This window comes from Oreochromis niloticus, linkage group LG7, assembly GCF_001858045.2.
Source record: "Oreochromis niloticus isolate F11D_XX linkage group LG7, O_niloticus_UMD_NMBU, whole genome shotgun sequence".
Lineage (NCBI taxonomy): Eukaryota > Metazoa > Chordata > Actinopteri > Cichliformes > Cichlidae > Oreochromis > Oreochromis niloticus.
The window spans coordinates 54,850,514-54,922,602 of NC_031972.2; the positions used below are offsets into that span (position 1 = coordinate 54,850,514).

General features: G+C 38.9%; 1 protein-coding gene and 1 long non-coding RNA gene across 8 annotated transcripts in view; both read left to right on the plus strand.

Moving 5' to 3' along the window:
- Window positions 1-6,494: 6,494 nt before the first annotated feature.
- LOC109203017 (uncharacterized) lies at window positions 6,495-11,716 on the plus strand. Of its 4 annotated transcripts, XR_002062988.2 has the most exons (4): window positions 6,505-6,535; window positions 8,114-10,186; window positions 10,627-10,741; window positions 11,278-11,716. It is a non-coding gene; the product is annotated as an uncharacterized LOC109203017 (long non-coding RNA). The 4 variants fall into 4 exon arrangements; XR_003220800.1 differs by having other exon boundaries at window positions 6,495-6,535; window positions 8,114-8,153; window positions 9,059-11,716; XR_003220801.1 differs by having other exon boundaries at window positions 8,114-10,741.
- A 35,078-nt stretch (window positions 11,717-46,794) lies between these two features.
- The window catches only part of sema3d (sema domain, immunoglobulin domain (Ig), short basic domain, secreted, (semaphorin) 3D), a 28,685-nt gene continuing 3,390 nt past the window's right edge, over window positions 46,795-72,089 (plus strand). The window contains exons 1-17 of one of the 4 annotated variants that reach the window (XM_019361541.2): window positions 46,795-47,125; window positions 53,198-53,455; window positions 56,073-56,233; window positions 58,483-58,545; window positions 58,674-58,793; window positions 58,889-58,982; window positions 59,331-59,459; window positions 61,240-61,376; window positions 63,280-63,394; window positions 63,638-63,707; window positions 63,792-63,936; window positions 64,455-64,677; window positions 64,897-64,985; window positions 65,176-65,217; window positions 66,615-66,772; window positions 69,190-69,254; window positions 69,757-69,896. In XM_019361541.2, the coding sequence (XP_019217086.1) occupies window positions 53,233-53,455; window positions 56,073-56,233; window positions 58,483-58,545; window positions 58,674-58,793; window positions 58,889-58,982; window positions 59,331-59,459; window positions 61,240-61,376; window positions 63,280-63,394; window positions 63,638-63,707; window positions 63,792-63,936; window positions 64,455-64,677; window positions 64,897-64,985; window positions 65,176-65,217; window positions 66,615-66,772; window positions 69,190-69,254; window positions 69,757-69,896 (1,974 nt within the window). In that variant the 5' untranslated portion in view covers window positions 46,795-47,125; window positions 53,198-53,232. Of the gene's footprint in view, window positions 47,126-47,344; window positions 47,366-53,006; window positions 53,092-53,197; window positions 53,456-56,072; window positions 56,234-58,482; window positions 58,546-58,673; window positions 58,794-58,888; window positions 58,983-59,330; window positions 59,460-61,239; window positions 61,377-63,279; window positions 63,395-63,637; window positions 63,708-63,791; window positions 63,937-64,454; window positions 64,678-64,896; window positions 64,986-65,175; window positions 65,218-66,614; window positions 66,773-69,189; window positions 69,255-69,756; window positions 69,897-72,089 lie in introns of those variants that run through there. The other 3 variants (XM_003440576.5, XM_025909318.1, XM_025909317.1) reach the window with 3 other exon arrangements.

A 72,089-nucleotide genomic window follows, 5' to 3' on the forward strand; every position in this document is an offset into this window, starting at 1 on the left:
ACAACAGAAGGTGGCATTCAGTAGTGTGTGCGTCGGTATAGGTGTGTGTTTATGTGTACACACGTACGCATCTGAGTATCTGTACTAGTACGATTATGCATATGGAGTCATTAGAATGCAAGTATGCAAGTGTGCAGCCCCTATTGAACAGAAAATACTCTTCACGCATGATTGAGTCACACAGCGTCCTCTTTCTCTACTCAACACCAATACACACAGAAATACGTAGTACAATGCACACACACACACACACTCGAACACAGGCACTCATTCGACTAAGGCTTGATTTTTGTATTGTAAAGTTAGTCAAGTGCATAGAGATAGCCTGTCTGAGGGCTTGCTCAGAGCTGTTTGTGATTGCAGCTAAAGGCCACAGCATGTTGTTTTGCCTGTTTTATATGGAGATTTATGACAGGGAAGTTTCTAACTAGCTTGGACATTTTTCCATACATGCAATGCATGATGTTACCTGGCATCAGAAAACTCTGAGATTCAGCTTTGGATGAGAAAAGATTTCTTAGTTAACTGAAGAAGAAAGGGTAAGAGCATCCACTTCACACCTCTGTGAAACACACATGCATGGGAAAGAGGTGGGAAATGCACACACTCTCACTTGTGCCCAGTGTCAGTCACAGCTTTCTCGGACTTCCATTCCTCATCCCTGCCGTTCCAGCTCGGAGATGCTGGCTACTCTAATAAAGGCCTCATTGTCTGGATGGCATGCATATATGCAAAAAGCCTAGAAAGCCAGCTTTGTCCCATAAGGGTCACTCAGCTTGAGAGCTTTGTGGCAGGCCTTTCCCCACAGACAGCAGAGTCAAAAAGAAAGAAAGAAAGAAAGAAAAAAGAAAGAAAGAAAGAAATCGAGAGAGGAAGAGAGCAACAGAGAGAGAGAGAGAGAGAGAAATGAATGAGATAGATGGCAAATGTGGACATCCTGAACGTCACTGTATGAAACTACCTCATACTGTCATGTGTATTTGTAGAGGAATTTAACGTTTTGCCTTATCATGGTGAATTGCTCCAGCTCATGCAGCAGGAAATGGTTCCGCTGGGATTATGTTTCCTTCTTCTTTGATTCCCCACAGATTGTTTGTGTCCATGCGCTAACAGAATTAACCATGCTTCATTTCCCATGGTCTTCTGTCCTGTCTTGGCCTCGTGATGGATGGAGCTTCACACAGAGGAGCGAGTGTGCTTAGAAGTGTGCCCAGTGTTGGTCAGACAACCGGGCTAGTTATAAACACAAGCGTACATTTGCTTTGGTCAGTGTGGTCACTTGTGATGTTGCCAAGTGGACAAAAGAACTCCTAAAAACTTAAAGCTCGAGGCTATTAGGGAAATTTCTGTCTGACATTAAAAAAGTATATTTTTTAAATTGAGTCTTATGGTTAGTGTTGTTAAGTGTGTCTGTTTATTCAGATGTGTTGCTGCAAACTTAAGCATGTTGCCATGTTCTTTGTAGAGAGAAGAGGCTTCAAACAAGGCTAACTGTACAAGTACTGACTGTATCATTTAACATGCTGCGATGTCCACTCCCGGGAAGATTGGCAGCTGTCTAAAATGTTTTCTGCTTGAAAAACATGGATTATTGTGAATAATAATAAATGAACAATATAATAATAAGAAAAAGTAAATAATCTCTGTTACTGTAGAATGATGGAGTTCAATTTCTTTGGCGATTGCCTCATAACAGTTCCCAGATAGATATGCAACTTAGTTTTTCACACATTACACACTTACACATTTTGGCTTAAATTTTTTTAATAAATAATTACATGATTTTGTTCATCTGAGGTGGTCTGTACCTGATGTTGCAATTTTAGAACCTGCTAAGTTCTCATATATAAAACCCTAAAAATGTAGACATTCTTTTACACATGACTGTAGTTCACATTTTTTGTAAACATGCATTACAAAAAACAACCAAAACCCTGTAACCCAGGTTTTTTTGTTTGGTTTGAATACTTCCTTGATAACATTGTCTTCTCTTGCTAAGGCTCAAAACACTGGAATGGTCTGTTCAGACTAGATGCTGTCACAGTCGCTACTCCACACAAGTCTGCCAGTGTGTAGCTGGCATTCGAAAACAATGTTCATATTTGGAAATTAAGATGCATATCAAATTTGCCCTAAATTTGTTTTAGATGAATAGATAATAATGTGTGAGTTTGGGATTGTGTATCAAATGGTTAATGTTGTTTTTGGCTGTTTATGGCTCCTAACAGGGGGTTGGGCTCTAATTATCCTGGTTACAGAGGCATGGCCAACAGACTGTGGGCCAAAAACACTTCACAGGACGTGCACTGACCTGTCTCATGTTCGTCTGCTCATCAGTCACCCCCCCTCCATACACACATAAACGCAAAAAAAACTTTGTACTGAATACTTTGTCACTGAACAGTGACTCACCTGGCACAGCCTCAGTCTGCCAAGTTTTACATCTAAACATTATTTGCTGCTATGCAAATATGTAAATTTCAAATAGAGAAAAAAGAGTGAAGAGCAAAAACAAGAATTCTAGTCTGTGTTTCTTTTTCCCACTGTTTTTCTCATTGTGTTTTATGGTTTATTGCTTTCTAATGCTATTAAAATACCAAGGTCCCCCTGTTTGCTGGTTGTTAGCTTTACAGTTCAAGCTACCCCAGAGCCCATCCTGGCATCCATGGTGATCGATATAATTGGGGATGGAACCAAGAACTAGCTTTTTTCCAGAGAACTGGTTCTTGTTAGTTCAATCGCTTGTAATTTTTAGTCTGCTTGCCTATCACTTCCACTTATCAGCTGAACTTGCGCTACAATCAGCCGATTTCAGTTTGTGTGCAGGGGAGGAAATTAGTGGCGCAGTCTACAGTGTGGATTTTATTTTTTATTTTTACTGCACAAAAAGACAAGAGTGTGATAGTGAAGTAGAAACTGTATCCAGGACAGAAACAACTGCATTATCAACTTTCGCTCATTGCAAGCACTTGCACAGATTGCATGCTAATGCTAAGCCAGCGAAGGACCCAGAGTGATGTTGAAGCTGAATGAATGCAGAACCCAGCCCTGCAGGCAGATCCTGAACTTCAACAGGTAACAAAAGCAGTGATGAGCAGTCAGGTTGCAGCCTCTGTTTCCACCTGTTCATGTTTATAATGTAGAATCGCTCTGAAGTTTCTGTGTTGGTTTCCATACTTGCTGTTTCTGGTGTTCATACATAAATACTAAGAGTGTCCTCATTAGGATAGGGATTTGTGTTGGTCTGTGGGACTATAGCCAATAGGTTTATATTGAGAAATGGTAACTATGAGCATTTCATGTGGAAGTACTGTGAAGAGTAGTGTAACAAATTTCTTTCTAAGGGGAGTAACATACTGCAGTACTTTTAAGAAAAGTATATTTGTGCACACAACGTGCACAAACAATTGACCACACAGCATGCAGTTAATTTGCACAAATGTAATGTCTTTGATATGTTGTTTAGCGATGGTGGTGACTCTCAAAGCAGAACCAAAGAGAACCCAATGAGGATAGATAAGAGAACTGATAAGTGATATTGATAATGGGATTGGAATCACTACATCCCTACATACTGCCACACCTTTTCAGTGTCACATGGAGGCTGGGGATGGTATCTGTGTAGAAACGGTTAGTGGACTGAGGGTTTACTAACAGAGTATCGTACTGTTCAGCCTCCCCCAAAAAACTTTATTCCAGGGTGCTGAAAAGGAGGCTGTCACTTGGAGGGGCAATATGAATCATTTCCAATCTAAACGGTTTTATGGATTTGAGTTGGCTTATGGCCATGTCCCCTAAGTAATTGTACACTGGGTTCAACACTATAATGGAGTATGAGGACCCCTTGTTGAGATCCTATTTTCATTCATATTTCATATACGCATAGATTTATGAACAGAATTTCAAGGCAAAGTTGGGATGATAAGTGTGTCCAGTCCAGCCTCTGCTTTTTGCAGTTGATATGCTTCTTTTAGTTTTGTTAGATCACAGGCTTCACTTCCCATTTGGGACTGTTTGAAGTTGAGTTTCATGAGAGTTAGCACCTCCAAGTCTGAGGCAGTGGTTTCCTGCTGGAGCAGGGTGTATTGTTCACTCCAGGCAACAAAAGGACTCTTGTGATGAAGTGGGAGCTCAGCTGGAAGTCAAAAACCTCACCTCTGGTCATGAGCTCTTAGTGTTGACCAAAATATTTAGATTGCAGAACAGTGTGACATGGCTCAACCTCTGGGGTATACCTGCTGCTTCTTTGTGTCGAAAGGAGTTGATATATAGCCTGGGAATGCCTCAGGAGGGATTGGAAAATGTTGGGGAGAATGGTGTCTGTAATTACTTCCTCAGCCTGGTGCAATCACAGCCTTCTGACAGTTCATAAAAACAAATAAATGAACAAACTGCCAAAAAGTATCTGTTTTTCTAAAAAAAAATCATATAGTGAAGAATATATAATCAAAGAAATCAATATAAGAAAAACCCCCAACCTAGAAACAAACAAACAAACACAGAGGGGAATAAACAAAAACAAAACAAACAAAATGCAAATAAATAATGACCCTTAATTACTTTTAATTTTAGTATTATTGTGTAATTTACAAAAATGTAATTTACACATACAATCGCCAATGGAAGCAATGAGTGTTTTCAGGTATATGTATACAAACACACACACAGACTGTGTATAGTATCTGATTTGGCCTATCCTCTGAGCTTTCTCACCACGACCACAATTCATTAGTAATTGACCGCAGCAGCCTCACTCATTAAACATTAACAGGCTACTGGTGAATAATTGATTAATGATATGAGGCGATCTGCAGCAACATTCTGACAATAAGAGTGCATAGATGATAGAAGAAGAGGCCAAATCAATGTAAGTCAAAGACTCTGACACAGGATGCAGATATGTTCAATTACCTACTTATTCAATTACTTATAATTCAATTAACTCATGATTCAACTACAATTTAGTTAGGTTTTTTTTCTCCATATAAACAAACAAATAGTGCATGCAAATTTTAACAGGATTTTGGATGCTGGAGACAGTTGGAAACAAACAGACTATTTCTTTTCTTAACTGTCTTAACTGGTGATCAAAGAAGTGTTACCACAGTTGTAGGTTTAAAGCTAAAGCCAGTGTTACAGAATTTTTTTAGATCTTCATTTTTGAATCCTAATTTTGTTGAGCAAACACTTTGAACTCTGTCAGCCCTCAACTGGTGCAGTTTTTTATTAATATTGTGGCCGGGATATTGCAGTCTGCAGTATTTTTTAGTATATCTTTTGGAGAGTCTGGCCTTCCTGTCTTTAAAATTGAAAGGCTGCAGGACTGATTCACACTTTGGTGTAAATCCTCCAGATTAAAAAACAATCTGATTTTTTTTTTTTTTTAGAATTACAGTCTGTGCTTCCTGATATGCTGTTCTTTTTGTAAGGAAGATAAAACTTGCCATTTATGTCCAAAACCGCTAATATTATATGTGTTTTAAAGATAAAGTCATTTTCTGACACTTCTTGTTAGTTTTAGGAACAAAAAATGACTTCGGTGGTATTCAAGTTTGTGGGACCGGTTTTTAGTGCATACTAAAAGATAAGATATTATGCAATTTATCTGGACCACTGGACTTGTGGGTCATAAAAGTGTGGCGGTGCTGTGTGCTCTTCTCTCTGTTCTTCTTAGTGTATGTGCATGTGTCTGGGTGTGGGAGATGGGAGGAGTGGGCGGGGAGAAGAGGGGTGTGTTTATTTGTATGTGTGTGATTGCATGCGTGTGTATTTTGTCTTTCTTCTTTTATTTTTCCTACACAAGGTTCCACTTTAAAAAAAAAAATCATGCAGCTACACCTGTCTGCTACCACTTTCCCACACATTTTACCCTCTGTTTTGTGGCACTCGTTCTAATTTTTCTCACACTATATCACAGCTGCAAATTGGAAGTGGGACACAAATACATAGCTTTGCCTCAGAGGGTGGCTCAGATACTTAAATACAAAATGATTGTACTGTTTTTCTAAGCTGTATGTAGCATGAATGTGGCATAAGAGCTACTATAAATACTTTAAGTCTGTCATGATAGGAACGAAACTTGATGTCTCTGTTTTCTTAATGAAAAAGGTGACTTGGAGCATAAAACAGTGTAAAAAAATTAAGGTAGGACACAGTATTTTCTATAAGGCTTGGTAGTGCTACTCAAAAAAGAATTGTATTAATTACATTAATCGCTTACTACTTAAAGAAACTTACAGAAAGTAATTTGTTACACTACCTGTTAGATTACCTTTGGGCTGGTCCAGACCTTCCCAAAGTGTGGGGCCCGCCCCCTAGGGGGGGCGCAGAGCCATTGCAGGGGGGGCGTGGTATGAAAAGCGGAAAAAAAACAAAACAACGCTTGGACACTGCTAGCACGGGGCGCCCACACAAACGCAAAGCAGGAGATGAAGCATCGCTGAATATGTTTCCAAACCAACTTCATTCTAAGCCAAAGACTAGAAAATAGTGTGAAGCATATCTGCCCTTTGGTTTCACCTGCACAAGTGCCAAGGTAGGTCTTCCCTGCAGCATTGGTTTTCCCTGCGTCGGGAGCACGCGCTGGGCTCTCCAAATCACGGACAAACAGTATCCCACATTCTTGATTTTTAGTTCACAAACACTTGTTGTAATGACTAACTACTCCTGACTGCACTTTATACAGTAAAGTTACAGCGGGATACAAATAACATCAGGCTGATCCTGCCACGATTTGTTCCCTCTGTCTAAATCACAGACAAACAGTATCCCAGTTTTTATGTTTTTGAACCCATTTTGCACAGAGAGGCATTTTTTGAAAAATGTATTAATAGCAATGTTGAATATTATTACACAGGAAAAAAACAACTACATGTAAAATAATTACACCGTGATGCCTCTGCCTTTCTAAATGGAGGGACAGTAACTGCGTGTGTGTATGTAAGCGTGTAAAACCTGCAGATAGTCAGATTAACAGTATTTTGTCTCTATCTGCCATTCTGCAATTCATCTCATGTAAACAATAACGTGGCGCACAGCGTGACGTGAAAAAGGCACATACCTTTGACGTTGCCTGACGAACTCTGTACTCCTCGTCCACACTTAAACGCAAAAAAGGAGTTTTAAAAAAAATCTCCGTTTTCGGTGAATCGAAACGCCGTTTACGTGTTGACGAAACAGCTACGTTTTCAAAAATACCTGTGTAGGTGTGGACGTAGCGTAAAAGAGTTAGTAGTGTGTTTTATTACTACCTGTAATTTATTGCAGATTATTCGTATTTGCTTAATTGTTTACTAAATGTTTGAGGTGTGAAATAAACCGCAATGGAGCAAAATATGGCTGTGTGTGGTTGGAGGGTGTATTTGTGCGTGTGCGGGTGCACGCGGGGGGGGGGGGGGGGGGACATTTTTCTTGTAAAACAAAGGTGGGCCCAGCAAAAAAAGTTTGGGAACCACTGATCTACATAATGGCTGAAGATGCACTGTCACAGGTAACTGTATAAAATTTTAGGCTAAATGCATCCTGTACTTAGTGTTCAAGCATTAACATAATTCAGCTTGAATCAATTCAATTCACTTCAACTGACATAGCAATCAATAGGTGAAGGACTTCTATAGGCCTGTCCAGCTGTCGTAGATGAACTGCCTGTCTCCTAGAATCTCTTCCATGCTCCTGAGACTGTGCTAGACACAAAAACCTTCTGGCAATGGCAGGTATTGATGTGCCAGTAGGAGTTAGACCACCTGTGCAGCCTCAGAAATGTCCAGGTATTGCCTCATGCTACTAGTAGTGACACTGACCCTAGCCAAATGCAAAACTAGTGGAAAAAAAAAACAATCAGGAAAAAACAGAGTGAAAAATGATTCCTGCTTTGTTTCATTGTTGTTCCTCTAGTGCACGTGTTATTAATTTAATTAACAACAAAGTAGCTAAAACTAATTAATAACCCCCTCTGCTACTTAACTTAATATTCTAGTTACTTTGCTAGGAGTTGATGTAGGTGTGGGTGGAGTTTGCAGTTTTCCACTACAGTTTTTTCCCTTTCATGCAACAAATATAAAGAGAATATCTCTATTCCTCAAAAGATGCTATTCTATTTTTCTTCTCCCTCCAGGTGAGTTGACAGGAACAGAAGAAGAATAGGAAATGGACAGGTACTTGTACAGGGCTTTTCTACTCTAAATGAACACTCAAAGCACTTTTTAGTACAAGCCATTCACCCACACATAGGAACACTCATATAGTTTTTCATGTGCACACTCACAATTTCAATGGCTGCATCAAGGGCGACTCGAGATTCAGTAACTTGCCCAATACTTCAACATGCAGAATAGTCAGGAATCGCTCTGCTGACTTTCCAATTGATAGACCACCTATCTCCTGAACCACAGCCACCCTGAAAGAAAAGGAGAAATGCTTTGTTTATCCCAAAAGTGGAGAAACCCCTGTGGTACAGCATCTAAATATTATGCAATAAGGAGCTTAAAATGAGTGAAAGAACATGATTGATGATTTGTTTAAATATCAACCCCACATGCAGATTTCTGCAGACTAATGCAAGTAATAACAGATTAGTACATCTAATGTGATTACTGGATTTATTATAGCAATGTATTACATTAGTTTGTTACAAAAAAATCACAGAGGGGATTACACTAGGGGTTTCCTTTGGAAGTTCCAATCCTACTGATACCATACAATTAGTTATTGAAGTTTGGTGCCTGCATCATCCCGAGAGTCTTACTTTCTGGCTTTCCTCACTAAAAATATTCAATTCTTGAAATTGAGCATTTTCATTTTGGTGGTCCTAAACATAAAGTTTAAAGATAGAAAAAGTTATGCTTTTTAAAATTAATAAACATAAATTGAGGGTTGATAAGTAATTGTGCCTCTCAGAGCATACAGTTGTATGGGTTGGATGTCAGAGAGGTTAAAACAGCAGAGGAGCACTGGCACTGATATATCTGAGGGCAGAAATCTGAAGCTTAGATAGACCATAAAATTAAGGGGGCTCATCCATCTATCCATCATCTTTCTTGTTTCTGGGTCTGGGTTGCAGGAGCAGTAGTTTTTGCAGAGATGCCCAAGCCTATGTCTCACCAGCCACCTCCTCCCATTCTTCCTTGAGATGCCAAGTTATTCCCAGTCCACCACTGTCACATCATGTGTCTAGTGTATAATGGATCTGGCCTCCTGGGCTGCTCTCAGTAAGATATGCCAGAAACACCTCATCTAAGAGGTGTCCTAGTAAAATGCCCAAACCACCTCAACTGGCTCCTTTAGTTCTGGAGGAGCAGCTCTGAGATCCTTAAAGATGACCAAGCAACTCCCCCTACCTCTTTAACTTGCATCAATGATTTAATTCTTTCACCACATGCATAACCATAGGTGACATATCTGAGGTATCTGTGTTTTGAGACCAAAGGAGAGGAACGACTTGTATTTACAATCTTGTTCTTTCTGTCAGTACCCAAAGTTCTTATAGAAGATAAGAATGTAGATACACATGTTTACTTGTGTGTTTATTCTATTTATTATCACTTAAGAGAGTATTATGTGAACTTACATTTATTTCTTAGAGACTAATCCTAACCTGTACCTCACCTCTGTTTGGTGATTTACATAATGAGGATTTATTATCTGCTCCCAAAAGGAAGGCGAGTCTCCATTATGGGACTGTCTAAACAGATGTACGTCCCCACCAAATTATAAAATTATAGACTCACACATGTAAGTGCTGAAAATCACAGAATGAGCATTAGGATAATAACAGGGTTCTAGCATCCAAAATTATAAAAGGCTGCTTCCTTAAGGATGTCAGGCTGAGAGAGTATAGAGTGAGATATGCCCACAGTGAGTGCTGATAAAACTCACTAGCACTTGGCAGGAACGAAGGTGGCAAAGGTGCTCTATAATGAATAAGAGGCAGACTTACTCCTTTAAATCAACTAATGGTGCTTGTATGCCTGTACTCATAGAAGTGTGTCTTATCTGTCTTGTCTTCTGACAGCAGTAAGGCAGGCAGACCAGTTCATTATCACATGTTTTAATATTTAATTTTGAGATTTGATAAAAAAAAAAAGGATGATTCTTTAATGAGGTGATCCATCCCTGGCTATCAAGAGTCATCTAAACCAGGGCAGCTCTGCGATATCAAAACTTCTTCTCATCTTTGGTTTACTCTGAGGTAAGGCATGCTGTTCTGTCTTCCACATGTATTTATAGTTTATCTCCTACTGAGTATTATGTAGCATGCGATTTTGATATATGCTTGTGCATGCATGCTTTAAATAGCGCAGAAATCATTTTATCCTTGTCCATTAATCTCCCATTTGGTTAATTATCACTTTCACTAATTACAAACCTCTCAACTGAAGTAGACTTCCTTTGCCTGGTTCTTCCCTTATTCTTCCTCTCCATTCCTTCTCCATTATTTTCTGTGTCACAACATTGCAGCACATACTGTCAGTGAGAAAACTTTTAATAAGCTGCAACTAGAGCTATAATGAAATGATTAAAACATCATGCAGCATGCTCTCATTTCAGGTGATCTTAAGTACAGAGCAGATAGGGACACTGAATGAATTTCTAGGTTTGCCATTATCACCCCCCCTACTTTTTTTTAAGTGGTTGCCTTGGTTGGAACTGGTCACATATCTCCTTCCATCGCGCTGCTATTTCTGCCCATGCCAGTCGCTCCAGGATGGCTGCTCTGAGAGGAGTGCTTTGAAGAGCTGTCCAGGTGAGAGCTTGGCAAAGGCAGAGCTTTTCTGCTCTTTCACAACACAGAGTGCCCTTCAGGGACTCAAATTGCCCTGCAGTGTTATGGATAATACTCCTAGCCACACAAAAATCACACACACAGACACATGCCCAAGAACTCCATTTACAGCTTTCTCTGCATGTGCACAAAGGATATGCACACACTCTTACAAGCAGACACTTACTCATACACACGCTTAGTTGTTCACATATTAAAATAGCAAGTTGGACTAACAAAAGAGGAAGACAATTACTCTGGCATGAAACTTTCCCTTGGTACCATTTCAAACCTTAAAAAAATATAATAAAAAAAAAAAGAATTAAGCACTCTGTTTAATTTTTCTCTCTGGACTTTAGTTCTTCTCTCCACCTTTCTTCTCATCTTCCTTTAATTTCAGCTCCCTTTCCTAATCAGCGGAAACATAACCAGGCTACAGACCATATGAGACCATATGTTCCAGTGTGTGTATATGTGTAATTATGTGTGTCCAATTTGGTGTGCTGTTCTATTCAAAGATGCTGAGGAGAGGCAATGATGGTGCAGAGAAAACTTAACTCATCTCTTGACAGAACCTTACAGGTACCACCACAATGCACTAAATGTTAATTCCAAAAGCTGCTGCTCTCTCTGCTCTCTTTCTAAATGTCTCAAATGACAGATGTGTGTCTATATGTGTGTGTGTGTGTCTGTAAGGACTGACGTTATCTCACAGGACAGGGCTTTATTTTCTATGCCCCTGCATGTCTCTTCTTCTAACAGAAGAAACCAGCTTCACCACAATGTTAGTTTTTTTTTAGTTTTTTCCCCCTATAATATTAGAAAGTATGGGAAAGTGTTTGTCTCTGTAATGAAACCCAAGCTGCTTTCTTGCTTCACAAAACTTTGTAAGCCACCAAGTCAGCTATGGCTATTTATACTTTGTATATCTTGGTAACATTTTGATGAATAAATAAATTCTACATGTGCTTTGATTTGTTTAATGCTACAGTATTTGTGATTTCCTATGCATCTTGTGAAAAGCTTTGTCCAAGATTTGTGCGTCAATCCTAAAAAAACCCCAATAAAATACAAATCCTATGCATTCAGTGATAGACAACAATAGCAGACAAATATACAAGAGTAAATGCAAATAAGCACACCTACTAACAAGAGCACCCAGAGAGCGCAGCTCACCTTCGAGGGGGAGCTGTGCTCTCTGGCATCACTGGGATGTTGTAGGGCTTCCTGTTAAAAAAAATAAAATGTGTGTTGTACAGCTCTCCCTATGCCCTTTCATATGATATATTACTCTTTATGGTTTCTTTAAAAAAAAAATTTCCAGGTCAACTTTGATCTTGGGTGCTAACAATGAAGGTCAAGGTCAAATGCTTAGCCAACGTAATTACTCATGTCCCCCAAGGCTTAGTATATTTTTGTGAAGTTTGAAGATCAATATAAAAATTGTGGGTAATATAAAATTTAGACACATTTTCACATTCCGTTTGACCTTGATCTTAATTTGACTTTTACCAAAATGAAATACGTATGTTCCTAGGACTACGGTCTTCTGGACAAAGATCTCGGATGTTGTCCTGGGAGCTACTTGCCTAGCTGGGTGGTTACTGCACTGAGCACTCCGTTTAGTTGCTTGTCATCAGACTGGATGCTGGGCATCAAAGATTCCAGAGGTCCCACATCCTCTTCCGCTAGGGTTACTTGCATAGTAGCATTCCAACAGCCCCCAGCTCTGTTTCCCACTTATGCCTTCTAGTTCCAGTAGCCCTCTTCTCAACAGTGTGTCCTGGTTCCTCCACACCTGATATTGGTTCCTCCACACCTGATGCAGACTATATGTATATATATATATATATATATATATATATATATATATATATACATATATATATATATACACACAAACTGAAACAACTTTCAGGTGACCACATATAAAGTCAGACATGTAGGCATTTACATCCTGTATTCACACAAACAAACATGTTGATTGCCTTCACAAGTTTACCAAAGTAGGTAATAAATCATTTTCTGCATGCTTAATCTCACAGATGACAAACCATATATAACTCAGAAAGCATTTGTTCATGTTCTGGTGAGTGTGTGTGTGTGTGTGTGTGTGTGTGTGTGTGTGTGTGTGTGTGTGCACGCACTGGGTAAAGGATATGTGTGAACTGTGGCATAGAGCCTTGGGGGTACAATTTCAAATCACAGCCTTAAGGTGGCCTCTTCACTTATCAAGTTAAACAAGCCAGTTACTGTGGTGCACCAGGTGAGCCAGTGTGAATAGAAGATATGATTTATTGGTTGCAGTAAATATTGGTCCTGAATGTGGAATAGATGGTTAAGATGGGATTGCTGATGGGATTGCTTTTATTTACTAGTGAGAGTCACTGCTTAGATGCTTTTAATGGCAAACAGAAGTTTATCTTGAGCGAACATTTTCTTTTATATTTTTATGTATTTGTAAAGTACTTTTTACTTTTCACCAAGCTTTCTTTTGTTTTAATTTATTAATTTGCAAAATCTCATATAAACACGATGATTAACATGTCAGCCCTGTGGCAGACTGGCGACCTGTCCAGGGTGTACCTTCCCTCTGGTCCTGTGACAGCTGGGCTCCAGCCCTCCCACAACCCTGAACTGGATATGTGGTTAAGAAAATGAATAGAAAGACATCTGGATAATTAGCATTTATATGTGCACCAGTTTATTAAAAAAGTAAATACCTCTTCAATAAGACATACAAATACTGAACCTTATCAACTTTTATATGGCAGATATGCAGTATGGTGGATAGTTAAACTACCCAGAAACAATAATTCTGAGAATATATATTCTTCTTGTTTTTATATATTCTGCAAACCTGGGATCCCACTGGCTAGTTTGTGTAGTCTCAGGGCATCCATTATAGCCAGTGGACATCAAGCTCAGATTTCTTTTCCTGTCTGCAAGTCAAAGCTATATTGTTGTCAGAAATATTCAGTGTTTATCTAATGCATTTCAGCAATTGCCACCCCTCTTTTGGTATATCATGCACCATTTACCTATATGCAACCAAAGCCTGCTGCAACCTTATGGTCAATAGCACTCGGACTGCAAATTTAAATCAGATGCAAAGAATCTTGTCCATTGCCTACAGATTTATTAATTTACATGCCAAATGTGTTTACAGAGATTCTTCTTCTTCTAACGTCTGCAGTCAAAGTAGCAAATGGATGATTTGTGGTTAATGCTGGGTTTTGGCATGAATATATTTTGCATGCAAGCACAGGAGCAGATCTGAAGTCAGTTTCATGTCTAAATTAGAGCACTCTGTAGCAACACATTGTAAATGAGTCTTAATGAGTTTCCCAGCCTTTATTTTCTGCACTGTTAGACAGCCCTATGGCAGCAGTGAGATGTCTGCCGCTCCTGCTGGGGCTAATATCCTCTAGCCATCATGATGACACTGCCACCAGTCATTCACATACACACAGGTAATTGCATGCTCCAGGCATATACTTTATATATATTTGTGTGTAAGCGTGTATATCTGAGACAGCTTGCTGTGTTCACTATAAGATACTGCTGGAAAGTAAATCCAACAAAATGAAAAAGTTCAGTCTAAGTATGCAATACTGCATGTGTGTGTTTCACAATGTCTCTAGATACTATTTACAACCCCTCTGCAAGTCTTCTTTTGGATACACATTTGTATCATTTTTCAACAAGACAAATGTTGTTTATAATGGATTTTAAAAGCATTACAGCCACAGGAAAACCCAGTAAAAATACATGTCTTTAGTATAGAGTAGAAGATCCTTTTTTGGCGCGTAGTATGTCAGCATATGCGTGTGCGTGTGTGAATGCAGCAGTGATCATCTCGTGATTCATCTGAATGCTAAATCTCTCTATGAGACTTTCATGCACAATGTCTCGGATCCTCGTGTATGCAGCTAAACTCAAAAACAAAAATCATGCTTATTTTTGCATTTTTATTAAACTGCTGGCAGCATCTGCCATGAAGACTTACAGATCTGTTAACTGAATATGTGGGACAGCATACATTAATCATAATGATATTGAGTGGAGTGACAGATAGTCATATCAGCATTTACATAAACAAGTGGAACAGGGTATGAATCCAAATGATGTACCATGAAGTATGGATGATGTCAGACAAGAATTTACCACAATTGCTGAAGAGCATGGACTAACTGACAATCAATCTGACATCTCTAACTGAGCGTGTGTCTGAGGATGATTGTCTGCTGATGGGTTTTTTTTAATGTTTTGTGAATGTAAAAAGAGGGTGCGTTACCATTCGAAGATTTAGCATGTCTATATTTAAAGGGAAATAACTAATCTGTGCGTGAGTGCTATTGTAAAATGTTCAAGGGACGGGAGCCAATCTAATAACACTGCTAAGGATGTGATGAATACAGCATCACAACAACTATAGGCACTCTAATCTAAGGGTGTTGCATCACCTCATACAGCTAATCTTCTTATGGTAAAAAAGGAAGCAACAGAGATGCTGCTTAGCTGGGCAAAGAGAAAACACATGTTTGAAGAAATCAGACTCAGTGAATCAGAGTTTTTTTTTTTCTTTTATCCGTGTGTCTGTTTTTTCACCCTTATGTCAGTCCATCTGGCCTTTTCTAACATATCCACATGCTAGTTCTTCCAAAGCTGCATGGCACTTTCAGTTTGTCCTTCAGTTGGTTCAGAGTGAAATATTTCATCACTGGTTGGATTACCACGAAGAGGTTAATCAGCATCCCCCTCAAAAACAAGGTACCCCCCAAAATAAGAAATAATAATAATAAATAAATAGCATGGTAAAAACAGTGAAAATAACACCTAGCATTTCATGTTATGAAATGTAATGCCAGGGGAAGTTGCAGGGGGAAGCTATTAAGGAATCTGATTGCTTGTGGATAAAAACTGTTTGATATTCTGGAGGTCCTTGCTTTAATGGATCTAAACCCTTTCCCTGATGGGAAATGATGTTGGAACAGGTGAAAAGAGTCGATGAGGATACGTAGTGATTGCTGCAAACAGCGGGCGGTGGAAAAGGTTGTAATATCGGGCACCTCTGTCCTGATGATATTTCCAGCAGTTTTAATAACCCTCTGGAAGACTTCCTGTTTTGCCTTTGTACAGGTGAACACCCAGGCAGCCAGACAGTATGTCAGCACATTTTCTATTACACATTGATTCAAACTGACCAATAGCCTCTGTGAGGTGTTGTTGGGGTTTTCTGATGGCCAAGGATGTGTTGTGGAGTCCCAGGACAGTTGCTCTGTCACTATCAGGTCTTTAAGTCTGATTTCATTAGCCATTTCCAGGTCCAAACTCTGTTTCAGATCCAAAAATCAAACCAACACTGCAACACTGTCTAAATTATTTCTTCTTTAATAAAATGATCAGTGTGGCTGCTCTACCAGGTGTAACAATAAGTTTAACATCCAGGCATCCATGAAAACAGAATTTATGAAGTTTAACGGAGTTCGAAGTTAGCAGGGAGTTCTAACTGAGGAATTTATGAAAAATGAAAACGTACAGCTCTGCTATCACTTGCAACATAAATGAAGAAAGAAAACTAAACAGCAGTGACGTTTGTAGGGTTACTGAAGTTGGGCTAGCAGGTAGTTTAATGATGGCTAGCTACGCAGCTATGGTTAGCATAATTTAAACACAGCACAGTGAAGCTGGAGGATGAATGCTAACTTTTTTCTACTCAATAAAAGTTAAAGTGAGGGTTCGAGATGGTTAGGGGCAAATGCATTTGCATGGCAGGATGCTGAAAATGGACCAAACTTCAGTCAGGAGAACAACTGAGATAATCCATCCACAATATGAGGTTAGGCAGTTAATATACTGCTGCATGGGCTGGGTTACATCATAAGGTTTTAAAAACTGAGCTTTAAAACATGCTGCCAATGAATTGTGGTAATAAAAAAACGAAAGAGGCTGACAGTGATCACTGACTTTTTTTTAGGGACTTGTTCAGATTAAATAGGACAGGATACACAGCATTAAAATATGTTATGAACACAACAGCCTTAATAAACACAGAGTAGTTTGGACCCGGAAGCAGGGTTCATAGGTCATCACTTAACAACTGGATTAGCTCCTGCAACTTGAAGTTGGTGACATGCTCCAACTCCTTGCCTTCAATGCAGAGCATTGGGTCGTTGCACTGACCTGCCCTCGACAATCATCTCTTTTCTTTTGCCGATGTTCAGGGAGAGGTTGCGGTCGTAGCACTAGACAACCAATCTATAAGCAGAGTCATTGTTGATAAGTACAAGCACTGTGGTGTCATCTTCAAACTTGAAGATGTGGTTTGTCTGGTTAAGAGGGAGCGCAGACATATATGTAAACAGTGTAAAGTAATGGACTCTTGTATAAAGTAATGGACTCTTTGCATACGATCTTGAGGAATAGCATTACTGATGCTCAGAGTTGAGGAGTGGTGTTTGTTTTAAGCATGTTTGAAAATGGAGCTACTTCCTGCACATTTCACAATAGAATCAATGGTGAAAAAGTTCAAAGATAAACATGCACTTGCCTTGAAAGAAACTCTGCATTCTATGTTTAAAAGCAAAAGCATTGCTTTCTGCTTATTGCAACGTGTGCAACATGCTTTTGTTTTAACAGTGAAGGTATTGTTCAGTGTATTGTTCTTTGTTTTGGTGGAATTTTCTGTTATCAAAGTGCAAGAGTCTGCACCAAAAGAGGTCTGTAGCTGGACTGCCTTGGAGGAACGTTCATGCTATCCTATGTGCTAGGTTTCTCATTCTGATGTTGAGCATGTGTGTGTGTGTGTCTGTCTGTGTGTATTTCTTTGTAGCCTGAGGGGAAACAGCAGTGCAGGCTGCATAGAATAAACATAAAGCATCAATATTAGTCAGAGCAAAGGCAAAGATGTAGCTTGTAAGATGTGAGCAATTGATAAATCTTAAAATACCAGAGTACCAATACATAAAATTTCCTACACTTTTTTTCCTCTAAAGTCCCTCAGGTGTTATTGTATATTCATTACACTGTATCACTCTGTATGTACACATAAATACACAGATACTCACATTTGCTGTTTGCGTAGCGCTGTAGTTTTGGTTGTTTGAATCTTTTTGGCCTTGAATAGATGTAGTTTATATGCTCACCAAACAGCACTACCTTGTCTTTCCCTCCCTCTCTTCCCCATCTCTTCTTCACCTCTTCCTGCTTCTGCCCGAGCTCTCATTCTTCACTCCCACCTTCTTCTTCCTCCTCGCTGAGTACAGGGCAGGGTAGCAGAACTGTCTCGTCTTTGAGATGTGAGGAGTTTGATCTTCAGAAAGTGGAATTTAGATAGCATGTCTTGCTGTGCTTTGGGGATCTGTACGTGCGCATGTGCATATGTGCACGTCAGTGTGCATATACACCCACATGCGTGTCTACCTTACATTCCAAAAGATTAAAGTGCTAACCCTGACATTGCTCAGTTATCCTAAGTAAAACAACAGGAATAGTTTACAATTTTAGCTGCAGAAACCTGACTTTGGCTTTATAATCGTGACAAAATACATACATGAGTCATATTTACAATAGATCATCATTCTGTTATATATACACACATACGCATCTAACAGTCTTTGCTGCATCACTGTGTTATTTTCAGACTGATAACCATAAATCGTCCTTTTCTGATAGAAGCATGAAATTCATAGGAAGATTTAATGTATGATACATCAAATTTAGGCAATAAAAGACAATGATTTTTTTTCTTACAAATGTTAAAGAACTAATCATTTCATGTGTTAATTTATTTATTTAATTGATTTGTTTTTTAATAATTCTAAAAAAAAAATCAATGTATGTTGAAAGAACACATTTTACATTGCACTTCTAATGAAAAATAATTCAAGTGTTAAAAGTGTCCTTCTCTTTTTTTTCATTCTTTATTCTGCTTATTTTTTTTATTCTGTGGCTAGCAGCATAAATCAAAGGCAATGTTTGGCCTTGATTTTGTCTTTTCAAGAAATTATTTCTTTCTGCTGCCCATAGAGCCCTCACCCTCTCTTCTCTCTGAAACGTCTGACTGCATACTCGTATGTGTGTGTACATCGATTAAGTATTTCTTGTATCTGGGAAGTAAGTTTCTAGAGTGGCTTTGTAGCTTGAGATGTGCTGTAAAAATATTTTCAGGGGACCATGACCTGACCATTTGACCAACACTCACCATTTCTTAAACACATGACAACATTTTTCTTAAAGCCTTACCACCCACAGCCAACCACCCAAAGCCTTACCATCCTTTGAGGATAGGTTAGATAACCAGCGTGTTTCTTCTAGCGTCTCATTGGAAGACACAGTTCCAAACAGGTGTGGCATTTATAAAAAAGTGAGTGAGTGTATTTCTGGGGGGCTGTGTGAGCAACTCACACATCTGTATGTGCATTTGTGCCTGTGCACATGTTCAGGGAATAGGTGATGTGTGTTTGAAGTGCAGAAGTACCAAGCCAAGTGTTACATACTCTTGGATGGCTTTGTTGCCAGATGAAACAGAGAGCGAGAGGGAGGGAAACGGAGAGACAGAGCTGAGAGACAGAGCTGAACTTAAGTAACCCTCCTACAGCGTATCACACTTTGAATCTAGCAAGAATTTAACTGAAGAGTTTAACTTTCCTGATGTCACTGCCTGAACTTCTGTTGAACACTCAAGCTATGTCAGGATAGAAGTAACAGCAACTTTTTGAGTCCTTTACCTCAACAGTTTCAAGTAAACACCACTTTCAGTGAGCCGGGGAAAAACATTATGCTTATAGATCAACGCATGGTAACAGTGTGCTGTGTGAATGATAAAAACATACACACATATATATACAGTAATGTTTCTTTCACAGCAGCTGCTTTCTTTTTCAGTATTTTTTGACTGCGTGCCGTGAATCTTTACCAGCCAAGACAGCTGATAATGTGCAAAATGTGATTTAATCTGCATGTAACTATACATGTACTGAATGCAGTCTCATGGAAGAAAACACAGATTCCAGCTCTAGATGGATGGAAAAATGAGGTATCCACTGGATAGTTTAGCTCACAAAAGAAAAGGTGAAGGTGAGAGGAAGATACTCTTATTCAACTGATTTGCTTTCCCCACAGCAGTGCACACTTTTATGCACAGTGGGACTCTTTTAGCATAACCTTGATCCATGATTGAGGGACTGACTTCACTCCGCTGTGTCAGAGCTCAATGTGTTGCACAAGCACTTTCTTTATCCAATTTTACCACACATTCTTCTCACTTTTGTAGAGGTCTCTAACCTTATTTGAGCTTCAGAAATAGTTCATTCACACAAGACTAATCCCACCTAGGGAGAGCAGTAATTTTGTAAAAAGTGTGAAGATAGTGATTTTAATTCCATTGGAATTTAACATCGGAATGATTAAAAAAAAAGAAGAAGAAGAAAGCTTCCAGCACAAATGATCTGATCTGTCTTTCGAAACATTAAAATATGTCCACGTTACTAATTTTAAACAAACAAACAAATAAATAAACTAAAAAATTAGATTTAGATCCTGCCACAGCACACTAACAGCTGCATTATACTCATTATACTGTAACATTGTTAACATAATCACATTGACCATAATCAGTCTATACTAAATGAGAAGCAACATAAGGAAGCTCCTTTCAAGCCATTCTGGTCTCATCCTGGTTCATTATGGTTTCCAAACACACTAACTGCGTACACACCACTGCAATGAGGTGTGGTCCTCTGTTGCAATGGTATACATATTGTAGGTGTACACTATTTGTGTCTCTGTTTGTAGGTGTTTGCTCTCTCTCTCTCTCTCACTCTCACAGACACACACACACATACACACCACCTGTTTTTACAAAGTAATTGAGTCACTTTATCCATCTCTCCCTCCTCTATGTTTTTTTTTAAAGTTTACTTCACTAGGGTGGATGCTAACATGTGGATGGCTACAGTGGCGGGGGTGAGGTGGATGAATGAATCCTCCGGTTTATCACTCTCAGCATGTGTCCCTGTTTTATAGGCAGTCTGTGGGGGAATTCAAATCGACTCCACTCTGGCTCTGACTCTGAGTTTCTATTGTTAGACCCGAAGAGATTTGGTACCTTTCCTTTTTCTCCTTCATGCTCCTGACTACATTTTACATTCCTGTTCTCCACTACTCCCTGCTCATATGAGCCTGTTAAAATAATTCTTAAATGTGTTTATGCAAACATTTGAATGGATGAGTGTCTATCATCAAAACCCTCGTAAATTTGTCTATTATCTGAAAAGCATTATATCATCTCTGTGTGAAATGACAATTCCAAAATGGTATAAACAGTATTTTCACACACTCTTCTATTACAAATATTTATAAAATCCTATAAATAATGTTTTTTTTTTCTGTTTTTGTAGGTTTTGATTATTTTCCTATTGATGGATTGTCAACAACTGTGCATTCCTCAAAGAAACAATCAAAGTATTAATTATGCATTAATAATAATAATAATAATAATAATAGAAATAGTAAATATGAAACAAACAAGAATAATGAAACCATAAACTGAAGTCAATGTGTTCCTTCTCTTATTCGGTGATATTGATAAGAGCGGCTTTAAGGATTCACAGCTTTATTAGCACGGATAGAAATCTTGATTACCTCACTTTTCTGTTATCTGACTTTGGAAATGTAATAAAGTGATGGAGTCACGTGAAAGAAACGGGGTGTCTCATCATTCAGAGAAAGAGACTGACAAAAATACTGTGAATATGGAAAATAATCCAGATAATCATTACAGCTTATTGCAAAATCCTCAAAAGCACACATTTATTTAATAACAAATAATCAACAGTTAGTCTCTGTTTGAGTTGTGTAGTCCTGTTCTGTCTTTTTTTTTTGTCAGAAGTGGGAAATGTCTGAAATGATTTGGCAAGGCACTGTCATGTGTAAGTGACAAAGATGACTGGGGTCCTAATGGAGAACCATACTGTATGGCCTGATTCACATTAAGAATTTAGCCCTGAATATCTATTAATCTGCACGATAGACTCCACAAGTCAAATATTTATTAGCTCTGATTAGGAAATTCATATTTTAGATATGACTGTGTCTCATTCCTCTCAGCTCATAAATATTCACATCATTTCAGATGATAACCTCAGAAGATTTCAGACTAGACAGAGATCCTCTGTCAAAGATTCTGCTGTCCAGACATGTAACCATATCTTTAAAAGTTTCTTTGAACTTTATATCATTGAAGGTGGTGAATGATTATGTGGGACATGTATTCGCATCCAAGTTAAACCACGGTGCGTTTTCTGTCTTATGTTGTTAGATGCTTGATAAATCTGTATATAATCTCTGTGGTTATATTTTAGTAGTGGAGATAAGTAGGCCTGGGAATTCTCTCAGGGACAGATGAAATCTTCAGGAGAAGCAAGAAAAAGGGAGCAGTGACAGAGAGCATGGCGTTTGCCAAATTAGCCTGAGATCAGATTAGACTGACTAAAACTGGTCTGTGTGTGGTCACATCATGTGTTTTATGCGTGTGTGTGTGTGTGCGTGAGAAGGAGAGTGATTGTGTGAGTGCGCTCGCTGGCAAAGTGGTGTCTTTACAAGTTGAAGAGACCTCCTATTGGACTGTATGGGTCATGGGAACCTGCTCTCTCAGGGTCTCCATTGGCCATCACACACAAACACACACAACAACATCAGCGGTTGCAATGTGACGGGGTGCTTCTCCCAGTTGCTCTGTCTTCCAGTATCAACACTTGCCCCTAGAGCAGATTAGCACCACTTGTTTTTGCCAACTAGTTTACAGCTATACGTGCCTTAACCTGCAATCAACACTCAGAGGGACAGTAGTCCCACACTCCTAAAGGGAAAACAGGTTCACGCATACTCTGAATAGGAAAGACACAAATGTTTAATTTTATGGGACACTGTTCCAGTCTACAAAAAATGGTCAACTTTTGAGTCAAATAATGCTTTAATCCTTTAATTTGTACTTTGCACTTGGAAAGTGCATTTGGACATTTGTCTAAGGTCTAAGGCTGACTATACTCCCCCAAACCCTCTGCTCATTATAAACAAATGGGTAAAAAAAAGACAAAATGTTTGAAAATGACATTAGAAATGATTATCCTTCTTACATCAGCTGGCAATATGATGCATTACTTCAATTAAGCTCATTTTGGGGGGTCGGATGATTTGCAAACCATTAAGCAATATGCAAATGGATGTGTTTGTTTGGGAGGTTTGGGAAGGAAAGAGGCAGGAGGGAGGGGAGTGGAGGGGTGTTTGGAAGGAGAGGAGAGAATTCAGTGCAATTGGCCAGACTACTATCCTCTGCTGTGGGCTTAATGAGGTATACACACAGACAGGCACACACACATTGCAAGGAATTTCAGATGTCATCTGTGATGGTTGTTTGGCCATTAGCATGCAAAAGTACTTTTATGCCTAATCAATAAAATTGGACAGGGAAAAGTTTAAGGGGCGTGGGGAGATGTTGTTCACGTTCACCCCTTAGTGTATATCTTTAACTGTGAGAAAAACTAAAAATATTATTTAAGTCCATCTTATGTTGCAAAATGTTGGACTGGGCTGGGACCTGCTGATACTGTAAACAGAACAATGATTTGCAGGGATATCCTGTAAGTGATATCTAATTTTGAAAGTGAGAAATGTGATTGTTTTGGAAATATGCAAGTTTTTCTTAATTAGTAAGAATAACAAGTGGTATATATTACACATTATTCATAACTTTTCTTAAAACTAATGCAGTATTTACTTACTGGAAAAAAGTAATTTGTTACACTTGTTTTTAAATTGCTTCTTTTTACCTGTATGTTCAGGCTCTGGCTGCCAGGCTGGGGTTGGCATTCACTCAGCTTTATCATTGCTCTCGATTCTTGGACATCTTCTTGTTAGCATGCTGTCTGTAGATTCATTGCGAGGGGGCAAAATTGTATTAGCAGTATAATTCAGCTGTTTCTGTACTGGATGCAGTTTGCGCTCTTGTCCTTTTGTGCAATAAAAATAAAAGTAATGTCGATATCTCCATTGTTGACCGTTCTACCATTTAACTCCTCGAGCTAATTGTAGTGCAAGTGTGCAGAAAACATGTTTGTTCCATGTTTTTTTTTTCTTTCCATCCATGCTATGCAGAGAACTGAACAACCTCTGTAACACAAGTAACAGCATAATTCTAACTCTAAAATTATTCCTGACCTTAGTACAGTTATAATAATGCTCTTACTGAAAAATGTCATGTCATGTCATAACGAGAAACTGACATAACCAGCCAAAACATTAACGCAAGTTAGCAGTTACTTATACTAGTAGTTAGAGACTTAGTTAAGAGTGGGCACACAAGAGGAAGGGCTCAGGTGAGTTGCTCAGGGGATTGGCAGGTTAAGGTTTACCTTTGCCAGGTGGAGAGTCAGAGAGTGGGCAGCGAGGGGAAATTCACCCAGAGCAGACAGAGGAAACCAGAGAGTGTTCTCCAGACAACAGAGGTCTGAGGGCCTGACACCTGAGGAATCTGAGACAATATAAGATGAATCTAAGTAACACAGTTAAATTACCTGACAGCTAAAGAAAGCCTGAAGTGGTCACCTAGCAAGTAGATTTTAGAATCTGGGAAAGATGAAGAACTAATCTTTTTAAACACAGATGAGCAGATGAGTTGCTCACTTGCCTACATTGCCTACACTCACAACAGAGGAGAAGAGGCAACAGGTGAGAGAAGGGTGAGAGAGAGGAAAGGAAAATAAAGGGAAGAGGAGAGAAGGGGAAGCCAGAAGCTGCCAGGGATCGTGACAAAAAGAGCAACCTAGAGCCTGGCTTTCAGACACAAGTTCACCACTCTGTGAAGGCAGATACAGCAGGTCAACAATAAAATCATTTGATCAAGAATTTGTGGATTCTATTAATTATTTTATATAATAACGATAAATCTCTGTAAACCAGGGACAAACCTGAAAAACAATATGATCTTTGATGCCTGAGGTGTAACTGAATTAAAAGCAAATTGATTGCATGGAAACAACAACACTTCTGAAAACTATTGTTAGTGAACACAGATCACTGACTTTATACACAAAAACCAACCAAAAAAACCCCCCAAACTGGTCTTCTTAGTGCTAAAATACATATTCAGAGTGTGTTAACAGAAAAATAGATAAAAAAAAATATTTTCACTTCACACTTGATTTGTTATATTTGTACTTCTTTATGCATGAAAGCTTTAAAGTTTTGCAAGTCAATATATTCTGTTTTTATTGGCATTTTGCACAACTTTTTTGGAATTGACTTGTATGTGTAGATTCGTTATGCATTATTAAGAGCAAACAGAGTGTCTTACTTCTATATATTGAAATTTATTAGCTCTGCTGATGCATCATAAGAAAATGAACAAACAAAAGAAAAGAAGAGTTAAACTGATTTGTAAATCAAAAGGCTGCACTGAGAACATCACCTGGCTGCTCTTTGGATTTTTTTCCTGCAAAACCAGAAAAAAGAACGTGTATGACCTGTAATAAGCTAATCTGTGTGCAGCTGTGGTCAAGCCTGCTTGGGGAGACTGTGTTCTTTCAGGCTGAACCATCACTGTCGCCTCTCACTTAATGACTTTCTGCTTCATGAAAACTTGTGCGAAAGAGATTACATATAAAAAAAAATAGAGAGAGAGAGTGAGGAAAAGAGAGAGAGAGATAAATGTGAGTTGGGGGTGGAAAGAAAAGACAAAGAAAGCAAAAAAAAGAGAAAAAAAAGGTATATGGTGAGCACTGAAGCATGCCATGGTTGCGTAAATTGGTTCAGACTGGTGTTGATCTTGATTACTGATCCATCTTGGTTCTCTTCTTCCCAAGACGAGAAGTTTGAACTACCACACAGATTGTTTGCCTAATCTAACCCAGACGAGTGTTAATTCCCATACTGTTTCCTGGAAATAGAGCAGATAGTTTTCATTTCTGCTGGTTTAGGTTTACACCATATCTACACGTCAGAAGTGCTCAGTACCCAGTACACAATCAGTGCATAGCAGCCGTTTTTTTTAAATGTAAAATGCTGGAAGTTAGACTTAAAGCATAACCATATGCTTTAAATGTGCACATATAATAAAAATGTGCACGTATAATAAACGAGTAGAGTTAATAAGATTTTGCACTTTTGAATTACAAATAACTCCAGAAATGGTCATTTTTACTTTATAGAAAGTACAAATAGTTAACAATAATTTAACATATAATTTTATCACTACTTAATTAAATTATTGTGTTACCGTAGTTTTTATTTGATCAGAAACTCTTGCAAAAGTGTTTGTTTGGGCAAGATAAGCATTAACCTAACATACTGTGTCATGCAAACTTATGGAAGAACATGCAGACTCCATACAGAAAGGCTCAGAGCAGTGCCGCAACTATAGGAATAACCCCGTTAATAAATCAGCAAACGACAGGATTGCATGCTGTCACTTGCAGATATTTCTCACAGTCTGTCTTTACAGTATAGCTAATTTGAAAAAGATTTTGTTATCAGTATTGTACAACTGTTGTGAGTTGTTGTGTCAAATGAGAACCCATATCTATTGCTGATGCAAATGTATCATCTTACCTGAATATGAAGCCCTGCAAGGCAAGGCCACCGTGATTTCAATATCAGATGGCTCGGTCTAGCAACAATGCCTCTATTATGCAAACAGATGTTCTTTACAAAAATCTGTCCAGTTACAGGCAGCATTATGAATGTAATGCTTATAAAATAAATTAAATAAAAGTTCCTCTTTCCCTCATTGTCCCATGCTTCCTTTTTCCCCTTGTGCCAATTACAGGCCGAGTGGAATTTGTTCTGTGTCTGTGCATCTCTCTTCCTGTGACCCCTGGGCTCATTCTCATGCTAAACTACTTTTCATTTGCTAACGACGTGGCACGGCTTCAGTCGGCCCATCTGAATATGTATGGGGGCAGTAAGGAGAGAACAGGTTTTATGGAGATGTGGATCCATCGCTGTCGCGTTCTCTCGGTTAGTCTGCTCCATTACTGATAACCCTGCACTCATCGCATACAGTAGACAGTGTTTTTTCAAGTTTATTGCAAGTTGCGTGTGTATGTAATGTGTCTATCTGCATAAGTAACTGTGTGTTTGTGTGTGTGTGTGTGTATGTGTGCGGTAACCTCTCATTTAGTCACACCTCATTCGGTCATTACGTCCACTAATGTGGAATATGCATGGCTCTACTCATAATCACACTTCTCTGATATGCAAAACGAGCACTCCACTGCACCTGGCATCCAGACTCACACTTCTCATCAGCAACAGTCTCCTCACCCTAATTTGCTTCCTGTTGAAATGTAATAGGAAACCACTCATAAAGGAAAATGGTTTGTTTTGTCTGCCTTGATAATAATGTGTTAAGGGTTTTTTGCTGAATGGGAATGTGTGTATTTGTGTGGGACAAAGGTTGTGTTCAGCTGCAGAAAACAACAGGAAATTGTAAATAGGAAAAACCGCTATGAACTGAGATAATAGAGTCGTTACAGGTGTGTTGAATTTTGTGCATGCTAACATTGGGATAATAATTGTTCTTTTGTCTACACCAGTAATGAACAAATCAATGCTACACTCATGTAAGCCACACAGAGCAGCTCGGACAACTCATTGCTCCGGTAAATATATTATCTGTGCAAAATCATTTCCAATACATGTGATAATTAATCATACAGTGACGTTTCTATTATCAACCGTGTCCTCAAGTGTGCGTGTGTGTTCTCTTCTACCAGCGTGCATGTGTTTACATGTCTATGTCGGCAGCAGACAGAACAGAAGGTGTGAAAAGTGGATGTTAGCACAGGCTGCAGATAAGACCGTAAAGCCTGTCTATCCAGACTGCTCCTTTCTCCTTTCTCCTCTCCTTGACTAAATCTAAATAAGATCAGTTGGGTGTTTAAAGTCCTGGAAGCAGCCAGGTCCTCATTTCTTCTCCTAATGGATTACAAATGCCTGGCGTGGGAGTTCTACCTTGTTATGTACCACCTTGTGGGGTGGAGCGAGGTGGACAGTTCAAAAAAAAGAAAAAAACTTTGAGTGAGCAATATCTAAATTTCTGTAAATACCTCAAAGGGAAATGCTATTTTAAAATTCAAATCCCTTCAAGGTTTGTTTAGGTTTAACATCAAGTATTTTATAAGCTTGGGCATAAGTTTAGCTCATCCTCATGAAGTGAGGGCAAGGAAGTTTTGAATTTTGGTCCACATATATGCTGTGTACTTGTTCACTGAACCTTTAATATGTTATGAGTTCATGGTAGCTCTGCATTATGTGTGTCAGATTGCAAAGAAGGAACAGACCCTGCATACCTATCTAAAAAAAGGTTGGGAAGGGACACATCACCATGACAACACAGGGAGGAGTAGAATGTACGCCATTAAAAAATGCCAAGCTATGCCATGTATCTCGCTAGTCAAAACCATGCAGACGAACCCCCCCGCCCCCCCCCCCGAAAAAAACATATTTGTGTGTACGGATAAATTAAAGCATGCTCACATGCACATGCTTCCAAACCCACACAAAACATAGTTCACTCAAGCACACACACACACACGCACGCACACACACACCCATGTCTTGTAATCCATTTATTCAGTCCTTGCCTAATTTGCCACAGCAATGACAAACTGAAGTAATTTCCTGCACATCTTTTTATTCCAGTTCAGTGAACTCTTAAACAATTCAGTTTGAACTTTGATTACTTGCTCCTCATTTGCATACTCTTAGTTTAAGACACTCTGCCCTCACACCAGTGGAAATGAGGTGACCTTAGAAGGCAAAAGTTGCACATTTATCCCCTTCATGCCTACGCCGCTTTGCTTGTGTTTGATCAAGGTGTGTTTCCTAACGTGCCACAATAAACAGTTGTGCTGTAATTATCAAATCAGTTTATCATTTTGAGACAAGTCTAGTTACACATTCAGGGAACTGTGTTAAAAAGAGCTGTCTACACAGATTTGGCAAGTGTTATCTTTTGAGAGCCAAACAATGTCAGCAAGCAGCATGTCTGAGTGGAATTCGACACAGAGATAATAGTGACATCTAGTGGTCGCTAAGGAGAATTCCGGCGCCTGTGTGTTGAGCTGTGTGCTGATGACAAACAAAGCACTGCTTATTTCTCAGTGTAACAATTTTTCTCCCAAAGGAAGAAGAGGACTTTCTCTCTGCCGTGTACCATTTCAGCTTTGATTCTTTGTGTGTTTTTAACTTGCAGGCGAAAGAACCTTTTCTTGTTTTTCAGAATGTTTCTCTCTTGGGTCTTTTATCCCTGCATGCACAGCACACATATGCACCTACAAACACAGACTCACTCACACACACACACACACACACACACACATAAATGCACAAACCCAAGTGAGATTCTAGGTCTAGGAAGGCTGTTTTTTCTGTGTGACACCAAATTTATTTAATCAATCCAGCACAGCCCCAGCTGTCCAACATGAAGTGTTTCCCAATTATCTTAATGTGATTTGCTCCCTGCTGTTGGCTGCTACACTACTGATTACGGTGTAATAAGATGCTGAGTGTACACGCGCAGACACACATAAATATTTTTTTTGTCCTCTGTGTTCTTGTGTCATCAGATAGCCAGTGTGAGTTATGACAAGACAAGCTGCGACAAATAGGGGAAAAAGAGACATAAACCCCAGGAGTGGAGGAGTGGTGGGATGGAGGAACAGGATGGATGTAGGGATAAAAAGCAGACAGACACAAAGTCTGTAGGCCCCAGCAGAGCATACACCAGTGGTTCCACTGTCATCAAATCAAAACAGAGCGCCCTGCAGAATGACAGTGCAGACATCATCCTAACAATGTGGTGACAGGGCAGACGGGATTTTAAATACACATTAGGAGGCACGCCCCAACTCCTACAGGGAACAGACCGACAGTTGGAATATAACAAGACAGAAAGAGATGACAGAACAGTATATCAGTGTTTGGGGCCTCAGAGGTCTCGTGAATCCCAGCGGGCAACTCTGGCTCTCTTGGTCAGTCCCTTTGGTTTAATCCTGAGAGGTAGAATACAGAAGAAGCAACAGTTTTGGTGCCAAAGTGACTTAGTGAAGACAGTCAGATAATTAGATCGAATCTGGGAAATAGTGGTTCAGAGGTGTCGAGATTTGAACCTTCTGGCTAGGGGATCACACAACTGACAGTGTGAGCAGTGCAGTGGGTCTGCTGTCAGCAGAGTGGTTCTCTGACAAACGAGGGGAAGGAAGGTTAAAAGAGGCAAAAATTGTGGTTCTCTTGGGGCCTCTTTGAAGACCAAAGCCAAGAAGATGTTCTAAGCCCTCGGAGCTGCAACCATGATTTTGACCTAGCTTTTATAACTTGGACAAGAGAGAGAAATAAAAGGAGAGAAGAAGAAATTTGTCTTGGTTTTGTTTTTAGAACCTTGAGAATTCACAGAGGATAACATCTCCAAAGGAAACAGGAAACAGTCAGAAAAGGAAATATGTTATGTTTCTATTAGATATTATACGTTATTACCTAGTCACAAACAGATTGTCTGTAAACTCTGGCTTAGTATCTAATTTGTGTTTAGTTGTGTTGTCCACAGGGTGTTGAACATCATGAAATATGATGCCACCCTCTGAGTCTTTTGAAATCAATAAGACACTGTTTCACTCTGTTTATTTTGTCAATCTCTGCCCTCGGTACACATGCTTGCACTTCCTCTCTGATTTTGTCAAATTGCTCTTGAGAAAAAAAAAAACTTTAGTCTTTTCTCCTTGACTTTAATTATTTGTCTAATTGATTTCATGCCCATTTTCCACAACAAAGTTTCATATTTATGAGTGCAACTGTGGCCAAGCAACAGCTGTGTTGCAATTTCATGAACCACTTGAATGCTGGATGCTCTACGCTCAAGCATTTTAAGGGTAATTACCTCTTTGTTCAAGTATCACTTATTGTATTGCCTAAATGAGTTTGTGCAGTAAGCTTCATTCCAGCGGTTCTAAACATTTCTGTATTTATTGCATTTTAAAGCTGACGATGATGATGAAGAAGAACAAAAAGATCATACTTTACGTCACATCTATGAGGAACAGTACCACGCTGAGTCATTGCTTTGCAGGTGTCAGAGGTCTTTACTTGGGACTAGTTGCCTGTATGGGGACTCTCTGATTATGCTCTAATACTATTTGAAAGTAAGAGTACTAACATTATATTATTATCCATGTTTTTCAATTTCACACTCAGCAGCTTCCATGTGGTCAGGCCTAATTGCGGCATCATCAGGGGAGTCTTTTCAATCTGCATACTATGTGTGTGTGTGTGTGTGTGTGTGTGTGTGTGTTTGTGCACTGTATGAGCTATATACACAGAATTCCCACTGTTTTACTGGTCGAGAAACGTTGCTAAGGTACTTTTATGACTAGGACAAAAGCAGCGTTGTTTTTTTTTCTTTACTACTGCTTTATCTTTAGCATGTATACTTAGCATGCTCTTAAAAAGAACATCAGGGAGTATCTCCATCCAAAGACAAAAACCTGAAGTTAACATCTGGATGTGAAAACAACAAAGCAGCAGGACTTCAACTCTGGTTTCTGCATTTTTGAGTACAAGGCTATAAAGTGTAAATGGTAAACTCGTGCTTATTAAAAACAACAAATACAGCACTTGTCTACTTTAAAATCTGGTAAGTAATTTGACTGTCCTTTGGAATCAAATACAGAAAATATATGAACGTATATGTATTTGCAGAATCCTTTAATAAAATATCTATTTTACAGCGTTCAAAGTGTATCCTCCGAGTTTGACTGCATGCTCTGAGTTTGACCTAACAGGCTCAGCTCAGCTCACCGACATCAAAACACATCAACCTGAAGCTCTATCACTAACCACACATCAAAGGATTCAGTTCTTCCTGGGTCCATCTGTCCTTTCATTCCTTTTAGTCACTCCCCAGGCCCAGAGAAACATTGCCACCTCTTCGGGATAGGCAGTCAATAGACCATTTCCTTTTAAAGGTAAACATAAAATTCATTGGCCTAAGGAGGAGACCGAGTCCATGAAAATAAGTTTACAACACTGACATTCACTGACACAGTCTACAAAGCTTGTGCAGCTGAAGTCACCAGGGGTGCTGCATAGATATTTTGTCAACAGCCCAAAGACAGCTCTAACACAACAGAGCTCTATAATCCTTGACATGTCCTGCTGGGAAAGGAGATGGGGAATCATTTGTGGACTCCTCCCCAAAGACCTCTGAAAGTTACTAATGTACCATACCGTGACAGTATTTTCTTTACATTGTACAACTTGGCTAATAAAAAGAGCTTCACCTCATGCAGCATATCATAGCAAATGCTTTCACAACTTTAAGAAAGCAGTATAGATATAATATACAGACATTCATAATATGGATAACCCATGTGGTTTTAGGTTTAAATTGTAGCCAGGGCAAAGGGTAAACATTTGTTTTTGATAAACTCTAAGTTTTATATAGGAGTAAAAATTCTGTGCTGCAACTGCCAAGCTTCAGTTACACGAAATCCATAGTTTAGACTGGCTTACAAGTGATGCCATTTTTTAAATGCATGATTCATGGCCACACTTAAATATACTGATCTAATTTTTTGTCAGCTTTTTTAGATTCAACCACAAAAATATTAGTGCCAGAGCTAACTACATGAAATGTTTTATCTAGGCTTTGAAATTATGCCATGAGAGATTTTCTTTTCTTTCTTTCTTTTTTAACCAGCTGATCAATTTAGCTTGACTTCAGAAATAACATCTATTGTAGCTCTGTTCAAAAGTACTAACAGTTTCTCTCTGTAAATCTCACTAGTTAGCGTATTTTATATTGTCTCTTTAATTAGCTCAAAAAAGATTTATCCATCCATTTATCATGCAGTCCAAAAAGTTGAAAGAAGGCAGCTTGTGTGTCATATTTTAAATTTCTCAAATTGGTCTAAGTTTGGCTCAATGACAGCACAACAGAAATATTGTTAAAAAGTTTAATGCGATAGATACCTGGAATGGTTTTCATACTGCAGCAACACATCTTGCAGTGTGGTTTGTGCTTAATTTGGTTTTCAATGGACAATGACCAGAAAACACACCTTGAGGCTATGTAAGAAGAGTAAAGGAGTGCTGCATTAGATCCCCTGACCCCCACAATCACCTTACCTAAATCCAGCTGAGATGGTTTAGATGTAGGAAAAAGCAGGCAGCAAGTGCTCAGCATATGTGGAGATAAACTCCTTCAAAGCTGAAGTGTTGCTGGTAACAACCCCCGGAGCTGCCTGAGAGAATGCCAAGAGTGTGCAGAGCTGTAATCAAAGTAAAATGTGGCTGAAATTTAAAACATATATTTGTTTTGTTTACACTTTCTTGACTACTGTTTGACTACTATTTGTTTTATTTCATAATTTCGATGCCTTGAGAATTGTTCTACAGTATAAGAGTGAAAAATAAATTAAAAAAACCCTTGAATAACTGGGTGCTTTCCATAATTCTGAATGATACTTCACTATGTGACTCAGAAAAAGGATCTGTGTTTTTATTTTTTTTTAACCTTATTTTGGACAAGTGAATTGATGCGTGCTTTCTCAGAACTGCACAAGACCTGACGGTAATGGAGACATTATGAAAACAATCTGCTCCAAAAGCACATAATGTATATATTTTCTGTATAGTAAAGAAGTAGGATGAAAGGAAGGTGTGTCACATGCAATGACACGGTACATTAACCATATCTACCCATTACAAAAGGCTACTCAAAGACAGCTTAAGGGGAAAGGACGAGAGGCAGACAGAGGGTTAGGGCGCTTCGTACACATAGTTATAAACAGCAGGAGAATATGTATTTACAGGAGGCCTTCCTCTTTCATTTAGCTGATGTGTCAGTGGAACAGGTGTGGTGTATCAAGCTGCCTATGACTTAACATGAACACTATAATTACTCCCAGAGCCATTCTCTGAGAAAAACAAGCATATTTCCCTGTATTTTGGACCTGTATAGTGTGTGTGAAGGCAGGAAGCTAATCAACTGAAGTGCATTCCATATTATTGTGATATATTACCACTGTATAGGCTAAATATGATCTTTCACACCAGTCAGTACAGGGAATTAATCTATTTCAACTCTAAATAATGACACATGCCACAGGGCCTAGGATGGGTTGTTTTCTTCTTCGCTGACAGCCTGTGTTCTTCTGTTTTGCCCTAAGGGATTGTGGGATTGAAGAAATCGGCTCTACTTTTACTGTGAACTCTAAAGGTGAATACTGTCTCTCATGAGACTACAATGTGCTTGGGTAATGATTTTAAAGGATTAGATGACACTATTTTTGCATCTACGTACAACAGCAACCTCATCCAAATTTTAGTCGTAAAATGCAATTAAAAAATGCAAGAAATTACCCAAAAAATGCAAGAATCATTGACATTTAAATTGGAAACAGCGCTTTTGAAAGTAAACCGAAAGTAAGTGAATAAAAGAGTGTGCTGACACGGAGAAGAAAATATGAAACATTTTTCCCCCTAGATTCCCTGTTCTGTCAGAGGAAGAAAATGGTGTGAAGCTGGGAGAATATCAGCTTCCTATAGTGCATCTAGCTGTCAATCAAAACATTGCCACTAATTGGATAGTGCCATGCTGTAACCTAGGAAACAAAGGGTCATATCACATTCACAAATCACAGGAATGAAGGTCATGGAACAATAATAGTTTGAGCAAGAAGCATTTTTCCTGATACTTTATTTCTGTCACTATGAGGTCTACTATCAAAATAGGTCCGAATTTCAGTAAGGCCAAACCTAACCAGCAGTTGCCTGGCAACACAAATGCTTTATCCTACTCATTTTGCTATTTTACAAGGATTTGACAAGATCTTGTAAACACAATCCTAAAAATTAAGGGATTAAAACAGACCTAGATACAAAAATAAGCTGGAAGCAATGACTGCTTTAAGCATGCACAGACACACATGCAGGTGACCTCACACCAGACACCCAATGATTGATTACTACCCTTGGGCTATCCCTCTATCTGAACTTCCTGGTTTTTAAGTCTTGCTTCCTACAGGGGTCATTGTTTTTTGCGATGTGATTAACTAACAAGAGTGAGGTCATGATTCATGCTCTGGTCTTCCAAGAGGTTAGACCACAGAGTAGAGACAGTTTCTGAGGTGGTCTGACTGAAGGGGTGAAGGGGGCAAAAGGTGGGGTTGGGTTGGGATAGGTGGAGGAAATTTACCCATGTTTGCCATGGTTTATGTTTAGGCTATAGGGTGGATTTTTACACATGTTTCCAGTTTTATATCCTGTCTTCTGATCTTATTGGTAAAGTAAGAGATATAAAACAATTCATTTAACTCTCAGCAGAACGTTATTTGTTCTTGAAACTAAATAGGTTTATCCTAATAGTTAGACATATGTTTAAAGTTACCATACTTTAAACATATGTGTATACCATGCCATACCAGTCTCCTTGCTTTCTAATTTCTTAATATTTGAGAAACAATTAAAATCACTTAGCTTCTGTCTTCAAATAAACATATAGAACCCACAGTCTATTGTCCTTCGGTCTTACTCTTTTCTGTCTGCATATCTCACCCTTGAAACCCAGTGCCTTCATGTGACCCTTTTAGCTTTCTAATCGAGTTTCTTCTTTTAACAGCCATATGGTATTGGTTTCAGTTCCGCTGCTCCAATCTAATGAGCTATACCCTGTGGAAAAAAATAAAACCCTTTAGATTTATTTAACAGTCTCCTTACGAATTCTAAGAAATGACCCTGTGATTTGAAAGGTTAAAAATTTATTGCAAGCTAGCACAAACTCAGCTAACGACCATTACTGCAGATGAAAAGCAGATAAGGCGTTTCATTTTCCAAACTTTATCACTGTGTTTCCCTTTCTCTGCCCTCCTCCTACTTCTCTCCTGTCTCTTTATTGCTGGTTTTACTCTTTATGGGTGTCAAAGTCAGGGAGTGTACTGTCATTGACTGTCAAAGTGTCAGAAAAATTCACAAAGAGGATCCAGTTAAAACAAAAGACATTACAGAAATTGCTGGTGGAATTCAGGTTGAATTCATCTGTTGAAGTGGTAAGGATTTAGCTGTTCAGGTTTATTCACACAAAGTATGTTTTTCCACACAGTACTCCATCTGTATTCATGCAATGAACCGTTAGAGATTATTGTTGCATGACACAATTTGCTGTTACCAGTCTGTGACGGTGTGAAAGAGGGAGGTGTGCTGACATAGAGCAATAGGGGACTGGTACCAGTGAGTGAAATTCCATATTTACAGCACTGGGCTGCCACTGTTGTCTGTCCCATACGCAGTTATATGCACAGCAGCTCAACGGCTACAAGCTGCTTCCTGTTTCACCACCAACACCCTGCAGGTTAATGAGCACTGCCACCACTCCTAGCATATATCTCTGGCTTGTCCCATTGCCACTTCCAAATCACAGTGAGTCATTGTGCCGATCGCTCCTCATTTCCTCTCCAGTGACGGCGTGAGCTGTGTGGTAGCAGGCAGAGTGCAGGATCCAGCAGCCTTCAGCGCTCATAGGCTTAATGAAGGTGAGGGTGTTTTTATGGCACATTCTGACCTGTTCAGTCAGGTGGCACATTAGGCACTCTCTGAGGGCCTTATTACAAATGTCTTTACACAAATGCTTACAGATGCACACACACACACACACACACACACACACACACACACACACACACACACACACACACACACACACACACACACTCATGCACAGAAAACCTGTAATTACTCATACGTCTGGCAACCTTCCACCCAACACTTCATGTGCCTCTATGCTGTGCCCCCACAGAACTGCTTTATAAGTGGCTCGACTTTTATTGATACTCCTAACTGCTGAAAATTGTTTCCAATTAGACAAAATTGGTCAGTTAAAATAGTGGAAGTAACTTAGTTACTGAGTCACCCCAGCATAGATCGTGACTATATTAGAAATGGACTCCTTGGTAATGATACAGAGGCACCACCATTATCAGAACTGGTGGTAATTGCTTAACTGCTCCTAATTGCTTTAAATTGTTTTTAGATACTGTAATAGAGTGATTTACGGATGTCAGCAGGCTAGCCAACACCAGTTATTGACACTCAGGTTCCCCAAAATGAAGAGGTAGATTAAAAACACACCTGAGATACACTTTTGGGAATTGGGAAGTTCACGCTTCACTGGCATACATATTCTCATCAATGAGTTCCTCTGAGACTTAATGAAAGTCATGTAAATGCATTCCATTGTTATAATGAAGAGGTGTGGAAACACAAGCTTAATAATGACTGTCTGAACAGAGAAGTCAGCCGTGCAGTAAAGAAGATTAGAAATAACAGCAGAGTTGATGGTGTATCAGTAATATGATCATATGGTTAAAGTTGGTCTGAAGTATGTTGGCATGTCTCTTCAAAGTTCCAGTGAAGGGAAGGAATTCTGGTTTCTGGCATTTCTTTAAGAGGAGTCAATAAAAGGCATTGCTTAGAAAAGAAGAATTCTTAAAAAGAAAAAAAGGAGGGAGGAAAGTTGCGTGTGGTAGTTGTTAAAATCAGTGGAAGGTCTGAGGAATGAGGTGAATCCATCTCTGTTTCTGTTTCGTGCTTTTCCTCCTTTGTCTGCCTCTCTCTCACGCTCGTCCTGAAGCCATCTCAAGACAAAAACAGTGATTTAAAATGACTCATTTGGGGAATGCAGAGAGCTAACACACTGAAAACTGAAAAGTCGCAATGCAACCTCACTTACCACACACCCTGTAATACTGTTTAGTATCATGTTTACTAAACAGGCTACACAAATACAGTAAACATGAAAAAAATGCATTGAGTATGTAGACAGATGTCTTTTTCATGGAACCTCCCTAAATTCAAGAAATATTGTTTTATTGCATTCCAAATGTTTCCTCTAGGATTTTTACATCCATTTGTAGGGTATTTGTTCGCTAAGGCCTACATCTGTTTACTCTGGCATGTCAAATATCGACTCTATCTTTATAGGGACCCAGTCTCAGTGTTTATGAATGTGGGCCTCAGGGGACAAGGCCCTCACTGAGTGAACTGTGATGTTTGATAAGCTGTGAGAACTCTGAAGTAATCCAGGGCCACAGGCATTGCTGTTTCTCTATCTGCAGCTCCCTCCACCCTCTCCTTCCTCTTGGGGTTTCTCTATCTTTAATTGCCCGAAAGGAGAGATAGGAATCACATGTGGCGAGAATGGGGAAAATGAATATTAGAGAGAATGACCTAAGAAAACCGCTTTCTACAATAGCCTCACAGGAAGTAAACGTTACATGCTTCCTATCTCCACTTCCCCTTGTCTGCCTGTGCCTGATCCCATCATCTGACTCTTTTTGATAGCTTCTGTAAACTCAGTAAAACAACAGTATTTAATGAGATTAAGTTTATTAAGTGAAAGCCTTGTGTACTGTATGTTGGCTCTGGTTCTTATTTGATTGATTAATGTTGAGTTTACTGAATATAACAATAACACAAGGGTTTGTCAGTCTTTTAAGTTTGAAAGCTATCTGGTCATTATTATGTGTGTTAAGGTAGGCAGTGCTGGGATCAGTAATTTAAACCACTCGTGTGTTTAAACCATTACTGTCTGCTTGGGATTTATTTTACAAAATACGAACAGCTGATCGGGGGCCTGATAAAAAGACACAGAACACAGCTGTGCCATATCTCACAGCTGCATACGTCAAGGCTACACTCAAACTACACAGGGGAGAACGTTGTTAAGTATATTTTGTTCAAAGGCTTGCAGACCATCTGAGGTTGCATGTCAGCCTCCTGCCCTGAAGGTGTAATTTACACTATATCCTTCCAAGTCTCTCTGTCTGTCTTCTCCTCCTCCTTAGTGGAGTGTTGTTGTCTAATCAGACGAGTTCTCCAGATGTTTTTTCACTAGAAAGGAATGCAAAGGCCTATCAAGATCTCAGACTTCAGCTCGACTATTTAGTCTGGATGCAATGCCAAATAAAAATGACGTCTTTAGAGTTTGGCTTGATTTCACTGAAACGACATGTTAAGGTGACAAAGAAGCATTGTTAGGGTTTTAAAAATCCTCCAAATGCAGCGACGGTTCTGTAGAATATTAAGTTCAAAGTTATTATGCAGAAATCCAGTTGGGACTTTTGTCAAAGTCGATTCTGCTGATGAGTTTCCTTTGAATAACATTCATTTTTACAAGTCATTGCAAGATGACAGCCATTCATTTCCTAGGACAGTCACTCCCTTCCTAATCGGTACTTTGCACCTCTCTCCTCCACAGAAGAGATAAATGTTTGGGAGAAAGTGCTGCTGATATTGGCAGCTCTAGAATTTACACTGAACTACACCATTTTTGGAGTACCTGAGGAAGTTGTGGATTCCTTTTGGTTATTTTATGCAAAAATAACCTCAATTTACTTCTTGTTCACAGTGTAATATCTTGTAATAAAGAAAGAAAGGAATAAAGCAAATACATTACAATGGTGTACTTTGTACACATTATACATTACCCAATTTAAAGATCAAAATAACTCATGACACTGTTTTATATATTAAAGTATTTATTTTACAACATGTAATGTTGTAAAATAGTATAGCCATAATACGGAACAAATTGTGCTTCACTTCTTCCCTTATTTTGAAATATGCTCTTCTGTACTTTTTCTTTAGTAAAATACCTCTCAGTGTCTCAAATGTTCTCCCCCGTGCACTTCTCCCAGCCGCCATACAGCCCACCTGTTTCTACTTTCAGGTCACTTCACTCCTACTGTAGAGACTGTCGCGCTGTCAACCACAAAGCTGCATGTTCCTGTTGAAAATAAACAAATGATCCCACGCTTAGACACTTGCCAATCACTAACAAATTCAGAACACAAAATAAACAGAGTGCAGACAGGAAAAAACAAACTAATTTCCTCTGTGTACTCACTTTCTGCCTCTGAAGGTATGTTTTTGCTACAGTTTTCAGTCTAATGGGCCTACTTGTTTGTGCGTTTGGAAAACGGTTTTAAATGGACTGTGGGTTTATTGTTTGTTCTAGACTCTGATATTTGAAGCTGTGATTGTTTGACTCTTAGCTAGTCAGAAAAATTCAGTCTTGTGGTATTTTACTGGGGTTAGTTTGTGTGCATATGTGCGTGTGGTCTACGTATTATCTGTGTAGTGAGGACCTAAATCTGTTTACTAATCAAATCACTTTATGGTGATTGGACTTCAAAAAGCGAGTCTCCATAACGATGATGTGTCGTAAGTCTCTGTAATGTCGTCTAAAGTCATGGATACATAACTCTGTGTGTGTTCTTGGATTACTCATGATATAGATCCGTTTACACAGTCACACAGTGGGAACAAAGACAAGTAACAAAAAGGAAAAGAAAAACAGTTCCCTTGAAATCTAATGCAGTGAAAAAATTTCCCTGAACTTTTTAAAAATACTATTGAGTTATGATAAACATCTATTAGAGTGAATGGAATATATTTCTGAGAAAATGGTTCATAGGGCCTAAGTTTACGGTCACGGTAAAAAGAAAGTACACCTTCTTTCAATTTAAAAGTTTTACATATTAGGACACAGTAAAGAGAAAATAAATTCTGGACTCTACCTGGTCTTATTATGTAAATGGAATTTCAAATGAACAACATGATACATTACACAGTGTCATCATTAATTTTTGTTATTTTTTAGCAAATACTCAGAAAACATGTAGAATCAGTGTGTTAAAACACCCTTACTGCATCCATAGGCATTAAAAGGGTAAGTAACAGCCTCTTGTGCCTCAAATGCACTTGATTACCTGATGATCAGCAAATGATGGCATCTAGGGCTGTGCAATATGATCAAAATCTCGTATCCCGATATAAGAAATTTCTCATCCTGATAACAATATATATCACAAAATAGTACATCTTCTGTAAATGTCGGGCAACTCGACTTGTGTGAAGTGTTTTCAGCTGGGCGTCGTGTACCTGGAGTCGAGTGTTTTGAACGATGCATGAAACTATATACTTTTAGATATGAGTTGTAACAGCTGCCATTTTCTTTGTGAGTAGTTATTACATGGCATGCTGCGTGGAGAAGCCTGTTCTAAAGTTTGAGTCTAAGGTTCATTTTGAGCATCTGACGGCTCTTTTTTGCTTCTCATCCGTAAACTCTCTCCACACATGTCATTCTTGCATAGGTGGTAGAAGAGGTTTGTCGTGTTTAAGTCTGTGGTGGGGACCGGTTTGCGGCATAATTTGCAGATGTTTCATAACCGAGCCATGTCCATGCTTCCTTGTTTAGGAATAGGGTCCTCGATTTGTTTTGACTGGTCCTTTTTTTTGGAGCTACCTGGTTCTGCCTCGTCTTTACTGGCCATGCTAGGATTCTCTGTTCGATGAAAAAATATTGCCGTAATCAGTGTATTTTGCGACACCACAAAACGTATAATATGAAACGATAGATGTTTTATTTTTGTCATCCGATATATTTTGTCATATGACGAAAAGTCGAAGTTTTGGCAGTGTGTTCATCAACACCAACAAACCAGCAATGATCTTAAAGAAGTACTTGTTGCTGGCCCTCAGTCTGGGAAGAATTATAGGGCCATTTCCAAACATTTTGAAGTGAGAAAGATTATTCACATGGCTGTCCTAGTAAATTCACCCAGAAGTCAGACCGTGCAATATTCAGAGAAACTGCAAAAAAACTCAAGTTGCATCAGGCGTCAGTTAGATTCAACAAGTATGACTTCTCTTTCCAAGAGAAAGCCTCTTCTCTCTAAAAAGAACATTCCAGCACAGCTTAGGTTTGCAAAGATGGATCTGAACAAACCACAAGACTTTTGGAACAATGTCTTCTGGACAGACAAGGCCAAATAGGAGATGTTTAGAGAAAACCAAACACAGCACAAACACTTCATACCAACTGTCAAGAAAAATGGTGGAGGGGTGATGATTTAGGCTTATTTTGCAGCCACAAGACCTGGGCACCTTGCAGTCATCGAGTCGATCCTGAACTCATCTGTATACCATATCAAGTGTTCTAGAGTCAAAAATTTGACCTGAACTGGGTCATGCAACTCACAGTAATCCCAAGCATACCAGCAAATCTGCAAAAGAATGGCTGAAAAAGAAAATCAAAGTGCTATCAAACTAAAATATTCCTTACCTGAGAAGTGCTTTTGGAATGCAGCATTAACCATAACTCCTTCTCTAGCTCTCCAATCAGATTTTGATAATAAGTCGCACCTGCACCTCATTGTTCAGGCTCTCTTGGCTTTTTGGTTTCATTCTGATTGCAGTGGTTGTTATGGATGTGTTGAAATAGATCCTGTATGTTGAAAATAGATTTGATGTGTTTAGACAACCTCTTTCTAGTCTGATCCTAGTGTTTGTTGACTGGACCTATGTATTTGGTGGCTGTATGTGGCTGCCCAATGCCTGATGATGGGGAGTAAAAACACAGTATTAAGACTGCAGACCAGACTTCGGATAACAACCATGATGTTTTTTTGCTTTGTATTTTAATTCTAACTGCCTTTCTTTAATTTGTTTCTCCTTATTTTCTTTCTTTTAGTAGGTGTAGATTCAAAGATTCTAAGTGTTTATTGTCATGTGTACAGAAGAAATAGCATTTCTCTGTGCAATGAAATTCTTCCTTTGCTGTCCATACACAAATGCCAAGTTAGGTAGGGTTGAAGGAAAAAGATAAATAAGGATAAAAATAAGACAAGATATTAAGATAAATAAGGATAAAAACTAGTGAAAGATAAATAAATAAGTACAAAAATAAGTAAATGAAGACAAGTGAGGTATGCAGTTGTCAATGTAGGGACATCATGTTAGGTGAGGTTCTCTCCCCACACTTACACATGTGAATGAAAGTGTTGGGACATAAGAAAATGCAGTGAAACACATTTGACAAGGACTTAGTGGCACCCCCGGGCACTATAGTTTACCTCCCAGATAGTTGTATAGATTTATTTATTGGAGCTGATATTTTTATTTATTCACTTTTTAAAATAAATAAATACATTATAAAGTAATATCTAATATCCTTTTTGGTTTTAACTTGTTTATTTATTTGCAGCTTCAGGCTTGTTTTTAACTTATTGTCAGCTAAAGAATTGAAAGTAACTTGTTACACCCTGCCTGTGAGCTTTTACTGCCAACTGATTATGTAACAAAGTCATTAGATTAATAATTCCAAGTATCATTGTCGGTTCTCTTTCTTCTCTTGTAACTGCCCTGGCCACACACTGAATCATGGAGTGTACTTAGTTTTTCACACAATGTATCTGAATTTTAACTCAGCTTTTGTTTCATAATGACATAGTGTACTACATCATGTCATGAGATTTTATTTTAATAAGTTCAGAATCTGGTATGGCCCATATTTCTAATTTTTGACTATGTTCTGTATGTGAAACCCCGAGTTAAGAGGGTGTGCTTTGTTTTTAACTACACTGCAATGATGCAGCTACATAGAAACACCCATGATGAGTAACACACGTTCGTAATGTGATACAGCAGCCTTGATATCTCGATGGAGTCCTAACATTTAGTATCGTGAGCTATCTGAATGTTTGCCATAGTGTTTGTGTCCACCCATCCACAAATCATTGACACAGAAGTAGTAAGTAACCCTCTTTGTATATGTAGAAGAGTAATAGACATGAATGGGAATGATGCAGATTACCATTCACAAACAACTTTCATTTAAAGAAGCCTTAGCCTTATATGAATATTGTATACCATCTCTGGGGATCAGTTTGAGTCTGATGTGCTTCTGTATAGTTCAATTTTCTTAGGCTATTCAAATCCTTACATTGCTTGTTGACATGTCTAGTTGAGATCTAATTAATGATCCTTATCCCTAATCATCAATAAGTAACAATAGTTGACAATTAACTCTGCTCGAGTTGTTTAAGAGCACCACAAGCCTGGTGGCAGTTCTTGTAATCAAGATTAGTTAATCAGTTCAGGTCTATTGGAACTAAATCTTGGAGGCCTCCGTGTGTGTCCGAAGTAAAATAGGAGCTGCCTGTGTTTACAGGCCTGAATAACTGCCCTATTGCTGTAGATCTTCACGATTAGTGTTAGAAATTACTCACAGATTGCATTACATTCTGCACTCTGACAAACACTGTGTGTGTGACTGTGCACACGACCCTCTCGCCAACTAATACCACAAGCATGCAAGAAAAAGCCATTTCCTTTTCTAAAAACAAGTAAGGATTGTGAACCTACTAATGGAACTTTAATGTCACAGTTTATAAGACTTTTAGCACTCTCACCTCATTTGACTTACCAAAGAACTTAGCCTTCCATCTTACACCAACAGCTTCTTTTTGTGCTTTAGCAAAACCTTTAAGAAACAATAAAAATATATAACCCAACACTAAAATGGGACATATTAGCCATGTACATATCCCAAACACACACTTTCCCAATGAAAGTGTTTCCACTTTTAAAGAATGGTGATTTTGCATTCTTGTAGACACATTTATGCAAATTGTTCTTCAAATAACATTCTTTCTCCTCCATTGCCCACAAGCTTCTGTTTACATTTTGGCAATAGATTATTTTTCAGGATAATGTACACTGTTCAGTGACGAGATCTGATGAGATGGCTGCAGCTTTCCACCTCATCTGGATTGAACATCTGATGCCCCATTAAGAAGGATCAATTAGAAGTGAAACCTTTATACATAACTTCTTATCCTGTAGACTTAAGTGCAACACTCTATAATCAGAATTATAGTTATTGCTGAAGTTTTTTTTGGTATTACTTGTAGACTGTTGTTGTGTGGCACAGCCTCCATTTTCCTGGGACAAGAGTCCCAGTGTAAGCTAGAATAGGCTAGCTCCAGCTTGTATAAAGTGCTCTACTCATAATATTAATTGGAACATGTATAACGCTCTGGGCTGTTTTTTCTTTGTTTCTTTTAAATAACTCAGCCAGTTTCTAGGAAACTTTCCCACAGTTTGTTAAACTGTCCACTAAAATCATGTTCTGGTACTGAAATCACTGTCAGCATCCCTCAGATTTTAATTTGTTTGAACATTGTTTAAAATCCCACAAAGGGTCTCGAGTTACTTAACATATGTGCTTCTGTTGCTAATGGGTTAAGCTGACAATCGTGCACCACAAAGTCTCCAATTTGAATCTGAGCAGGTATTATTGTTGTCTCTCTCCTGCAATTTGAGCAATTTCTATACTATGGTTAAATAACAGGATATAATGGTCCAGTCCGTGATAAATAAATAAACAAACATTTGGGTGTTTTTGGGGACAAATATATGTGTTTCGAGTTTGTGAAATGTAGTAATGTATTCCAGTATGAGGCTAAACTCTTATGTCGCTCAACCCAAATCCCAGGGAAAATCCCAAGGAAATCAATCAATTTGTGCAAGTATTTTACTCGATGCAGGCACACACAGTTGTTTCAATCACTTCACACATTAACTTACATTAATTTCCCAATCATTTACCCTAACAATACCATGTCATTTAACCAAACATTTTCCTGACCTAAAAAACAAAAACAAGTTTACATTACAAGTACACACACACACACACACAATGACAAACATACACACACACACACGTTCCACAAAGCTCTCTGGAGAATGGGCAGGGATCAAATGAACATTGGACAGCGTGCACCCTTATGTCGTCAGTACAAGTCATCACTAACTGCTTTCCGCTTGTGTATGTGTATTTGCGTGAGTGTGCGCAAGAGAATGATATCCTGAGGAAGATCACACCCTGACACTAAACCTCCCAACAGTGCGGGCGGATACTCTTTTCACCTGTTGACCTTTAACCTAATCCTCTTGGGTAACCGGGACCCAGTCGAATTTGTTGAAGATACACACCCACCACTGGAAAAGTGATATAATCATTACAACCAAAAATCAATAACAAGCATTTTCATCTAAGTTTATGGGTGGGACAACCTGCAACTCTCTTTTCTTGGTCCAACATTACAGCTCTGTTCTTAAATAAATTCATTTTTTGTGCATGTTTGGCTCTAACCCTTCCACAACTCACAAGAAGTGCAGATTTGGATTGACTCACGTCTGTGTGTACATAAATAGAGAGTGCCAAAGAAATCCATGTTTACTTCAAAATCAACTCCTCCATTCGTTGCACAGTCTTTCGTGACACGGCCAAGATCTGCTGCCTGAATCAACATTCAGCTCTTGGTTCTTTCTGCTTGTTAGTAGATCAGGGAAACCCAGAGTACACACAAGTCTACAAAAATGAGCCGCATAGACTTTGACTGGACACAAATCCCCATATATATCAAAACACTGACAGTTTAATCATTTCCCCAGGGGAATACAACGTATTTTCGGGATTAAATCGATGTGAGTTACTCCAATTTACTTGAAAACAATGTAAATTAAACAATTAAACAAAGACAGGTCCTAAAAAGAGATAATCATCTATTAACTGGAATGTCATTGGTTTGATCCCCACCTCCTACTGTACAGCTTGTAGGTGGACGTGTACTTAGCAAGATACTGAAACCAGGCTTGCCCCCAATGTATTCACTGGTGTGACAGATAAATTGATGCATGCTTAAAAAAAACATGGGTGAGGGCATTTTTGTAGAGTGAAGCACTGAGTGGTCAATAAGAAGAGAAAAGCACTACAGAAAAATGTGAGGCAGTCCTCAGTGGTTAGGTCAGTCCAATGAGCTGACTGCAACTAATATTTTCAGTCATATTTTTGCCACTAATAATTATAAAATACCACATGATAATCACTAACATGTTTTACAGCAACACGAGCTGTGATTGGTGAGTCATGGGTATGAATGCTTTTCAGATCAGTTTTAAGCCATTTTTGATCATGCTAGTACATACCCGTTATCAAGGCCCATCGTAACTTTAATACTCTGAGCACTTTCGGAGGGATGAAACTGAAGCTGTGGAGCGCCCAAAGGACGGCGGTACAGATGCTGAGGGCCCCTCCCCTCCAGCAGCAGCAGCAGCAGCATAACTGGGAGTTTGCCGTCTGTCTTTCCCGGGGCGTACTGCCACAGACTACCCAGTCATCCAAAATACACACACGCAGTGCACCAAGAGTTCAAGAGCGCTTTTCAGTTTAACTAACATTACAGGGAGTGGAAATATCTGCAGGAAGACCTCATTTTATCCATCCACTTTCCTTTCGGTCGGGTTGAGGTTGTGCCAAGTGTCATACTTTTGGTCGTTTTTTTTTTTTTTGTTTGTTTGCAACGGACAACTTTCTGAGACACTGCTATTCATGTGGTGCACTTGCACGCGAGAAGAGACGAAGTCAGCGAGCGAGCAGGTGAGGAACACACCATAATAATAACGAGGGTAATAATCTACACCAAGTTATAACCGTGTGTCAGGTGGACCACAGTAGAGTTTAAATTAATAATTTAACACTGCAGAGTTTTAAAGAGGGTATACCGTTTTATGTGTATCTGTACATTTTATTAAGCTGGATTTACAAACTTAAACGTATTAATCGATATTTAAGTTTATTAATTGTTTTCTTTTCTTTTGATAGACCGTTTAAAGTACAGAGACTGTATATGGATATATGAGAAGTTGGTAAGAGGGAGAATTTTTGGTTTCTTTGCACAGTGTTTGGGGAGGGGGTCTGAGTGTGTGGGACTTCTAAATGCCCCCAAACTGAATGTGACTATATGGACTTAAGCCAAGTACATTTCCACTGTCTGAATTAATCATACATACAGTAAAATGTTGAAGTGGACACATTTGCCTCATTGAGGTCATTTATTTGTGTTTGTGTATGTTAGTGGTTTACAGTCCAGCAGAAAAGAAAACAAGTAGTGATGTAGTTCTTTTGACTCACTGGTCCACTCTCCCCATATTTTGTTTTTAAAGGTTTACCTAACTTTGCACTGGGATCTGGTGGTTCTGAGAGAGGCAAACAAGGGAGGGAGGGAGGGGAGTTTGCACTTGTGTGGATGCATTGATTTCTCTGGCAGTGTTTCAGGGGTTTCGATCAGCATGACTGAGGTAAATAAATGACTTCTGCCTTGGGCGACAGAAAGACAAGACAGAAAATCTTGTCTGATTTTCTCCTTTAAACAGTGTCCAAACATTGCGTCATTGAGATGCTGTCAGGCATACCTAACACATACACACTGCTGTATACACACACATCCCCATGTTTACTTGGCCGGGAATGGGGAAGGCTCAAGACTGCTGCGGCTGTGATGGAAACCTTCTATGTGAGAAAATAAGTTACTATGTTGGACTGGTTAAGGGGGTGTATTCCATTGTTTGCTATGCCAATCAATGCCCTTCCCATGCCGTGCTACAGTTGAGCCTCCTGTGTGCGCTAATTCATTCCAGTCCTATGTGGCATGTCTGGACCAATCCAACATTTCTCTAAAACAATCACAGCATCAATATTGAGCTGTGTTTTAAATGGCCTACAGCAACACTTCTGAGCTCTGTCAGAAGTCGGTGCAGTCTCATGCTGAGGCTTTTTCCTGGACAGTGATGAAAACTAAAACCTGAAAGGGGTCTTTCGCAAAACTCAACAGGTTTTGGGTGGAAAGTGTTATTAAAACATACTTGTATGCTGCACACTATTCTGACCTAATATGCTCATGTTTGCAAAATCCCTCAGTGCTGACAGACAAAGCAACTGGGAAGACACATTTACTGCAGTGATGTTAGTATGTTTAGAGTGTCTACAACAGCTAGGTGCCAGTGACTTGCAGACAGACTGACTGGCTCGGTTTGGCTGTCTTTCTGCGGCCTCTCTGTGTCCCCACTTTGTAAATGAACTGTGCTTAGGCTCATATGGAGATAAACTGCATAACAGAGTCTTTCCAGCACTTACAAAGAACAATACGGTTACTTCTCAAGTGTGTAGATGACAGTTTGGTCTTGAGAAGAGTTGTTGCGTAGTCTAGATGGGTGTACCCCTATATCCTCAGGCCATGAGGATACAAGTGGGTGCACTTACAAATGTCAGTCACTGTTTTCATGCCCTATATTGCTCCCATCTGCCTCCCTCAGGATGGTATTAGCTTACACGCACACATTTGTTCATACATGCAGGCACTCATACAGATTCTGAGTGGCTTTCCGGCGTCATGACCTGTCCTGAGTGAGTAGAGTTACTTGTTTTGTTGTCAATTATCAGCAAAACTACCTGTATGTTTATCTTCATCCAACCGTCTCAGTTACATGGACTGTTCTCTCTTTTACATATTCCCTGGCTTTGTTTTCACCTCATGTTTTTTAATTGCCATTTTCTCTGTTGACGAGTTAAACCATAGATCAAGTATCACTCCTTGCTGCTTCCTCCCAGCTTTCCATTAACCCTTGTGTGTGACAGGAGACCTGAGCTGGCTCTGTGACAACTGCATGTGGTTGTGAGGAGCTGTGAACCTTGTCTTCTATTGTTGAAGACCAACAGTAAACAATAAGTGAGTCTTTAATAACAGGTGCTGGAGCATATTATCTGGCTTTGGTGTATTTGGTTTCCATACCAGCAGCCTCCAGGAGTGTTCCCTTTCCAGTGTTTTGAGATACAGACAAAATGTAGACAGACAGGACCTCAGGGTTGGAATTTAATCCATCTTCTTTGGTATTCCCCACAGACGTACTCTTCACTTCCAGAACGGAAGGAATTCAACTGGAATGTCCTCTTGTAGGCATTTCCATTCACAGATTTCATGCATAGTGGTTTAGAGCAAAGTGTAATTGTCAAGTGGTGCTTTTTACTTGCATATGGTGCTTTAAATGGGTTTATACGGTTTAAATTAAGGCCTGAATCATTTACTCTGGGAAATCCTCACTTAAATCCATTGACCAGGGCAGTAGAATCAACTGTCTGGAGTCCATAGAGTCTAATTTTGTGTAGTTATGTGAGAGATTTGGTAATCAAACATTTTAGAAGTTATACGATATAATTAAAGGTAACAGTTTCAGGAAATCCAGGCTTTCCTACTAGTAAGGGATCAACCCTATTCTGTTGCATGGAGAAGTATTTGGCATCTTTACCAAGCATGGTTTGCACTGTGTATTCCTTCATTATTTGGGACTAATTTACTACAGTGTTTTCAACTTCAAAGCCCATCTCTGTCTCCATTGCCATGTTTTGGATGATTAAATGTTGCATGTAAGGCGATATTTTGGCAATTTATTTTGCATTCAATTTCTGGAGCGATATCTAATTTCCCAGGAGATGCACATGCTGCGCTGTTAGATATTAGGTTTCAGTCAGATAATGTGGGATCACGTTAGTGATTAAAATGCTAAATGAATCACAGGTTGTGGCCTTGATGTCTACTTAATAAAATGAGTAAACAAATTACACAAAAAACTTGCACATTTATACTATGAAAGTTCCCCAAAAGCTTTAATTTATAAGCATGTATTCTAGCTTGGGGGGGGTTGATCTGTATCCAGAATAATGTTAACAATTATTGACAGCTTGTGGACACAGACCTGCTACTGTTATTTTCATTTGGTCATAAAGTCTAACATAAAAATAAAAGAAATGACATCTTATTTAAAACACGAAGCGTAAGGCTGATTCCTGTCTTTTTGGAACATTGATGTATTTCCCTAATTACTTCCATCTATACCTGGAGTTATAGTTAGTAAACCCACTTTAAAATGTAATGTTTCTTCCATATTCTTTGTAGTTTGTATTTTTAGCATTTTTCCTGTGAGACATTAGCTCACACACAGGGGGCGGTTGCATGCTTGCTTGAATGCAAGGCTAAAGAAAAGATGATTGACTCTTGCCAAGAAAAACAATTAATGTCTTGAGAACTAGAAACAATTACCTATGTTGTTCTGCTAGGTCAGTGCCTGTGGTCAGGGAATAAAGACAAATAGCTGTGATAATGCACTCTGTCCTGTAGAGATGGAGGAGTTAGATAATAGTGTACTCTACAGGGCACCTGGGTGTTGCTAAATGCCTCATTAGGGGTGGTCTTGGTGCAAGCATGCCCATAGCCAGAGCACTTCTTCACCATCTGCTCTTTTCTCATGACTGCTGGCAACTTCTGTTGTGCATTCACTTGAGCTAGTTTCTCTTTACAATTCTTGTATAGCATGTCAGCTTCTAGATTCACTGATAATACTGAGTAGATGTTTTATGGCATGTAAAGACTGTATTGTTTAAACCGAAACAGAAGAGTCAGTATATTTAAAGGTGCTTTGTGTTGGTGAGAGATCTGAAGCTAGGAGCACTTGGCTGCTAGCTTTAAATCTGTCACCATCTCTATCAGGATTATTTCTCCTGACACCCTGCACTGTGTGCTGGCCATGCTGCCAAAGACAACAAGGACTCTAGTCACCAGGAAATAGGGGTGTTAGCTTAACTTACATGGCACAAGAAGGTTGTTTCCCCCATTACTCACATCTCTTGCGCACTTTTTCCCTTATTTATCTTTTCATTTCCGTTATTGACACTTTCAAAGTACTGACTTACGCTGGTATTCCTCCTCCGGTGTGTGTCATCTATTACTCAAAAAATTGAGGTTGGTTTTGTTTTTTTTGTTTTTTTTTAGTTTTTCTTCCAAGACTTGTACTTTTCTTTTCCTGGGGGTCATTCTTCTAGCGGGGTGCTGCACATGCCTGGGCTGCCGAGAGATGTGGGCACTCAAGCTGTGAAGAGAGATGCATTACTGAAGTGCTTCTCACTTGAGTGAAATTGTGTCACTGCTCTCCTGAAAATACTGTAGGGAGGATAAGCTCCACCATCAGCACTATCAGTGTCGCTCACAAAGTGCAAAGACTACATGGATTTTAACCTCCTAACTTTCTCACTCTCTTTGCTGATTGCCCATCCATCACGCAGAGCTCTATATCTGTATTTCTAACCCTGAAGGTGTGAACACGTCTCAATTTGTCATCCTAAATAAACACCAGTCTGTTTATCAGAGTCTAATCCTCTTCGTTTTAAAGCTATGGGGCACTTGGAAGGGTGCCGCTTACCCCTGTTTCTGCACAAAGAGCTACAGTTTTAAACATCAGATGACTGAAGAAAGAAATCAAATAAACTTAACTGAGTTGTAGTTGAACACCTAATATCTGTTTCACATTTTACCCTGCAGTACAAATCGATGGGTAAAGACCCGGGTCAGTATATTTACTCAGGATATCACCTTTTTTTTTCAGGTGCTGCTTACACATTATCAAATGGCTATTCTCTGTATGTGGTGGACTTTTAAGGAGCATACATGCTGCCAACATTAGAGATATAGGAGTGTGAATGTCATATCTAATCTAGCTTTAGCTTGACATTGTTTATGTTGTCACTTGACAGGTTGATGTGTGCTTTCTGAAATTGGGTGGAAGGAAAGTAATGATGGCGGCAAAAGGTCTCAAGGGGAGGCATTCTTTCAATGCATTCATTAATTTCTCCATCAATAGTCTGGTTAATTAGTATCCTAATGGCTGTGGAATCTGCAGGAATGCAGGTTAAAAACAGGGACGATACTCAGTCTGTGCTTAGAAGATGCAATGAATGCATCAACGGTGTAATAAAGGGCACAGATTTCATGAAGCTGCAATGTGTGTAAAAAACATTTTGTATGATTCTACACTCTTTTTGAGGTGGTAAAGTTAATCTGAATATTATCTTGTATTGTATGAATTGTGCTGACAAGCAACTTTAATTTTAAGAAGGAAAATTAGTATCACGGTTCACTGACAAATCTTTATATACTAGTTCCACTGCTTCCCTTTTTAGGTGTCCGAATACCACTGAAAAAATATTAATTTATTAAAACACAGATTTTCAGAATATAACAAGTAATTAGTTAATTTTTAGTTCTTGCCTTTTTTCCTCCCTACTTCTTTTTTAACTTAAAAGATTAACAGTCTGTGCTCCTGCTACTTATTCTAAACCACACATTTATTTAAAAGCACAGCTTTTCAATCCTAGTCAGACAGCTAACTTTTCAGAATGTGAACTAATGTCTGGGCATTTTTAATTGATTGTGACGTCCTAAACAGGGCATGGCCCATTTTTTACATGGTATAAAGGAGGAAGTGACAGGGTCATCAACCAATCCTTAAACTACTGGCAAGTATCATTAAGGCAAAGAATTAAGTTGAGTTATCCATGTGAAAAGGATATAGGAGGAGAGAGAAAAGCGGAGACGTGCCTGATGAAAAGTAGTAGAATGCAACTGTTTTGTTAGTCTGACCTTTGTTTGGGGCAAACAGATTTAAAGGCGAAACAAAAGGAGAGCCGGTGACAAGCAACAGCTGATGTAGGATGGGCAAAGGAAGGGGACATGCCTGTAGGGCTCCATGGCGAAACAGCCACAGAAGTTTGTGTATATACCCCCTCTCTGGAGTTAGATGAGACTGCTTGCATCCTCATACACTTATGATTGCTCCTCCCTAGCTTGACTCTTTACACTGCTCTCCCTCCAGGGTTGCAGAGAAGCACAAAGTGAAAACACTACAGGATGACTCCACACAGTATGAAGAAAGAGGACTCTGGCAATCAGAGCTGGAATGAGGTTGGGGCTATGTTCTGCTTGTCTGGCAGTAATTATGGAGGCAAAGGGAAGAGGTTTATGGCACTATTCCATCCAGGGGTCACACTGTTTGGACTGATTTTGTTGGCCATCCTCCCTGTTGGAGCAAGCATCAAACAGAGTGTCCCCAGGGTCAAACTCAGCCATAAAGGTAAGAACTAAATATTGCTGATGTTTGTTTTAATTCAAACAATATTGCTGTTTGACATAGGATTTTATCTTTTCATTTTTTCTTTCTTGTCATACATCTTTCCATCTTTTAGTGTGCATCTTTTTTGTCTTACTTGAATGTGACTTGAAGAGAAGAGAATTTTGTAAAGTTTATGTAAATGATCTGTAGCACATAAACGTGAAGCAGAGTGAAAGGTTTCTCACTTACTGATCCATCAGTCTGCTGCATGGATACTATCTGATCTTATAAATGTGCTCTGTGTCCATGTATGTGGCTTTGCATAAACCAAGTGTGTTTGCTTTGTGCCACCAAAAGTTAGGAAGTTAGATTATTGCATTCCTTAAACCTGAGTGCAAACTTTACTTCAAAGTCTTCATCCCTCATGCTGTGTATCAGCTACAAGGAACCATACAAATTAACTTAACTTTTGTTCCATAAAATTGAATCCCCACTGTGACCTGAAAGTGAACTCACTCTGACTTCAACCTCCAAAAGCTTTTGGTCTTTTGGTCAAGGCTTCTAAAACCAACTATGGCTGGAAATAGATACATATGCATGTCCTATGTGTCCAACAAAAACATATGCAAGTAGCTGCAGGAATAAGGATTACTGTGGACACTGTTTTTTCAGCAGTTAGCCTAGTATTTAGCTCTACGGTTTGTCTCATTTTATGTTTCTTCCATGCCAGTAAAGTAAAGTACTTTATCTTGTTATGTACTCTGATTGCCTTTAATTTGACTACGTACTACTTTAATCTTCTCAAAAGTGAATGGCTATTTGACAGCAATATCCATATTTGGTTCTCTCAGTGAGAATCACTGAGGCAAAGACAAATCTGTCAAAAACAACAAAAGCTTAACCAAGTGCATGCATCCTGCTCCTCTTGTCATCATTTCATTAGTGGACACTGTTCAAAAGCAACACCACCCAGCAGCGAATTCACTTCCAGCATCGCATCAGCTTTACTTAAGCCCAAATACAGATTCAATGACTAAAGGGTGAAATTATAAAAAGTAAAAATCCCTCATTGAGGGAGTACCTCTAAACCAACTGCTTTAAAATGAAAACCCAAGAACTTTAGTTTTCATTTAGTGAACATTTAGCATTAGCTTCTAATCAATATGACTGTCTGACCTAAAATATGATAGTGTCTGCCATGCCCCTCTGAATATTCTGAAACCAGAGGCATCCTACATTGCATATTCATTCCTGAGACTGTAATTGTTTCACCATAATCAAGTTCTGGTGGAGTTACAAGTGAGAACAGAAATGACCAGATGGATCATTCAATAAATGAACGTGTTACCCTGGTAGCTACAAAGTCTTTGATTTCAAATGGGAATTGAGCAGGATAATTGTCTGGATAAATCATAGCAAGCATATGGGTGTGATGTGCCCTGCATCCTGCACACCCCTACCCTTCACCATATGAAGTATTTTTAGCAGTGACAATGTGTCTGATGCAGTTGACCTCCTGCTGTGTGCTACATGTGAGAAAGGGCAGGTTCAGGCATTGCTTACAGCTCTAAAGAGGTATCTAAGTCTAAAGCTTGATGATGTCTTACTCAAATAACTGTGTGCATGACAGCAACATTGAGTTCCAATAATTAAGCTAATCAAGAGGTTTTCATGGTGTTTAGGGCGCTCCTCTTTGAAGAAATGTGTGGAAACTATGCTAAGCTTCAATAGGCTCATAGTGCTGTGTGTTTACAGAACAGATTACTGCTCACCACACCAAGGGCTAGCAGGCCTAATCTCTTTGTGAGTTTTAGTCTGTTTGGGGCATGATATGTGTGTAGGAGGGAGATACATCAGCATGTGGGGGTTCAGTATGTGTGTGCAAGAGAGAGAGCTTGAGTAAAGGGGAGGTATTAAGGGAGATGGTGTGGTGAGCAGGGGTCCCAAAAGTTCAAATATTGAAGGTTGGTAACCTCTCCAATCATTCTTACCAAGAGGGTAATCACAGTGTCAATCCTTTCAGAGTGACTCCCACAGGACTCCTCTGCACTGAGCCAGTGTTTACTCAAGGCATGTGGCAAGTGTGGTGCGCTGAAAAAGAGCCTCGTGATAGAAGAGAGTTCCTCTGATGGAGATCAAAGACACAATACTGAGCTAAAAAATGTCGACCATATTCAGCTTTCAGAAACCTATGGACCTTACAAGCTGCGAGTCCAGATCTAAAGCAAGCAAACTGTATATATAATTTCATATAAAAACAGTACATGTACTGCATAAAAATGTACAAGTGAATAGCCAAATTGTACTATTGTGTAATGGATGAACAACAGGTATTCCTGTCTAAAAGTCTACCTCCTGAGATACTATGCTATCTAAATTGAAAAAAAAAAATCTTATTTATGAGCATGTGTGGCTAAACAGGATTAGACAACTTCAAGTCGAGCCTTTTTTCATCTCAGTGACTGTCTTTGGGATTATACTGGTTTTAAACTGCAGAGAATAAATTACGTCCCACAGTGTAATCCTGCTAAAATGTGTTTTTTCACTGTAATTTAATTTGAGTCAGGATACTGCTTTTTACATGTCAGTGGAGATATTTGTTAATGTGTTTGTCTGTGTCTTTCTCATACTGGGACAGAACTGCTGCAGGTGGGCAGTGTATCTCTGTTTTTGAGTCCCTCCAATGGCCTTCATTCGCAGTCGCTGCTGTTGGATGAAGAGAGGGGTCGTCTTCTGTTGGGAGCCAGGGACCACATCTACTTGCTTGACCCTGACAATCTGGCTGAATCACCTACAAAGGTATGGTATATGTATGCATGTGTAAATAAAATATGGCATAAAGAATACTCCAGGTTCAGACGTAAAACGACAAGATACTGTAATAAGTAAAGAACAGTGCTTATTTTTGCAGTTGTTCACGCCATTTGTTATAATGTAGACATTTATTTAGGTACACGTCAATATATTTACAGGGGTATTAAGTAGAGCCAGAATTATATATGAGGAGGGTCAATATATTTATAGATATTAGCTGTTTGCCGATATATCTGTATTAGCATTTATAATAGACAAAAAATGAAAATTATAAAAATAAAGAAGAGACCAGATACACGACCTTCGTAATGAGTGTTGATGTTGCATAGTTTGTCCATCAGAGGGCACTCTCCAACTTCCTGTTTGAAATGCCACAAACAAACAATAAAACAAGCAGAGTTGGGTGGAGGATAAAAGAGTAAAATATCGAGGACCACTTGTAAAACTAAAACAAGATTACGTCAGTATTGGTTTAAAAACCCTATAGTACTTGAAGAAATGTAACTTTAAAGCTTTCACACACGTTAACTGACCTGTTAGTGTTAATGTGAACAATGCATTATGGAACATTTAGCTGCTACCTGTTTGGCCATTAAGTGGGGCGATAAGAATCGTTTTTTCCTTTAGGATTTTCCTGAAATGCACTCAGCTATGTATTGTTTTAGGGAAACACTGACCTTTCAGTCAATAGCAGTCTGAAGTTATCTGTCTGGTAAGGTCAGGGTCATCAACTTAGAGAGTCCTTGCTCCCACCCACACGCATGAAGCACACACACAATTACATACATCAGGTATGTACACATTTGATGGAGTGTGCATGCTCAGACTTTACACAAACACACAAATGCATTTGGATGGATGCCATATGTTAACGTTTGTAGATGTTAGTGTGTTTATGCAGCTGAGGTTGATCCACTGGTGGGAAGACAGTGTGTTTATTTGATCTTTATCTGGTTGTTTTAACTCTTAGTCTTGCTCTTAAAGTGTTGCATTTCTGTTGCCTCTAGGGGTCATTAATATAGATGCCAGAGAGATATGAACTGAAAGTCTGACCCTCTGAGCCCTGTGAGATCAGCCTTGACAGTGAATGTGATCTTCCCTGCAAACTCAGTGTTTATCAATTACTGAACACGCATACCTGGATTGGGACTAAAAGCCCCTGAAAGTCAGGGCTTTATGATGCTCACAAGCATTCCAGGTGTTTCTACCTCTTATTATAAAGAGGGCCACATGTTTTAAGTCTTTAAAAAACTATATATGCTAAAGTAAATCACTCATTTTTACTAGGTGAAACAAGGTCAGCCATCACATGAAACTCTATCCAAAACTAATTAAAACCCTAACACAGGCACACTGTTCTCGGTCAGCACATCGTATTGTAACACTGCTTTTCTGTATGATAATTCAGCCATGAATAAGTTTGGGGATAGCACTCCATGGTAGGATTTAGTGGAGGTAACACGCTAAGCACATAAGCCTGTTATAACACATGTATGAATATGGTGGCGTACATTAAAGGGAGGCTGGATGTTGTACCTCAGCTAATCTCTTACCACAACACCTACAGGTGTTAAATACTGTAAAAATGCCATTTGTTATTTAGATATGGATAGAGATGAAGGGGAAATTGTGTAGTTATTAATCGTGATGTGGATTAATTAGCGTTAACTCGTTAATTTTCGGCGGCGCTGATATACATATATATATATATATATATATATATGTATATATATATATATGTATATATATATTCACAGAAAAGTTTCAGGTATTTTGAGTCATTGTGCGCTTCAGATATGTTAATCGCTTGAAAATTTATAAACGTGTTAAGCGTGATGGCGGATTCATTTCCATTAACGCATTCTTTTTGACAGAACTAGTATAAAAATAAAATGAAATGCAATACTATTTAATACAAAGAAAACAAAAGTCTGAGAGTTCAGGGGTCTGCTTTTGTTTTTAACTTTAAGGATTCATTAAAAAAGAATCAGGTTAAAGGATCTAAAAGAAATCCAGAAAATCTTGTATCTTACTCGATGTTCTCAAAAAGTAACAGTTATTCATGGAATGTTTGTCACGAATAAAACGTTTTAATCTTTACAACTTAAATATTTTAGCATAGCATATAAACTGTAAAGAACTGTAACAGGTCTTCTGTAAATTGAAGCTGAATGCTCACATTCTGGTTATATTGTAAGAAGTGAAATATTTCTGATTTATTTATCGGTTATTAGATTCACTGGGCTGCTCTGAAGGAAAACGTGGAAATGTGCAAACTGGCTGGCAAAAATGAAAATGTAAGTGTTTCTAAAGAAAGCCATTCAATTTATAGATTTTAAGTCTCTGTGATTACTATATGTACCTGTTCAATCAGTCTTTCCAGTGTACATCATACATGTTCGTTTTCTGTCCCTGCTTGTTCCAGCTGGAATGTGCAAATTTTATCAGGGTCCTTCACAATTACAACCGAACACATGTCTATGCCTGTGGGACAGGGGCCTTCCACCCCACCTGTGCATTCATTGAAATCACTGGCCACAAAAAGGTAAAGTGGGCATGAGTGGATCTTAACAGGAAACATTTTGGCTAGAGTTGATAAATAGGCTTACGTTTGTGAATCCTCTTAATTTTGTCTCTCAGGATGGCGTTTTGAAGCTGCTGTCTAATACAGAGGAGTCTGGCAGGTTGAAATGTCCTTTTGATCCCTTGCAGCCATTTACATCAGTCCTCACAGGTAAGATAACATAGGTGACATTGTACAAAGCAGTCCTCTACCTGCCTTATCTTTTATTGAGTGAGAATTTTATAGCTGCAGAGCGCCACGCTTCACTTCACTCAGTTATTTGCAATGAATTTGTATTCATTTCTTTGTTTGTCAGCCCTCTTCTCCTATTTTTTGGGGGCCAAGAAAGACACAAGCTTACGTGTCTCTGCAGCAACAACAAAGTTACTTGGCAGACAAATACAAACAAGTGTGTCTCTTGCATGTGCTTGTTTCAGTATGTTAATTGAAATCTTACTCTGTATATATATAAAAAAAGCTGTAAGATTTGTTTTCTAAGTCTACTGTGCCTCTATTTAGATCAGTACCTGTATGCGGGCACATCTTCAGACTTCCTGGGCAAAGATACAACGTTCACACGCTCCCTAGGCCCTCCTCCTGACCAACACTACATACGCACAGACATCTCTGAAGACTACTGGATCAATGGTACACACATGCTTGCACACATCCACGTTAACAGGCTGACTGCACTCCAAACTTGTTATTGCTTTTTCTCATAACTTCTGGCCTCTCTACTGATACAAAGAGCCTCTCTGTGCCCTCAGGATGGTTATTGGCATTCCAGAGGGAAGGAAACAGCCCACTTACTCATTTAGCTGGAACTTTTATATGGATGCCATAGCTGAGCCGGGACCACGCCTATGGGGGAATTTACAGTGTGCCACAAAGTTCACAGTCCTAGCCACACCGCATGTTAGCCAGGGGTATGCACAGTCATCACTGGGGACTGAGGAGTGGCCTTCTCTGCATGCGTCATCTCCTGTTTGCAGTGTTTTATAGCCACTGATGGACTGTCATGTATCAACAGTTGTCACTAGGACCTAAATCCTTACACATGGTATCCACATTTCACAACTACACAGTCAGAGATATTTGGAGTAATGCTCTCTCGCTCTCTCTCTCCCTCTCTGTCGGTGTGTGTAAACAGTGAGTGTCGACACAGGGCGGCCGTCTCGTTTTCCCATTTCTTGGAGTGTTTCGGTGTTTCAGTGGAACATCTTTTCATGACTAGCAATGACCTTCTGTCCCATGTGTTAGCTATAATGCATTAAGCCGTTCCAGTTGGGGAATCACCCTCTAGTGGTTGGCTTGGCTTCTAGGTGTTGAGCTAATGTTGATGTAATGTCACTGTAACGTTTAAACTTTTGGGCCTGTTCCCTCCTGATGGCAACATGCTGTTGTTTCTCCTCACTGCTATTTTCCTACATCATATGTAGCACTTACTGTTTTAATACAGTGTCCAGTGCCGTAAATGCAGTTGAAAATTGTGCTTACTAATAATTCTTAGTAGCTTGAACAGTTAAAATCAATCCAAAAATAACCTATTTGCCCTCCAGTAATTTTCAGATGCAAACATGCTTTCTGCAGTTTAACTGTATTGTAAGTATTAATTATCCATTTGATAATTAGCAAGTGTACAGATTAAATTTTGCACATACACACAGGATCATCACATAAAACATAATATATTCTTATTCATAGGCTCTTGACAGTTTTATTTTTTAATTTTTCACAATCCCAAAAATTTTAGACATAGAATTATCTCCCAACTCTTTTGTTCCGTTCAGATGTCTGGACTGTTTGAAGTTTTTTCTGCTGTATCTTCTTTTGCAATTGTTGCATTCACAGCTTTTCTGCTTTACTGTCAGCTTTTGCATCAGCATTGTGTCTAACCAAAGCAGGTATTTCCTTTTGCATTATTCAGTTTTTAAATGTTTGCTAACACATTTAGAAGTATTGTGTCAGTTTCATGTTGATAGATTGCTTTCATGTCCCAAAGAGGCCAAAAAAAGTAACAAAGACTTTATATGCAGGACATATACACTTGTCATAGATGCTCACATATAAATCAAATGTTTAACCCAGGGTGTGTAAGAGGATCTTTATGCTGCACTGATGCACAATTGATACTGCCTGACATACTGAAAATCATGTAAATTTAAACAAAACTGCTTTTAAAGTCAATTAAATCTTCTTTTACAGTTGCTGCATGTACCTAAGTGCAGTTTATGTTCAGCCCATTTCAGCTTTACACTTAGTAAAGAGAGAGTAATACATCAAATCTCTCTGCAGAAATAGAAGACGACTGTAAATAAACACATGCTAAGTGTAGTTTTAATGCTACCTTAAGACTGCAGTTCATGCCAAGACCATTATGACTCATTTTAATGCTATTTCCTCTGTCTTCTCCATTCTGTGTCTTCAGAGGCCAGGTTTATAGCTGCTCATCCCATTGCAGACACCTACAATCCAGATGATGATAAAGTATACTTTTTCTTCCGCGAGGTGTCCTGGGAAGGCAACGACAAAAGCATCCTGTCCCGAGTGGCTCGTGTGTGCAAGGTGAGATATTACAGGAGAGAGGTGCGGAAAGTAGGAGATATATGGTGGAGGGGTGAAGGGGATGGTGCAGTATAACTAATGCGCGACAGCAAAGCCGATGAAAGAAAGTATGATGCTGTACATGGATGCTGAGGGCCAGGTAGTGATGTGGTAGTAGCAGAGAACTGGTGCTTGAAAAGACAGCCTGAAGTCGATAGGACTTTGTAAAATAAGAGATGGTGTCCTGATCGGGTGTGAATCTTTGGCTGGGAGGAACCGTTCCCAATTTTTTCCCAATTCTTTTGTCGTCATCCAACTCTGTCTGGAGCAGTAAATCATGGTTGTAATTCTTATGTTTGCTGTGTTTTTACTACCTAGTCAGTCACTGAGGTCAATATAGATAATTTCTTTTCTGAAAGACCTTTGATGATAATGTGTCACTGCCACTTAGGTTCTGTTTGACAGCACGTCAAAACAACTATAAGTTTAGCTGCACCGCTGACTGTGGGCAGAAGCGGGGCAGATGCATGATCTGAGGCTCTCTGTGCACCACACGGTGTGTCGCAAGAGGCAGACTAAACACAACAAAAAGCAAGCCATTTATTATGGCTGATGAAAAGTCCATAAATACAAAGTGCATAAGAAATATATCAACATAGAGACTATAGAAGTGGAGACAGCTGGGGCAAACTAGACGGATATAGGCAATCAAGAGAGGGAGACAAGAGAGGAAGTAAAACTCAAGACAAAAAAGAGACAACTAACTAACAAAGTAATGAGTAATGAATAAGTAAGTAATGAATCATTCAAAACCACAGAAAAGGAAACATAGGGGACAAATAGCAAACCCGCTCTAGAATATATCACCTTTTCAAAGATGCTTAAACATAACTGTGAGGATGAAAAATAAAATCAAAACAAGAATCAAGCCCTCAACCTATACTTAAAAAATAAACAAACATGGAGACCAAACAGAAAACAGCCAATAAGTGACAAAATCCAGAAATCAAAAGATTCAACTCTATGTAACAGACCAGGCATTATAACACAGTGTCCAATTAGTTCTCCAAGTGGAACTAGGTGACATGGCAGTTTAATATTAGCATGCGCGATCCAGGACTGCATTCTTAGAAAACAGCTTTCAGTGTGGTTATGACTTGAGAATAAGCCGTAAAGCAGACTGGAAGGAGATTCGTCTGAATTACGGCCCTTTCTTCTCTGAGCCATGTGTCTCTCATGTACTTTGTACTTTGGTTCATATTCATTATCTGCATTGTGAATGACAGCTCCTTACATCAATCCTCTTTGAAGATTATCACCATTGTGAAAGATCCCCATTAAGTGCTTACATTTTGGGGGGTCTCTTAAGCATAAGTGTGTTTTTTGTGTGTTAAACCATAACAGCCCTTTCTACACCACTTGGCTAAGCTTAACAAGGGGGGTCTTTTAAGTTTTCAATGCGTGACAAGGAGGTACACTTGAACCCTCTTACCATACCTCAGTCAAAGGTCTCAATTTAAAACAGCAATTCATATGCTAAAGTAAAACCTGCATTATTAATCAGCATTTGAATTCTCCCCTTCATCACGCTGCACTTCCCCTTCCTTCGTTTTCCTTTTATGTTTTTCACCCTTCTCAGTGTTTTCCTTTCACTTTTCAGTTACTCCTGACTGAAGGTCTTCTTTGTGCAAGTTAAACAAGCAAATGTATTCCAGAGGCATGTGGTTCACCTGTTTATTTTCATAATTAGTGAAGGAAACCTGAGTCAGTCTATGATGCTGTGTGTTGTCTTTCCAACCGCATTGGCTGGATTACAGTGTTCATGCTCAAATGTGTATTATTAATTACAGTTCGTGTTTAGCCGCATTGGACAGCTGCACTCTGCCGACGATGGTTTGTTACAGTGTGTGTGGTTGTGTTTCAGAATGATGTGGGTGGGCTGAGGAGTCTGACCAATAAATGGACAACCTTCCTCAAAGCCAGACTTGTGTGTTCCATCCCTGGGCCAGATGGCGTGGACACACACTTTGATCAGCTCCGTAAGTGACTGTAAGATTAAAAACTGAAAATCTGGTCAATAAAAGTCAGTTATATGTTCTAAAAATTGTCTTCTAAGAACATTTCATAAAAGGACGAAAATGCATCAGCAGTACCACATGGCTAACGCTGCTACCGACTGCAGTTCTTCAATACTGCAATTTATTGTGGGATGCTCGCCTAAATCTTTTATGTTTGGTTATTGATAATAAAAAAATACTTTTTCATTCTTTTTTATTTTGTAGAGGATGTCTTTCTACTCCCAACCAGAGATGACAAAAACCCCATAGTGTATGCAGTCTTCACAACCTCTAGGTATTATTTTTATCAACACAACCTCAGGTCCTTTCTTGTTTCTCCAAGCATTAACCTGACCTGTTCTTTTTACTTTTCCTTCAGTTCCATTTTCCGTGGCTCAGCAGTGTGTGTTTATAGCATGGCAGACATAAGGGCTGTGTTTAATGGACCGTATGCCCACAAGGAGGGGCCTGACCACCGCTGGGTAGAATATGAGGGGAGGATACCATATCCCCGTCCTGGAACGGTATGTTGTATGCCAAAGAGAAGAGCATAAAGAAAAAAAAAGAAAAGAAATCATCTGTACCTTCTGTACTTATCACTGTTAGCTATTCTGTTTTCATATATTAGATAAGGTGTTTAATTTTCCTCCTAATTGCAAAATTATAAACATGGCTTTAATGTAAAAGTTTGCTGGAGGGCATACTTAGATCTGCACATGCAGCCTGATAATGTATGACCTTCACTTACACTTTGATGAGGTTACTTGACAAGTTAATCAGATTCATGTTTCATTTTGTTTAAAAAAAAAATTAATTAAGCGAGGTAATGTGATGGACAATTTGGGTGCTGACATCAGGTGTGAAACAGATGTTTCACATATGCTTTGTCTCCTGCAGTTCTTATTTTAGCCTCTAGAAGGAGACACATACCAATAAACTGTCTGAGTGAATCTGCTCCATGGTTGAACTGGTGGAAGGAAATATAGGAAACACGGTCACTAATCAGCTGTGATTTTTTTGTCCCTATTCTGATCCATTTTAGTGCCCAAGCAAAACATATGATCCAAGGATCAGGACCACTAAAGACTTCCCGGATGAAGTTGTCAGATTTATTCGATTCCACCCTCTGATGTATCGCTCTGTCTACCCTCTCACTGGTCGTCCTGTGTTCACACGTGTCAAAGTTGACTACACCTTGACTCACATTGTGGTGGACAGAGTTTTGGCAGATGATGGCCAGTATGAGGTTATGTTTCTGGGAACAGGTGAGTCACACCTCTCCTCCCAGTTTTTGTGAAAGTCAACATTTGACCAGCAGAGGGCAGTATATTACTTGTTGTTTTCGTTGGCATTGGACAGATTTTGTGTAGGGTGAAATGAACATATACAGTCTGTGTTTTAACATCGATATGCTTCTCAAACAACTGTCTGAAGATATTCTGGTGGTAATTTCACCCTTCTTTCTTTCTGTCTCACTCTCCTAGATGTTGGCTCCATTCTTAAGGTAGTGAGCATCACTCAAGAAAACTGGTCAACAGAGGAAGTGGTTCTTGAAGAGCTTCAAGTGTTCCAGGTTTAGTTCAAAACACAGTTATTCAAATAAATACAGACATACGTTACACACTGATTTGCTGAGTTTTTTTTCCTCATAGTGTAGCTGTCGGTGACTTATAAGACAGTGAAATATTTATATGTATGAAATACCTCCAATAATTAATATCCATTAGCTTTTAAAGTTGATGGAGTTTGTTTTCTTTTTGCAGAATCCCTCTCCTATCCTTAGTTTGGAGATCTCATCTAAACAGGTTTGTTCTGCACATTCTGCGCAATTTTTCATGCAAATTTGCTCTTCGCTTTGATTAAGCCACATGCATTAAGTCATATGCACATGGCTTGTGTGGCACAAATCATATAGTTTTTATCTTGTTATTCATATTTTGGTTTTCCTCTCTGTCTGTAGTCTTCCCCATTTTCTTGCAGCTCTCTCACCCTTACGCCTCATTATATAAGGGTCAGGAATGTCAGTAGACACTTCAACCCCAATCACAGCTTCCATTAATCACCAGCAGTGTTTGACCTGTGTCTGTGTGCCTACCCGCTAGAGTTTTGAGGCGAGTCAGACTAGATCCAGTTGCAACTGCGAAATTCAGCCTATTCATTTTGCAAGCCAAATGTCAGCCTTCACAGAAACCTAAAAATATCTTGGAGTGTTCTTTAGGTTATAACCTGATTTTCAAAAAGTAGTAATCATTTAAGAAACTTAACCATGTGCTTTTAATAAAATAAAAAATATATCAGACTCATATCTATATGCAGCCATTCTTTCAGCAGTATACGCTATCCTAAATTGGTCCTACACCACAAAGGAAACCATAGGAAGACTATGCACTAAAGCATACTAGATTAATAGCAACCTTGCACCTGAATTTTTTAGAGCAACAAAGATTTCTTTAAGTTTCTTGAAGACGTTTCACTTCTCATCCAAGAAGCTTCTTCTTCAATTCTAAGCTTAGAGCTGACGAAGCTGGTGAAACATCTTCAAGAAACTACCAGATCAGTTTTATATGAGCTTGTTTCAGTGCCAACTCTGTAATTACATCCCATACTACATTGAAGCAAAAATGCCTTCAAATCAGAAGTATCACCTTACACAGTTCACTCAAGGCCTTCTGTCTGTAGTCTACTGTTCTGTGTAGGTGTTTATGTTTTGTTGTCCTAGCAGCCTTGTTTCTGTTGATTAATGCCAACTTCGTTCTGTATTGTAATGTGATTTTTTATCTGCAACAGATCAAGGACTTAGTGGAAACCGGTTTTTACTCACTCAGAGCAGTTTAAATGTAGTGCATTTAATGTTGCGTAGAATCTTTTGCTTTATAAAAATAGTACATGGTGTACAAAGAAAATGTTCTGCTAAGAAGGGGAAATGTTTAAATCTGTGTGTTTCATTTAAAGCAAACAACAAAGTATATTCTGTTAGATGAAGCATGTTAATGAGGAAAGAGGAAAATGTTTTAATGAATATAATTTTAATATAGAACAAATATTTTTTTCCATATATAAAATAGTTTTAACTTTAGCAGACTTAACTAATTAACTATTTAAGCAAAATAGTGATATGTCCTCTGTGGATGATGCACAATTGTTAAAGTTGAAGGTGCTTGTATGTTTGTATGTCTTGAAGCAATGTTGTGTTTTACCATAGCAACAGCTCTACGTGGGTTCAAGAGAGGGTCTAGCCCAGGTTTCACTCAGCAGATGCCACCTATATGGCCAGGCTTGTGCTGAATGCTGCCTGGCACGAGATCCCTACTGTGCCTGGGATGGACACACATGCGCACGATACATCCCTGCCTCTAAGAGGTATGCACATGACACTTGTAGTACTTTTGTATTTTTGAAATGTTCTCATGCATTAATTCAAAGCAGTAAGCCTGAAACAAGTATGTGAACAAACCCCAAAATAAAAGGAAATCATTAGAGCGCATATGTGGACCGGTGAACAGTGACTCGTTGGTTCCATAGTTTGCCAGGGGGTGTGTCTGTTTGTGTGTGTTTCCAAGGCTAGTTCTTTATGCTGGAACTCTCAGACATTCATAGCTCTCACTAAATGTTTTTTTTTCTGTTTTCATTCTCTTCACCTCACAATATTTTCCAAGCCATTAGGTAATTATTTTTCTCAGGCAATGATTAAAGATGTTTCAGCGTGTTTTCAGCTGACACTGTCATTCCACACTTGCAGAGTGTGGTCCTTGAGGTGCAAATCAAATCCTGTTCTGTGTTTTTGTTTGTGAGCTTGCTTGCATGAATCCAAGCTCTGAACAAACTGTGCCCTACAGTTTGGGTTCATAGTGCCATATTATTGCCCGGTGGGGATTTTGTTATGGTTTGTACAATAGTGGAGGCCTCCAGGGCTCTTTGAAAGCAGATCTTCAGAGTGTCAGGGAATGTAGGCTACAGATGTCCCACCACACAGGACTAGCAGGAAGTGGAGGAAGAAATCAATACAAACTGAAGGAGCCCAAGTGAGCAACACAAGTCAGAGGTCAAAGAAACTTGTTTCTTTCTTCTTTAAAAAAAACCTGGTACACTCTAAATGTTTTTGCAGGAAAGCAGATAAAAGTACCAACAAGATGATGCCCCCAACTCTGTGTGTGTGTGTGTGTGTGTGTGTGTGTGTGTGTGTGTGTGTGTGTGTGCATATGTAACCAGTGTGATTCTGCGTTGTGTCTGACAATAAAAGGTAAAAGAAAGAAAGACCTCCAAGTAAATAGCTTGCCCACTCCAGCTCCTCTCCCACAGGGGAATTGTAGAAAAGGGCTGGCATTTATTTTTACATTAAACATAAAGTATGAATTTACACATAACATATTTGACATAAGATTAAAAAAACAACAACACGAAATCCAACATACCTGACAATAAAAGGTAAAAGAAAGAAAGACCTCCAAGTAAATAGCTTGCCCACTTCAGCTCCTACGACCAAATACAAACAGTGGGGAAGAGGGTTAGCTCAACCCACCACAACTTCCAAGCTAGCAAGAAGTATATATTCATGCTAGCATTTATGGACCTTAAACACATTTATGATATACACATACTACACACTTATAACATCTAACAAAAAAACAGGCTTAATAATGACAATAATTGAACTAAAATCACAATCAGAAACATCCGGGTGGATAAATATGCATTATATGAGCGTTTTACAGTGTTGGGAAAGAAATTACACCAACCTCTCCCACAGGGGAATTGTAGAAAAGGGGAGAGGCAAAAGGGGTACACTGTATTTATAGGGTTGCACCAAAGAAGAAGAAGAGAATGAGGAGGGGCTCTAACTGATAATGAACATAACTACAGGCTTGGAGGTCCTAAAAGTCAGGTATAAAAGGAACGGTTTGGGGGTTTAGAACACATTTTTTGTAATTATAACAATGTGATTTATGACCCTGTTACACACATATATATATATATATATATATATATATATGTATATATATATATATATATCCTATTGTAGGACATATCCTATTGTAGTGATAGACAAGATTATCTTATGGAATAAAATGGAGTGGTTCTTATTCTTTAGCTATACAACTATAAAGCTGCCTCCCTACATTTTAAGTGCTTTTTAAAAAATAGTAATTCTCAGATAATTTCTTCACGGGTTTATCACAAGTAAAGGCAAATTTGGCATTCATGTGAAGTGTGTCAGAAACATTCATTTTAATAACTATTTGGTTGACTGATTTACAAAATGCAGTATTGAGAAACACAATGAAAGGTATTAAAACCCCTTTTTCTGATTTGTTTTGTTTTGTTTTGCAGTTTTCACATGTTGCAGTGTTAGCATCAATATGGATTTACTTACTTTAATGACTGAAAATAATTTCACATAATTTTCATATAACATTGTTATTACCAACTTTGATTTCGGCTTTTTTGGCTAATTATGGCTGTTTGTTTTATAATGTCTGATTTCTGTCGAACCTTTAACTGTGATAATATGGTGATGCTAAAATTGTAATTCATAGAATAGAATTCAGATAAATGTCTAATAAGGACTTCATAAGTGGATAATCTACTAATATAATGTACACAATGTATATTAAATTAGCTGGATGCTAAGGTTGTGAAACTCCCATTGTGGAGAATACTGGATTGTGAGTGTAAAGCATAAATGTTCTTTATACTTTAAATTCTGCATCTCGATACTGAAGACTGAAGTGGTCATACCCCTCTTTGTTTTTTGCTTTGTTTCTGTTTTTGCTTGCAAGGCGAGCTAGAAGACAGGACATCAAGAATGGAGACCCTGCCATGCAGTGCTGGGACACAGAAGACAGTATGTACACTTTTTGTCTTAAGGGGTTCGGCCACTGTTTGTTTTTGTAAAGCATTTCTTAAAAAATCAGGAAAGCATCTGATCACTTCAAATTCTGTCTGCTTGATAATGAACCCAAACCCGCAGACAGATTCAAGAAGAACTATAAACAGTGACAAGAAAGACAAAAAATCCTGCAACAGATGGTATGGCTCCCACGGAGCTCCGATGTCAAGATTACAGAGTCAGTTTGGGATCACATGAAGAGACTGATTCAACGGAGACAGCCTAAGTTATTCAAAGAAATATGACAATATGTCCAAGATACTTTCATGTTGGCTGACACAGCTGAAATTTGTGTGCTAGTGTATCCATTGTTGGGGTTTTCATGTCATGTTTCATGACAGTGATGTCCTTTGCCTGGTACTGCATAATTGTCACAAAAAATAATCTAATTATGAGACATGCATCAGATACTGTATCTTTGTTAGAACCTGAGAAAAGATACTTTTGGTTTTTACAGGTCATGGTACTGGGAGTGTGGAGGAGAAAATTCTCTTCGGGGTGCAGAGCAACTCCACACTTCTCGAGTGTATCCCCAAATCTCAGCAGGCCCGGATTCGATGGTACATGCAAAGACCGGGATCTGAACGCAGAGAGGAGGTTAGAATATTACTGCATTTTTCATAGATTCAGCTCTCCTTCTGTTGTCTGAAAGTCTTTTGCTTTTCTTGGGTTCATGTTGAAGGGGTTGCATTTCTTTTCTTCCCACATCAAAAAGTGGGGAAGGTTAGAGTGCCTAGGAACAGCGTTTGCTACACAGAAATGCTTCAAAACATAAAAACACACCACAGTGGACTTCACGTGCACTCCTTTTGGAGTGTTGAACTTCTCAGCAATTATTTGTACTAAAAATCTCTGCATACCCATGTTTTATAATGTCTAAGGCCTTGACAGCGAAGTTTCCAGCTATTGCAAAAACCATAGGGTGGGAACAGAAAGGCATAAAAGCAGAAAGAGGTAATGTATTTGTATTTGAGGTGTGGAAAGGAACTAAATAATGATGACAGTTGTCTCCTGATTGAGACAACAGAGATGTGCTTACTCAGCACCTCAGTGCCTTCCCCTCCCCCTATCCAAACATACAATCTATCCTGCACCCACTGCATGTGGCCCTTTTAGTGCTTAACCTCTCTACTTCCCACTACACTAATTTACTCCTACCACTGTCCTCTGTCCTCTCTCTCAGGGGTGAATGTAAGCACAGTGACAGGTGCAGAGGCCACTAAAGACCCACGTGCTTCTTTATGGGCTCACACTGCACAAAGCTCTGCTTTTTGTCTGTTTGTGAATGAATGCATGTGTCTGTGTTTCTTTATGTACCCCTACAGTGAAAAACTGTAACAGAGAACTCCCCAGGGACAGCCACGTGTTTTGGTGCAATAAACACAATGTGGTGTTTTCTGTGTTTGTGTGTGTAGGCATGAATAATATGTGACCTGATGCACTGTATACAAAGTGATGGCGGCTTGAATGCTGGAGTCAAATAAATAAAAGTGATTTAAAATTTCAGGTGTTTTGAATTTGAAGTAAGCACATAGCTCTTTAGGATTCATACCTTAAAAGTACTTTCCAGTCAAAAGAGTTAAAATACAAATATAATGGAGATAATTGAGAGTATAGGTTGAAAACAGGGATAAGAGAAAAACATGATAATAAGATAATCATGACAAGGATTAGACAAATAAAGGGAAGCTATATAAGCTAAGAATAATAATAATTACAAAAAACGTGGCCAAAGCTGGAGCATGAATATGAGATTATTATGTTACTACACATAGTTACTATATATTATACTATAGTATTTTCAAATACATTTGCAATCTGAACAGTGGAAGAGCAAAGTAGTTTATGAGCAATATTGCCTTAAAACATTTTTTTTCTCATTTGTGAACAACATAAATTACTGATATAATAATTTCTGGTACTTAAATTATTGGCTTTTTTACTTCTTTGTCATGTCGGTTTATACGTAGAATTATAGTAAACACAAGATTGTGCTGCCTCAAAGCAGCAGACGTTGAACATAAAATGAAGGAGTTCAAGTGAAAAACAAGCTGGAGGTCAGAGAAGCGCACACTGTGTGAAGCTTTTCATATGTTGGAATTCATAGTCAGTTGTGTGGGCGATATCTTGATATGTTCAGATAGCATTCTTGCAACTAATGCTATTTGATTTCTTTAACTATCTTAATTTTTCTCTTCGTTTTAATCACCTAGTGGCAATGGTGTGTTTGCTAATATGTGTGTTATTTATAAAATTTGGGTCTATGTTTTAGGCCTTTTTTGGATGCAGAATTGAAACTACATCCCTATTACATTAGTTGGGTGTAATAGTTGTATCTTGGCCTTCTAGTTGTGTAAGGTGGTTTATGTGTTCTCACAGCTGCAAAGCATGTGATCGTTTAAGTGTCTTGCACATTTCAATCTCTTCTTTTCTGCCCACTCTGTTTTCTTTTGTCATCCTTTTATCTTCCCTGGCCGTTAACTTCCTCCTCAGCCCGACCCTAATCTTTGCTCACGTCCTGCCCCAGTACTCCTTGCCTACTTAGCTTCCTCATAACTTTCATGCTGTGTCCACAATTTCCCACAGTTTTCCCTCCTGTGTTTCTGGGTTTTGATAAAGGCAACCTCAGCCAGCTGTTCATAGCACCTGCAGCCCAGTCTAAAACTTACTCTCCTCATAATCTCCTCATTCAGTCCCTCCTCTTATCTCCTAGTAAAACTCAGCTATTAAAGATGTGAGCTAGAAGAAATTTTGCCATCTTTCTCACATCATGTTTGTGCACACGCGTTT